The sequence below is a fragment of the Leuresthes tenuis genome, unplaced genomic scaffold (assembly GCF_036924035.1).
Source record: "Leuresthes tenuis unplaced genomic scaffold, fLeuTen1.0.hap1 SCAF_5, whole genome shotgun sequence".
In the NCBI taxonomy this organism is placed as follows: Eukaryota; Metazoa; Chordata; class Actinopteri; order Atheriniformes; family Atherinopsidae; genus Leuresthes; species Leuresthes tenuis.
Window position 1 is genome coordinate 21,958,047 of NW_027325359.1, and position 72,089 is coordinate 22,030,135.

Here is a 72,089-nt window from a genome sequence, read left to right on the forward strand (position 1 = left end):
CCTCCGCTCCCTCTTTTGATCATACATTGTCGGGCATTCGCACCTTTTCGCTTCTGATGATGTATGGTCCGGCATTCTTACCTTTTCTAACACATTTTTCAGCACTTATGGTCGGACATTCACACCTACTCAGAGCAAAACAGCTCCGCTCCCGCATTTGATGGTGTATAGTCGGGCATTCTCACCCTTTCTTCATACATTGTCGGGCATTCGCACCTTGTCTTACCAGCTTTTTACAAACTTTAGTCGAACATTCACACCTTCTTGCAGCTGAACCACCTCCGCTCCCTGTTTTGATCATGTATGGTCTGGCAATACTAACTATTCTTACCCGTTTGTGAGTAATTATGGCTGGACATTCACACCTACTTGCAGTCGAACAGCTCTGCTCCCGCTTTTGATTTTGTTTGGTTGGATATTCGAACCTTTTCTTAACTGCTTTTTACAAAATTTGGTTGGACGTTCACACCTTCTTGCAGTCGAACAGCTCTGCTCCCGCTTTTGATTATATTTGGTTGGATATTCGAACCTTTTCTTAACTGCTTTTTACAAACTTTGTTCGGATGTTCACGTCTTCTTGAAGCCGAACACCTCCGCTTCCGCTTTTGATGGTGTACAGTCAGGTATTTCAACCTTTTCTTACCCGCTTTTTACCAACTATGGTCGGACATTCACACCTTACAGCGGAACACGTCCGCTCCCTCTTTTGATGGTGTATATTCGGGCATTCGAACCTTTTCTTACCCGCCTTTTAAAAACTATGGACGGACATTCAAACCTTCTTGTAGCCGAACACATCCACTCCCGCTTTTGATGATGTATGGTTGAGCATTCGTACCTTTTCTTAACCATTTTTCAGTAATTATTGGTGGACATTCAGACCTTCTTGCAGCTGAACACCTCCGCTCCCGCTTTTGATGGTGTATAGTCGGGCTTTCGAGCCTTTTCTTCCCTGGTTTTTACAAATTATGGTTGGCAATTCAGACCTTGCAGCCAAAACCTCCGCTCCCTCTTTTAATCATACATTGTCGGGCATTCGCACCTTGTCTTACCCGCTTTTCACAAACTTTAGTCAGAAATTCACACCTTGCAGCTGAATCACCTCCGCTCCCTGTTTTGATCATGTATTGTCTGGCAATACTACCTTTTCTTACCCGTTTGTGAGTAATTATGGCTGGACATTCACACCTACTTGCAGCCGAACACCACTTCTCCCGCTTGATGATGAATGGTCCGGCATTCTAGTCTTTTCTAACACATTTTTCAGCAATTATGGTCGGACATTCACACCTACTCACAGCCGAACACTTCTGCTTCCGCATTTGATGATGTATAGTCGGGCATTCTCACCTTTTCTCATCAGCTTTTTGCAAATTATGATTTGACATTCGCACCTACTTGCAGTCGAACAGCTCTGCTCCCGCTTTTGATTATGTTTGGTTTGATATTCGAACCTTTTCTTAACTGTCTTCTTGAAGCCAATACCTCCGCTTCCGCTTTTGATAGTGTATATTCGGGCATACGAACCTTTTCTTACCCGCTTTTTACAAACCATGGTCGTACTTTCACACCTTCTTGTAGCCGAACAACTCCGGTCCCTCTTTTGATTGTGTACAGTCGGGTATTTTAATCTTTTCTTACCCGCTTTTTACAAACTATGGTCGGACTTTCACACCTTTTAGTAGCCGAACAACTCCGCTCCCGCTATTGATTGTGTACAGTCGGGTATTTTAACCTTTTCTTACCCGCTTTTTACCAACTATGGTCGGATATTCAAACCTTCTTGTAGTCGAACATATCCACTCCTGCTTTTGATGATGTATGGTTGGGCATTCGAACCTACTTGTTGCCCGCTTTTCATTAATTATGGGTGGACATTCACAACTTGTTGCAGCCAAACACCTCCGCTCCCTGTTGTGATCATGTATGGTTTGACATTCGCACCTTTTCTCACCCACTTTTTACTATGGTCGGCCATTCACAGCTTCCTCTCCACCATACTTGTATGGTGGGATATTCACACCCATTTGCATCCGAAGACCTCCGCCCCCTCTTTTGTTGATATTTAGTCGGTCATTCGCACCTTTTCTTACCCGCTTTTTACAAATTATGGTCGAACATTCACACCTACTTGCAGCCGAATACTTCCGCTCCACCTTTTAGTGATGTATGGTTGGCATTTGCACCTTTTCTTACCCTCTTTTTATACTGATTGCTGACGATTAAGTTGTTCTTTCTCAAACTATAAAATTTTTTTAATTGTTGAAACTTGATTTGAAGTGGATAAATAAGGAGGAGAAACAGTTTTAAGTCAGGATGATAGAAGGAATTAATTTTATAGCAAAATCTGTACTTCGTCATATGTCGAGAGATGCTTATTGCTGAAGAAGTTCTTTCTCATTCTACAAAGTACAACGTTGTTTATCGTTGAAACTTGATTAGACATGAATAAATATGAAAGACAAAGCAGTCTTAACTTGGTTTGAGTTAAGGAATTCGTTTTATAGGAGAATCCGAATTCGTGCATAACTCGTAAAATAGAGCTTATTTTCGGATTCCTGAAGAATGAGTCTGGTTCTTTCTCATAATACAAAGTATGTTGTTTTTTGTTGAAACTTCATCAGAAGTGAAGAAATAAATGAATGCCTATCAACAAATGTGGGATCTAAACTCTAGACTTCCTCTAAAATAATTTCCTTTCTCAATTCAGAAATGGGTGTGGGTAAGTCACAACACCCGTGACACCAAAACGGCTTTCTTTTCTCTCTTTTCTCTACACTCTACACTGTGAGCACACACACCAAATCAGAAAGGCTTTTTTCTCTCTTTTCTACATTATGGACTGTGGGGACACAAAACCGCTCTCTCTTTTTTTTTTTTTGATTGTGTGCCAGGGCGTTGTCTCACGTATTAGATTATGCTTAAGATACGAATGGGTTTATCAGTCACATCAGAATCCATACATACTGATCCTCCCGTAATAAAATGGTCGGATCTTATCAAACACACTTTGTTTCTTGTGACAATCAAGTCAGCGAAACAGGGAACAATCGGGCCCTATTCGATGGCTGCCTTGTCTTATACTCTGTGCAAAAGACAAGGCAGCAACAAAAACACCACGGGAACACCGTATTGAGGCTTTGTTCTGACCGCTCATTCGGTGTCGCGTTTCTTTCAAGCAATTCTCCCGGTTAGCCCGCACTCGGCTCGCTCCCAGAGCCGTGTTAAGGTCTACTTCGCATTCACTCTCTTTTCTCAGCAGACTCTTGGGATTTTATCTATAAAATTAATTCCTTCACTCAAACTATGTTAAAACTGCTTTGTCCTTCATATTTACCATGTCTAGAAAGATTTAAACAAAAAAAACCAACGTTGTACTTTGCAGTAAAAGAAAGAGCAAATCTAAAGTTTCAGGAATCCGAGAATAAGCTTACTTTCATGAGTTCTTCACGATTTCGGATTTTGCTATAAAATGAATTCCTTCACTCAAACTAAATTAAAACTGCTAAACCGCTAATCTGTTACATGTAAGGCAGATGTCAAATTCACCGAAATAGGATCAAAGGGTATTTGGCCAATCGAGCTGTAGCACCTTCGGTAAAAGAGTATAAGTTGAAGAGTTTGTGAATAAAGGTGTGCGCACACATAGTAAGCTGTAGGAAAATAGGCAGGTAGCAATGCCGGCTGGGGTATATATTCTTGTATGTTGTCTGACAGTTTGATTTGAATGTGTTGTGTAAGTGTCCTGTTGAATGTTACATATTTGGGCTTTGACACGCTTCACTGTGGTTGTTAACTGTGTGGTGTGTCCTGAAATGTTATATGTTTGGGCTGTGTGACATGCTTAATGCTTGTCAGTAGCTACCCACTTATTCATATATAGCAACTGACAACATAAGAAGTCCGGACATACTTTGATAGTAGTTGTAGAAGTATCCTTATTGATAATAGATAAACTAATTCATAGTGATAGAACAGTAGATGAACAGGTGCCTGCACATGTCTCACGAAAATAAAATGGTTGCTGACGGCAGAGCAATACTGCCAAACTTATGAGTTCTTGTGGCAAACTTGATTCAGTGTCTTGACGTGTATACGCTGTTTCGCTGACTTGATTGTCACAAGAAACAAAGTGTGTTTGATAAGATCCGACCATTTTATTACGGGAGGATCAGTATGTATGGATTCTGATGTGACTGATAAACCCATTCGTATCTGAAGCATAATCTAATACGTGAGACAACGCCCTAGCACACAATAAAAAAAAAAAGAAAGAGAGTGCGGTTTTGTGTCCCCACAGTCCATAATGTAGAAAAGAGAGAAAAAAGCCTTTCTGATTTGGTGTGTGTGCTCACAGTGCAGAGTGTAGAGAAAAGAGAGAAAAGAAAGCTGTTTTGGTGTCACGGGTGTTGTGACTTACACACACACATTTCTGAATTGAGAAAGGAAATTATTTTAGAGGAACCACTAGAGTTTAGATCCCACATTTGTTGATAGGCATAAATTTATTTTTTCTTTTAATCAGTTTTAAAGTGAATACTAACTGAGAAATGAAAAAGGTGAAGAGTTTAGAAGCTTGGTTCAAGAGCAAAACTTGGTTTATGATCAGCTGAGTCTCTAAATAGAACAGCAAAGGGCTTCATCGAACATTTAAAAAAGATTCAGATTGTTAGAATATCCAGAATTTATAGGAATGGTTGTGATTACTCTTATTTTCTAGAATGGAAATAACTGCACCATGTCTGTTTTATGAATTTAAGGGGCTAAAAAGTTTTGTTCTCGTTTTTTTATGATTAACCGAATGTATGTGAGAGTCCAAACAGACAGAAGGGTTACGGCCGAGTGCTGGACCTTCCAAAAAAGATGAGACAGGCTGGACCCGTGCCATACTAGTTAAGACCTGCCTGTGGATAACAGGTTCTTTAAACTCTCACACACACAAACTCACACACACGTTCGCACACATACACCCATACACACAGACATTCTTGAGCTTGCTGCAAGATTAAACCTTTGCATTAACTGACTACAGCAACTCTGAGTCTCATTGAAAGAATATTCTCAACAATTGGGTCCTCAAACTAGATCTTGACGTTTTTTCCGCCGTCCAGGGTCGGAGCTGAAACTGTTTACGGGGGAATCCAGTACTCCTAATGAAAGACCCCCTGCTGAATTGCGGTAATTAGGGGCCAGTGTCCACTTAAAGGGGGAAAAAGTGACGAGATCGTATCTTTGAATCAATGGCCAGAAGCCATTGGCAGTGCAGGCATCAACAATTATGGTGTTATTTCACCCATTAACACTTAAGGTACCTCATGCAGTGGCTGTGATATGGTTACTTAACAAAATATCTTTACCAGACATCTCTCCTACATAACTGTTCTTCTTTCACAGCCACACCTTGTTGTCGAGAGATGTGCTACACTTAATCCATCCACACTGCTAAATACCCCACAGATGGAAAGCCTCATGATTGCATGTCAGAAATAACCATCAGTGTTTTACCCAGGCCAGACTTAACTGATATACGTTATGAAAATGCAGAAATAACTATATTTATTCAACAGGTCAAGCAAAAAACCCTGATGGCACAAATGCTACAGGATTTGCAGTAGTAACAGAAACTGAAGTTTTCTTAAAACAACCACTACCAAAAAATGACTCTGTTCAAGCAGTCGAATTGGTAGCTTTAACTGAAGCTTGTAAATTAAATAACAAAAAGGTTGTTAACGTTTACACTGACAGTCAACTGTAGTCTCAACTGTACATGTGTTAACACAGCATTGGAAAAACAGGTCTGTTGACATCCACAGCTAAATGTATAAACTACAAATATTTTAGCATTATTAGATGTTATTCAATTGCCATCTACCATAGACTCGTATGAATGACCGGAAGGAAAACCATACTGCCAAAGAATTTGTATAAATATGCTGCAGTATTGACCCATGGACCATGTCATGTCTCAACAGGAGGGATGGAAGCAATAATGAACAAGGTTTTTACAGCATATGGTTTTACTAATTATTGAAATTTTTTTTTAGAATAAATAAATGAATAAAGTTTTGTCTAGCAGGTCAAATATGTGCAAAATACAATCCACAGGGCAATCTAAGACCAAAACGAAGATAATTCCCTAAGCCAGTGTATCTTTTTCAACATATTTGTTTGGATTTCATTATTTCATTAATGTGTAGATTTCTTTGAACTAAATTAATGTTAAGGGAAACTCAGTGACAACAGAGGTTTTTACCAAATGGACTGAAATATTTCCATGTGCACAAGCAGATGCACTCTCAGTAGCAAAAGCACGGGTAAAATAAATCATTTCTAGATTTGAAATTCCTGAAAAGATCTTCAGTGATAATTTGACACACTTTGTAAACAATGTCATCTCACATGGCAAAGAACTTAAAATAGACCTTAGAAACCACTGTGCATATCATCCACAATCAGCAGGTTTCGTGGAGAGACACAATGGAATAATTAAGTCAAGACTGAAAAAAATCATGGAAGAAATGGGAAATATTGGGTTTACTGTTTACCATCCTAAAAATGCATCCTCCAACTAGCACAAGATGAACTCCATTTGAGAAAAGGTATTTCCAGACCATTTGTACTCCCACAGTCAAAACACAGTCATCAACTGACATGATGAAGAAAAAAAGAAAAAGAGAAGAAACCTTAGCAGAATACAAATATTAACAAGTAGAGAGATCTCTTCTGTTTAGTCTGTTCCAGGTGAACCGGTGAAGGAATCTCTGAAGACAATAAAACCCGGGGACTGGATCATCATCAAAGTGATAAAGAAAAAGAACTGGTCCAGCCCAAGGGGGGAAGGTCCATTTCAGGTACTACTTACATCACCCACAGCAGCTGAAGGACTTCTTGGATTCACTTATCACATTGTACCACGACCTTCAGAAGTAGGGAAAGGTTAGTTACCCACCGCTGTTTTCTGAGGCAAAAGTCTGACTACAAAGGGGAATTCTCTCAACAGGAGGGGGTTCATCTCAACCTCAGTGAAGAAAATAACGGCTAACATGAGAACATAGGGTGTGACAAAAATAAGACAGGGAAAATGGATGGACAAAGGCCGTGGCATCCATTCAGATTACCAGGATTTTGTGGGTTAAGAGGAACCAGCTGTGTATTATTAATCATTACTCTTATTATAGTATTCCCAATTTTATGGTATGAAGCATGGATTAGCAGAAATAAAGATGATGCAGTACAGAGTACCACCACTGTCCCCTTGACATAGAAAGTGCCACACTAGTAATAACATTTATTTAAACTTGGAGATAAATGGAGAATATAATCTCATATACAATAGCTGAGACAGAAAAAACAAAAAACTTTTGAAGACACGATTAAAACAACATTTAGAACATACAATAAGCTTAAAAGGAGTGACAAAGCTGCGACTGCGAAGGCATAGAAGTCTAATTAAAAACAGGAGCAGTAGGACAGACTTTTGTGAAATCTGAGTAAACTCTGGGAATCAAATTTAGATAATGATCAGACTTGGCCTTTCTTATTTCTGCTGTACATTTATTTCTAAGATTCCTAACAGCAAGGCAATGACCCGGGTCCCTCATATGCCCAGCTAGCATCCAAGGTTTATTTATTTTTTAAGTAAAGAAGACAGCAGCTGATGTGAGAGAGAGTGAGGCGATGTGAGAGAGAGTGGGAGATGTGAGAGAGAGTGATGCTGTAGTGTCGCGAGATTGTGTGAGACTATCGGCAGATTCAAACAAGGCGCGCCTCAAATAGAGCAAACAATATAGTAAGATTATAATTACGCCAATAACTACTGTTTAAATAAATATATTATCGGGTGAAACAAAAACAAAACACTGGAGTACAGTGAAGAAAGCCTGGAGAGCCTCACGGATTTCATCGATGAGTGTTTTGACAGGATCGTCATGGGGACGACGTCATGTGTTCCGCTGTAAGACGGTGTGATTGTCGGACCATAGTTGGTAAAAAGCGGGTAAGAAAAGGTTAAAATACCCGACTGTACACAATCAATAGCGTGAGTGGAGTTGTTCGGCTACAAGAAGGTGTGAAAGTCCGACCATGGTTTGTAAAAAGCTGGTAAGAAAAGGTTCGAATTCCCGAATATATACCATCAAAAGCGGAAGCGGAGGTGTTCGGTTGCAAGAAGGTGTGAACGTCCGACCAAAGATTGTAAAAAGCAGTTATGAAATGCGTCGAATATCCAACCAAACAAAATCAAAAACGGGAGCAGAGCTGTTCGACTGCAAGTAGGTGTGAATGTCCAGCCATAATTACTCACAAACGGGTAAGAAAAGGTAGTATTGCCAGACCATACATGATCAAAACAGGGAGCGGAGGTGGTTCAGCTGCAACGTGTGAATGTCTGACTATAGTTTGTAAAAAGCAGGTAAGACAAGGTGCGAATGCCCGACAATGTATGATCAAAAGAGGGAGCGGAGGTGTTCGGCTGCAAGGTCTGAATATCCAACCATAATTTCTAAAAACCGGGTAAGAAAAGGCTCGAAAGCCCGACTATACACCATCAAAAGCGGGAGCGGAGGTGTTCAGCTGCAAGAAGGTGTGAATGTTCGACTAAAGTTTGTAAAAATCTGTTAAGACAAGGTGCGAATGCCCGACAATGTATGATCAAAAGCGGGAGCGGAGGTGTTCAGCTGCAACAAGGTGTGAATGTCCACCCATAATTCCTGAAAAATGGGTAAAAAAAAGGTGCGAATGCCCAACCATACATCATCAAAAGCAGCTCTGGATGTGTTCGGCTACAAGAAGGTGTGAACGTCCAACCAAAGTTTGTAAAAAGCAGTTAAGAAAAGGTTCGAATATCCAACCAAACATAATCAAAAGCGGGAGCAGAACTGTTCGACTGCAAGTAGGTGTGAATGTCCAACCATAGTTTGTAAAAAGTGGGCAAGAAAAGGTTCGAATGCCCGAATATATACCATCAAAAGTGGAAGCGGAGGTGTTCAGCTGCAAGAAGGTGTGAACGTCCGACCAAAGTTTGTAAAAAGTAGCTAAGAAAAGGTTCAAATATTGCTGAAAAATGTGTTATAAAAGGTAAGAATGCTGGTCCATACATCATCAAAAGCGAGAGAGGTGGTGTTCTTCTGAAAGTAGGTGTGAATGTCCAGCCATAATTACTCACAAACGGGTAAGAAAAGGTAGTATTGCCAGACCATACATGATCAAAACAGGGAGCGGAGGTGGTTCAGCTGCAAGAAGGTGTGAATGTCCGACTAAATTTCAAATATATTAACAAAAGCGGGAGGAGAGGTCTTCGGATGAGAGTGGTTGAGAATTTTCAACCATAATCTATAAAGTGCGTTGAAAAAAAGGTGTGATAGAACACAAAAAGGTGGAGCAGAAGTGTGAAGAAGGTGTGAATGTCCGACTACATTTGGTGAAAAGCAGGTGAAGCAAGGTCTGAATGCCCAACCTTACATCATCAAAAGCGAGATCAGAGGTGTTTGGCTGCAAGAAGGCCATAGTTTGCCAAAAGCGGGTAAGGTGCGAATGACCGACTAAATATCAACAAAAGTGGGGGCGGAGGTCTTCGGATGCAAGTGGGTGTGAATATCCCACCATACAAGTATGGTGGAGAGGAAGCTATGAATTGCTGACCATAGTTTGCAAAAAGCGGGTGAGAAAAGGTTTGAATGCCCAACCATACCTCATCAAAAGCAGGAGTGGATGTGTTCGGCTACAAGAAGGTTTGAATGTCCGAGCATAGTTTGTAAAAAGCGGGTAAGAAAATGTTCGAATGCCCGAACATACACCATTAAAAGAGGGAGCGGAGATGTTCCGCTGTAAGAAGGTGTGAATGTCCGACCAGAGTTGGTGAAAAGCGGGTAAGAAAAGGTTAAAATACCCGACTGTACACAATCAATAGCGGTAGCGGAGTTGTTCGGCTACAAGAAGGTGTGAGAGTCCGACCATGGTTTGTAAAAAGCTGGTAAGAAAAGGTTCGAATGCCCGAACATACACCATCAAAAGAGGGAGCGGACGTGTTCCGCTGTAAGAAGGTGTGAATGTCCGACCATAGTTGGTAAAGAGCGGGTAAGAAATGGTTAAAATACCCGACTGTAAACAATCTATAGCGGTAGCGGAGTTGTTCGGCTACAAGAAGGTGTGAAAGTCCGACCATGGTTTGTAAAAAGCGGGTAAGAAAAGGTTCGAATACCCGAACATACACCATCAAAAGCGGAAGCGGAGGTGTTCGACTGCAAGTAGGTGTGAAAGTCCGACCATGGTTTGTAAAAAGTTGGTAAGAAAAGGTTCGAATGCCCAAACATACACCATCAAAAGAGGGAGCGGACATGTTCCGCTGTAAGAAGGTGTGAATGTCCGACCATAGTTGGTAAAAAGCGGGTAAGAAAAGGTTAAAATACCCGACTGTACACAATCAATAGCGGGAGCAGAGTTCTTCGGCTACAAGAAGGTGTGAAAGTCCACCCATGGTTCGTAAAAAGCGGGTAACAAAAGGTTCGAATGTATATTCGAATATATACCATCAAAAGCGGAAGCGGAGGTGTTCGACTGCAAGTAGGTGTGAATGTCAGATCATAATATGCAAAAAGCTGATGAGAAAGGGTGAGAATGCCTGACTATACACCATTAAATGCGGGAGCGGAAGTGTTTGGCTGTGAGTAGGTCTGAATGTCCGACCATAATTACTGAAAAATGTGTTAGAAAAGGTAAGAATATTGGACCATACATCATCAAAAGTGGGAGAGGTGGTGTTCGGCTGCAAGAAGGTGTGAACGTCCGACCAAAGTTTGTAAAAAGCAGTGAAAAGCGAGAAAAAGCTTTTCGTGAGTTTTGCATGATTTGGGATTTTGCTTATAAAATGCATTCCTTCACTCAAACTATGTTAAAACTGATTTGTCCTTCATATTTATCATGTCTAGAAAGATAAAAAAAAAAAAAAGAAAGAGCAAATCTAAAGTTTCAGGAATCCGAGTATAAGCTTGCTTTCATGAGTTCTGCACGATTTCGGATTTTGCTATAAAATGAATTGCTTTGCTCAAACCAAGTTAAAACTGCTTTGTCCTTCCATATTTATCAATGTCGAGATAGATTTAAACAAAACAAAAAAACACGTTGTACTTTGCAATATAACAAATAGCAACACTGAAGGATCAGGAATCCGAGAATAAGATTTTGTTTTAAAATGAATTCCTTCACTCAAACTATGTTAAAACTTCTTTTACATTGATAAAAATGAAGGACAAAGCAGTTTCCACTTGGTTTGAGTGAAGGAATGAATTTTATAGCAAAATCCGAAATCATGCATAACTCCTCAAAAGGAACGTATTGCTAAACCAAAGGGATGCTTCTTTCTCATTCGGGGTAATATGAGGAACTTTATTCTTGATACATTTTTAGACATGGATAACTATGAAGGACAAAGCAATTTTAACTTGGTTTGAGCAAACCAATTCATTTTATAGGAAAATCCGAAATCGTGCAGAACTCATGAAAGTAAGCTTTTTCTCGGATTCCTGATCCTTCAGTGATGCTCTTTCTTCTACTGCAAAATCCAATGTTTCTTCTTTGTTGAAGTCGATCTAGACATTGATAAATATGAAGTTAAAAGCAGTTTTAACATAGTTTGAGTGAAGGAATTCATTTTATAGCAAAATCCCAAATCATGCAGAACGTATGAAAAGAAGCTTATTCTCGGATTCCTGATCCTTCAGTGTCTCTCTTTCTTCTACTGCAATATACAATGTTGTTTTTTGTTGAAGTCGATCTAGACATTGATAAATATGAAGGACAAAGCAGTTTTCACTTGGTTTGAGTGAAGGAATTCATTTTATACATAAAATCCCAAATCATGCAGAACGTATGAAAATAAGCTTATTCTCGGATTCCTGATCCTTCAGTGTTGCTCTTTCTTCTACTGCAAAATCCAATGTTTCTTCTTTGTTGAAGTCGATCTAGACATTGATAAATATGAAGGTAAAAGCCGTTTTAACATAGTTTGATTGAAGGAGTGTTTTTTATAAGCAAAATCCCAAATCATGCAGAACTCCTGAAAAGCTTTTTCTCGGATTTCTGAACCTTTCTTTCTTTTACTGCAAAATACAACGTTGTTTTTTGTTCAAATCTATCTAGACATTTATAAATACCAGCCGAACATATCTGCTGCCGCTTTTGATAATTTATGGTTGGGCATACTTACCTTTTCTTACCCGCTTTTTACAAATTATGATCTGACATTCACACCTACTTGCAGTCGAACACCTCTCCCGCTTATGATCATGTGCAGTTTGATATTCGAAAATTTTCTTTCATGTTTTCTAGCAATTATTGATGGACATTCAGACCGTCTTCCAGCGGAGCTCCTCCGCTCCCTCTTTTGATGGTGTATGTCCGGGCATTCGAACCTTTCCCTACCCGCTTTTTACAAACTATAGTCGGACATTCAAACCTTCTTGTAGCCGAACACATCCACTCCTGCTTTTGATGATGTGTGGTTGGGCATTCGCACTTTTTCTTACCCATTTTTCAGTATTTATGGGTGGACATTCAGACCTTCCTACAGCCGAACCACCTCCGCTCCCTGTTTTGATCATGTATGGTCTGGCAATACTACCTTTTCTTACCCGTTTGTGAGTAATTATGGCTGGACATTCACACCTACTTTCAGCAGAACACCACCTCTCTCGCTTTTGATGATGTATGGACCGGCATTCTTACCTTTTCTAACACATTTTTCAGCAATTATGGTCGGAAATTCACACCTACTCACAGCCGAACAACTCCGCTCCCGCATTTGATGGTGTATAGTCGGGCATTCTCAACCTTTCTCATCAGCTTTTTGCAAATTATGATCTGACATTCACACCTTCTTGCAGTCGAACAGTTCTGCTCCCGCTTTTGATTATGTTTGGTTGGATATTCGAACCTTTTCTTAACTGCTTTTTACAAACTTTGGTTGGACGTTCACACCTTCTTCTAGCCGAACACATCCACAGCTGCTTTTGATGATGTATGGTTGGGCATTCGCACCTTTTTTTTACCCATTTTTCAGGAATGATGGGTGGACATTCACACCTTCTTGCAGCTGAACACCTCCTCTCCCACTTATGATCATGTGCGGTTTGAGTTTTCGAAATTTTTACTTTCATGTTTTCTAGCAATTATTGATGGACATTCAGACCTTCTTGCAGCTGAACACTTCCGCTCCCGCTTTTGATCATACATTGTCGGGCATTTGCACCTTGTCTTACCAGCTTTTTACAAACTTTAGTCGAACATTCACACCTTCTTGCAGCTGAACACCTCCGCTCCCGCTTTTGATGGTGTATAGTCGGGCTTTCGAGCCTTTTCTTACCCGGTTTTTACAAATTATGGTTGGACATTCAGACCTTGAAGCCGAACACCTCCGTTCCCTCTTTTGATCATACATTGTCGGGCATTCGCACCTTGTCTTACCCGCTTTTTACAGAGTATAGTCAGACATTCACACGTTGCAGCTGAACCACCTCCGCTCCCTGTTTGATCATGTATGGTCTGGCAATACTACCTTTTCTTACCCGTTTGTGAGTAATTATGGTGGATGTGTTCGGCTGCAAGAAGGTGTGAATGTCCGACTATATTTGGTGAAAAGCAGGTGAAGCAAGGTCTGAATGCCCAACCTTACATCATCAAAAGCGAGATCAGAGGTGTTTGGCTGCAAGAAGGCCATAGTTTGCCAAAAGCGGGTAAGGTGCGAATGACCGACTAAATATCAACAAAAGTGGGGGCGGAGGTCTTCAGATGCAAGTGGGTGTGAATATCCCACCATACAAGTATGGTGGAGAGGAAGCTATGAATTGCTGACCATAGTTTGCAAAAAGCGGGTAAGAAAAGGTGCGAATGTCCAACCATACATGATAAAAACAGGGAGCGGAGGTGTTTGGCTGCGACAAGGTGTGAATGTCCGCTTTTGATTTTGTTTGGTTGGATATTCGAACCTTTTCTTAACTACTTTTTACAAACTTTGGTCGGACGTTCACACCTTCTTGCAGCCGAACACCTCCGCTTCCGCTTTTTATGGTATATATTCGGGAATTCGAACCTTTTCTTACCCGCTTTTTACAATCTATGGTCGGACTTTCACACCTTCTTGTAGCCAAAACACTCCACTCCCGCTATTGATTGTGTACAGTCGGGTAGTTTAACCTTTTCTTACGCGCTTTTTACCAACTATGGTCGGACATTCACACCGTCTTACAGCGCAACACCTCCGCTTCCGCTTTTGATGGTGTATAGTCGGGCATTCGAACGTTTTCTTACCCGCTTTTTACAATCTATGGTCGGACATTCAAACCTTCTTGTAGCCGAAAACCTCTGCTCCCTCTTTTGATCATACATTGTCGGGCATTCGCACCTTTTCGCTTTTGATGATGTATGGTCCGGCATTCTTACCTTTTCTAATACATTTTTCAGCACTTATGGTCAGACATTCAAACCTACTCAGAGCCGAACAGCTCCGCTCCCGCATTTGATGGTGTATAGTCGGGCATTCTCACCTTGTCTTAACCGCTTTTTACGAACTTTAGTCGGACATTCAGACCTTCTTGCAGCTGAACCACCTCTGCTCCCTGTTTTGATCATGTATGTTCTGGAGATAATACCTTTTCTTACCCGTTTGTGAGCAATTTTGGCTGGACATTCACACCTACTCACAGCTGAACAAATCCGCTACCGCATTTGATGGTGTATAGTCGGGCATTATCACCCTTTCTCATCAGCTTTTTGCAAATTATGATCTGACATTCACACCTACTTGCAGTCGAACAGCTCTGCTCCCACTTTTGATGGTGTATAGTCGGGCTTTCGAGCCTTTTATTACCCGGGTTTTAGAAATTATGGTTGGACATTCAGACCTTGCAGCCGAACACCTCCGCTCCCTCTTTTGATCATACATTGTCGGGCATTCGCACCTTGTCTTACCCGCTTTTTACAAACTATAGTCAGACATTCACACGTTGCAGCTGAACCACCTCCGCTCCCTGTTTTGATCATGTATGGTCTGGCAATACTACCTTTTCTTACCCGTTTGTGAGTAATTATGGCTGGACATTCAAACCTACTTGCAGTCGAACAGCTCTGCTCCCGCTTTTGATTTTGTTTGGTTGGATATTCGAACCTTTTCTTAACTGCTTTTTACAAACTTTGGTCGGACGTTCACACCTTCTTGCAGCCGAACACCTCCGCTTCCGCTTTTGATGGTATATATTCGGGAATTCGAACCTTTTCTTACCCGCTTTTTACAAACCATGGTCGGACTTTCACACCTTCTTGTAGCCGAACAACTCCACTCCCGCTATTGATTGTGTACAGTCGGGTAGTTTAACCTTTTCTTACCCGCTTCTTACATCATCAAAAGCAAGATCAGAGGTGTTTGGCTGCAAGAAGGCCATAGTTTGCCAAAAGCGGGTAAGGTTCAAATGACCGACTAAATATCAACAAAAGTGGGGGCGGAGGTCTTCGGAAGCAAGTGGGTGTGAATATCCCACCATACAAGTATGGTGGAGAGGAAGCTATGAATTGCTGACCATAGTTTGCAAAAAGCGGGTGATAAAAGGTGCGAATGTCCAACCATACATCATCAAAACAGGGAGCGGAGGTGTTTGGCTGCGACAAGGTTTTAATGTCCACCCATAATTAATGAAAAGCGGGCAACAAGTAGGTTCCAATGCCCAACCATACATCATCAAAAGCAGGAGTGGATGTGTTCGGCTACAAGAAGGTTTGAATGTCCGAGCATAGTTTGTAAAAAGCGGGTAAGAAAAGCTTCGAATGCCCAAAAATACACCATCAAAACAGGGAGCGGACGTGTTCCGCTACAAGAAGGTGTGAAAGTCCGACCATGGTTTGTAAAAAGCAGGTCAGAAAAGGTGCGAATGCCCGACAATGTATGATCAAAAGAGGGAGCGGAGGTTTTCGGCTACAAGAAGGTTTGAATGTCCGACCATAGTTTGTAAAAAGCGGGTAAGAAAAGGTTTGAATGCCCTACTATACACCATCAAATGCGGGAGTGGAGGTGTTTGTCTGTGAGTAGGTGTGAATGTCCGACCATAATTGCTGAAAAACGTGTTAGAAAAGGTAAGAATGCCGGTCCATACATCATCAAAAGCGAGAGAGGTGGTGTTCTGCTGAAAGTAGGTGTGAATGTCCAGCCATAATTACTCACAAACGGGTAAGAAAAGGTAGTATTGCCAGACCATACATGATCAAAACAGGGAGCGGAGGTGGTTCGGCTGTAGGAAGGTCTGAATGTCCACCCATAAATACTGAAAAATGGGTAAGAAAAGGTGCGAATGCCCAACCATACATCATCAAAAGCAGGAGTGGATGTGTTCGGCTACAAGAAGGTTTGAATGTCCGACTATAGTTTGTAAAAAGCGGGTAAGGAAAGGTTCGAATGCCCGGACATACACCATCAAAAGAGGGAGCGGATTAGCTCCGCTGGAAGACGGTCTGAATGTCCATCAATAATTGCTAGAAAACATGAAAGAAAATTTTCGAATATCAAACTGCACATGATCATAAGCGGGAGAGGTGTTCGACTGCAAGTAGGTGTGAATGTCAGATCATAATTTGTAAAAAGCGGGTAAGAAAAGGTAAGAATGCCCAACCATAAATTATCAAAAGCGGCAGCAGATATGTTCGGCTGGTATTTATAAATGTCTAGATAGATTTGAACAAAAAACAACGTTGTATTTTGCAGTAGAAGAAAGAAAGGTTCAGAAATCCGAGAAAAAGCTTTTCATGAGTTCTGCATGATTTGGGATTTGGCTTATAAAAAACACTCCTTCAATCAAACTATGTTAAAACGGCTTTTACCTTCATATTTATCAATGTCTAGATCGACTTCAACAAAGAAGAAACATTGGATTTTGCAGTAGAAGAAAGAGCATCACTGAAGGATCAGGAATCCGAGAATAAGCTTATTTTCATACGTTCTGCATGATTTGGGATTTTATGTATAAAATGAATTCCTTCACTCAAACCAAGTTAAAACTGCTTTGTCCTTCATATTTATCAATGTCTAGATCGACTTCAGCAAAGAACAACATTGTATATTGCAGTAGAAGAAAGAGAGACACTGAGGGATCAGGAATCCGAGAATAAGCTTCTTTTCATACGTTCTGCATGATTTGGGATTTTGCTATAAAATGAATTCCTTCACTCAAACTATGTTAAAACTGCTTTTAACTTCATATTTATCAATGTCTAGATCGACTTCAACAAAGAAGAAACATTGGATTTTGCAGTAGAAGAAAGAGCAACACTGAATGATCAGGAATCCGAGAAAAAGCTTACTTTCATGAGTTCTGCACGATTTCGGATTTTCCTAAAAATGAATTGCTTTGCTCAAACCAAGTTAAAATTGCTTTGTCCGTCATAGTTATTCATGTCTAAAAATGTATCAAGAATAAAGTTCCTCATATTACCCTGAATGAGAAAGAAGCATCCCTTTGGTTGAGCAATACGTTCCTTTTGAGGAGTTATGCATGATTTCGGATTTTGCTATAAAATTCATTCCTTCACTCAAACCAAGTGGAAACTGCTTTGTCCTTCATATTTATCAATTTCAAAGCAGTTTTAACATAGTTTTAAGTGAAGGAATTCATTTTAATACAAAATCCCAAAACATGCACAACACATGAAAAGCTTATTCTCGGATTCCTGATCCTTCAGTGTTGCTATTTGTTATATTCCAAAGTACAACGTGTTTTTTGTTTTGTTTAAATCAATCTCGACATTGATAAATATGGAAGGACAAAGCAGTTTTAACTTGGTTTGAGCAAAGCAATTCATTTTATAGCAAAATCCGAAATCGTGCAGAACTCATGAAAGCAAGCTTATACTCGGATTCCTGAAATTTAGATTTGCTCTTTCTTTTACTGCAAAGTACAACGTTCTTTTTTTTTATTAAATCTTTCTAGACATGGTAAATATGAAGGACAAATCAGTTTTAACATAGTTTGAGTGAAGGAATGAATTTTATAAGCAAAATCCCAAATCATGCAAAACTCACGAAAAGCTTTTTCTTGCTTTTTACTGCTTTTTACAAACTTTGGTCGGACGTTCACACCTTCTTGCAGCCGAACACATCCGCTTCCACTTTTGATGGTGTATATTCGGGCATTTAAACCTTTTCTTCCACGCTTTTTACAAACCATGGTCGGACTTTCACACCTTCTTGCAGCCGAACACTACCTCTCCCGCTTTTGATGATGTATGGTCAAGAAATTCGCACCTTTTCTAACACATTTTTCAGCAATTATGGTCGGACATTCACACCTACTCACAGCCAAACACTTCCGCTCCCACATTTGATGGTGTATAGTCAGGCATTTTCACCCTTTCTCATCAGCTTTTTGCATATTATGATCTGACATTCACACCTACTTGCAGTCGAACAGCTCTGCTCACGCTTTTGATTATGTTTGGTTGGATATTCGAACCTTTTCTTAACTGCTTTTTACGAACTTTGGTAGGACGTTCACACCTTCTTGTAGCCGAACACCTCCGCTTCCGCTTTTGATTGTATATATTCGGGCATTCGAACCTTTTGTTACCCGCTTTTTACAAACCATGGGTGGATTTTCACACCTTCTTGTAGCCGAACAACCCTGCTCCCGCTATTGATTGTGTACAGTCGGGTATTTTAACCTTTTCTTACCCGCTTTTTACCAACTATGGTCGGACATTCACACCGTCTTACAGCGGAACACGTCCGCTCCCTCTTTTGATGATGTATGTTCGGGCATTCGAACCTTTTCTCACCCCCTTTTTACAAACCATGGTTGGACTTTCACACCTTCTTGTAGCCGAACAACTCCGCTACCGCTATTGATTGTATACAGTCGGGTATTTTAACCTTTTCTTACCCGCTTTTTACCAACTATGGTCGGACTGTCACACCTTCTTACAGCGGAACACGTCCGCTCCCTCTCTTGATGGTGTATTTTTGGGCATTCGCACCTTTTCTTACCCGCTTTTTACAAACCATGGTCGGACTTTCACACCTTCTTGTAGCCGAACATCTCCGCTCCCTCTTTTGATGGTGTATGTTCGGGCATTCGAACATTTTCTTACCCGCTTTTTACAACCTATGCTCGGATATTCAAATCTTCTTGTAGCCGAACTCATCCACTCCTGCTTTTGATGATGTATGGTTGGGCATTCAAACCTACTTCTTGCCCGCTTTTCATTAATTATGGGTGGACATTCACACCTTGTCGCAGCCAAACACCTCCGCTCCCTGTTTTGATCATGTATGGTTTGACATTCGCACCTTTTCTCACCCGCTTTTTGCAAACTATGGTCAGCAATTCACAGCTTCCTCTCCACCATACTTGTATGGTGGGATATTCACACCCACTCGCATCCGAAGACCTCCGCCCCCACTTTTGTTGATATTTAGTCGGTCATTTGCACCTTACCCGCTTTTGGCAAACTATGGCCTTCTTGCAGCCAAACACCTCTGATCTCGCTTTTGATGTTTTAAGGTTGGGCATTCAGACCTTGCTTCACCTGCTTTTCACCAAATATAGTCGGAAATTCACACCTTCTTCACACTTCCGCTCCACCTTTTAGTGTTCTATCACACCTTTTTTCACCGCATTTTATAGATTATGGTTGGAAATTCTCAACCACTCTCACCCGAAGACCTCTCCTCCCGCTTTTGTTAATATATTTGAACTTTAGTCGGACATTCACACCTTCTTGCAGGTGAACCACCTCTGCTCCCTGTTTTGATCATGTATGGTCTGGCAATACTACCTTTTCTTACCCGTTTGTGAGTAATTATGGCTGGACATTCACACCTACTTTCAGCCGAACACCACCTCTCTCGCTTTTGATGATATATGGACCGGCATTCTAGTCTTTTCTAACACATTTTTCAGCAATTATGGTCGGAGATTCATACCTACTCACAGCCGAACAACTCCGCTCCCGCATTTGATGGTGTATAGTCGGGCATTCTCACCCTTTCTCATCAGCTTTTTGCAAATTATGATCTGACATTCACACCTACTTGCAGTCGAACAGCTCTGCTCCCGCTTTTTATTATGTTTGGTTGGATATTCGAACCTTTTCTTAACTGCTTTTTACAAACTTTGGTTGGACGTTCACACTTTCTTGTAGCCGAACACATCCACAGCTGCTTTTGATGATGTATGGTTGGGCATTCGCACCTTTTTTTTACCCATTTTTCAAGAATTATGGGTGGACATTCAAACCGTCTTGCAGCTGAACACCTCCTCTCCCACTTATGATCATGTGCGGTTTGATTTTCGAAAATTTTCTTTCATGTTTTCTAGCAATAATTGATGGATATTTAGACTTTCTTGCAGCTGAACACCTCCGCTCCTGCTGTTGATCATACATTGTCGGGCATTCACACCTTGTTGCAGCCGAACACCACCTCTCCCGCTTTTGATAATGTATGGTCCGGCATTCTTGCCTTTTCTAACACATTTTTCAGCAATTATGGTCGGACATTCACACCTACTCAGAGCCGAACACCTCGGCTACCGCATTTGATGGTGTATAGTCGGGCATTCTCACCGTCTTGCAGCTGAACACCTCCTCTCCCGCTTATGATTGTGTGCAGTTTGATATTCGAAAATTTTCTTTCATGTTTTAAAGAAATTATTGATGGACATTCAGACCTTCTTGCAGCTGAACCCCTCTGTTCGCACTTTTGATGGTGTATAGTCGGGCTTTCGAGCCTTTTCTTCCCGGTTTTTACAAATTATGGTTGCACATTCAGACCTTCTTGCAACCGAACAACTCCGCTCCCTCTTTTGATCATACATTGTTGGGCATTCGCACCTTGTCTTACCTGCTTTTTACAAACTTTAGTAGGACATTCACACCTTCTTGAAGCTGAACCACCTCCGCGCCCTGTTTTGATCATGTATGGTCTGGCAATACTACCTTTTCTTACCCGTTTGTGAGTAATTTTGGCTGGAAAAACACAGCCGAAAAACTCCGCTACAGCATTTGATGGTGTATAGTCGGGCATTCTCACCCTTTCTCATCAGCTTTTTGCAAATTATGATCTGACATTCACACCTACTTGCAGTCGAACAGCTCTGCTCCCGCTTTTGATTATATTTGGTTGGATATTCGAACCTTTTCTTAACTGCTTTTTACAAACTTTGTTCGGATGTTCACGTCTTCTTGAAGCCGAACACCTCCGCTTCCGCTTTTGATGGTGTACAGTCAGGTATTTCAACCTTTTCTTACCCGCTTTTTACCAACTATGGTCGGACATTCACACCTTACAGCGGAACACGTCCGCTCCCTCTTTTGATGGTGTATGTTCGGGCATTCGAACCTTTTCTTACCCGCCTTTTACAAACTATGGACGGACATTCAAACCTTCTTGTAGCCGAACACATCCACTCCCGCTTTTGATGATGTATGGTTGGGCATTCGTACCTTTTCTTAACCATTTTTCAGTAATTATTGGTGGACATTCAGACCTTCTTGCAGCTGAACACCTCCGCTCCCGCTTTTGATGATGTATAGTCGGGCTTTCGAGCCTTTTCTTCCCTGGTTTTTACAAATTATGGTTGGCAATTCAGACCTTGCAGCCAAAAACCTCCGCTCCCTCTTTTAATCATACATTGTCGGGCATTCGCACCTTGTCTTACCCGCTTTTCACAAACTTTAGTCAGAAATTCACACCTTGCAGCTGAATCACCTCCGCTCCCTGTTTTGATCATGTATTGTCTGGCAATACTACCTTTTCTTACCCGTTTGTGAGTAATTATGGCTGGACATTCACACCTACTTGCAGCCGAACACCACTTCTCCCGCTTTTGATGATGAATGGTCCGGCATTCTAGTCTTTTCTAACACATTTTTCAGCAATTATGGTTGGACATTCACACCTACTCACAGCCGAACACTTCTGCTTCCGCATTTGATGATGTATAGTCGGGCATTCTCACCTTTTCTCATCAGCTTTTTGCAAATTATGATTTGACATTCGCACCTACTTGCAGTCGAACAGCTCTGCTCCCGCTTTTGATTATGTTTGGTTTGATATTCGAACCTTTTCTTAACTGTCTTCTTGAAGCCAATACCTCCGCTTCCGCTTTTGATGGTGTATATTCGGGCATACGAACCTTTTCTTACCCGCTTTTTACAAACCATGGTCGTACTTTCACACCTTCTTGTAGCCAAACAACTCCGGTCCCTCTTTTGATTGTGTACAGTCGGGTATTTTAATCTTTTCTTACCCGCTTTTTACATACTATGGTCGGACTTTCACACCTTTTAGTAGCCGAACAACTCCGCTCCCGCTATTGATTGTGTACAGTCGGGTATTTTAACCTTTTCTTACCCGCTTTTTACCAACTATGGTCGGATATTCAAACCTTCTTGTAGTCGAACATATCCACTCCTGCTTTTGATGATGTATGGTTGGGCATTCGAACCTACTTGTTGCCCGCTTTTCATTAATTATGGGTGGACATTCACAACTTGTTGCAGCCAAACACCTCCGCTCCCTGTTGTGATCATGTATGGTTTGACATTCGCACCTTTTCTCACCCACTTTTTACTATGGTCGGCCATTCACAGCTTCCTCTCCACCATACTTGTATGGTGGGATATTCACACCCATTTGCATCCGAAGACCTCCGCCCCCTCTTTTGTTGATATTTAGTCGGTCATTCGCACCTTTTCTTACCCGCTTTTTACAAATTATGGTCGAACATTCACACCTACTTGCAGCCGAATACTTCCGCTCCACCTTTTAGTGATGTATGGTTGGCATTTGCACCTTTTCTTACCCTCTTTTTATACTGATTGCTGACGATTAAGTTGTTCTTTCTCAAACTATAAAATTTTTTTAATTGTTGAAACTTGATTTGAAGTGGATAAATAAGGAGGAGAAACAGTTTTGAGTCAGGATGATAGAAGGAATTAATTTTATAGCAAAATCTGTACTTCGTCATATGTCGAGAGATGCTTATTGCTGAAGAAGTTCTTTCTCATTCTACAAAGTACAACGTTGTTTATCGTTGAAACTTGATTAGACATGAATAAATATGAAAGACAAAGCAGTCTTAACTTGGTTTGAGTTAAGGAATTCGTTTTATAGGAGAATCCGAATTCGTGCATAACTCGTAAAATAGAGCTTATTTTCGGATTCCTGAAGAATGAGTCTGGTTCTTTCTCATAATACAAAGTATGTTGTTTTTTGTTGAAACTTCATCAGAAGTGAAGAAATAAATGAATGCCTATCAACAAATGTGGGATCTAAACTCTAGACTTCCTCTAAAATAATTTCCTTTCTCAATTCAGAAATGGGTGTGGGTAAGTCACAACACCCGTGACACCAAAACGGCTTTCTTTTCTCTCTTTTCTCTACACTCTACACTGTGAGCACACACACCAAATCAGAAAGGCTTTTTTCTCTCTTTTCTACATTATGGACTGTGGGGACACAAAACCGCTCTCTCTTTTTTTTTTTTTGATTGTGTGCCAGGGCGTTGTCTCACGTATTAGATTATGCTTAAGATACGAATGGGTTTATCAGTCACATCAGAATCCATACATACTGATCCTCCCGTAATAAAATGGTCGGATCTTATCAAACACACTTTGTTTCTTGTGACAATCAAGTCAGCGAAACAGGGAACAATCGGGCCCTATTCGATGGCTGCCTTGTCTTATACTCTGTGCAAAAGACAAGGCAGCAACAAAAACACCACGGGAACACCGTATTGAGGCTTTGTTCTGACCGCTCATTCGGTGTCGCGTTTCTTTCAAGCAATTCTCCCGGTTAGCCCGCACTCGGCTCGCTCCCAGAGCCGTGTTAAGGTCTACTTCGCATTCACTCTCTTTTCTCAGCAGACTCTTGGGATTTTATCTATAAAATTAATTCCTTCACTCAAACTATGTTAAAACTGCTTTGTCCTTCATATTTACCATGTCTAGAAAGATTTAAACAAAAAAAACCAACGTTGTACTTTGCAGTAAAAGAAAGAGCAAATCTAAAGTTTCAGGAATCCGAGAATAAGCTTACTTTCATGAGTTCTTCACGATTTCGGATTTTGCTATAAAATGAATTCCTTCACTCAAACTAAATTAAAACTGCTAAACCGCTAATCTGTTACATGTAAGGCAGATGTCAAATTCACCGAAATAGGATCTAAGGGTATTTGGCCAATCGAGCTGTAGCAGCTTCGGTAAAAGAGTATAAGTTGAAGAGTTTGTGAATAAAGGTGTGCGCACACATAGTAAGCTGTAGGAAAATAGGCAGGTAGCAATGCCGGCTGGGGTATATATTCTTGTATGTTGTCTGACAGTTTGATTTGAATGTGTTGTGTAAGTGTCCTGTTGAATGTTACATATTTGGGCTTTGACACGCTTCGCTGTGGTTGTTAACTGTGTGGTGTGTCCTGAAATGTTATATGTTTGGGCTGTGTGACATGCTTAATGCTTGTCAGTAGCTACCCACTTATTCATATATAGCAACTGACAACATAAGAAGTCCGGACATACTTTGATAGTAGTTGTAGAAGTATCCTTATTGATAATAGATAAACTAATTCATAGTGATAGAACAGTAGATGAACAGGTGCCTGCACATGTCTCACGAAAATAAAATGGTTGCTGACGGCAGAGCAATACTGCCAAACTTATGAGTTCTTGTGGCAAACTTGATTCAGTGTCTTGACGTGTATACGCTGTTTCGCTGACTTGATTGTCACAAGAAACAAAGTGTATTTGATAAGATCCGACCATTTTATTACGGGAGGATCAGTATGTATGGATTCTGATGTGACTGATAAACCCATTCGTATCTGAAGCATAATCTACTACGTGAGACAACGCCCTGGCACACAATCAAAAAAAAAAAGAAAGAGAGTGCGGTTTTGTGTCCCCACAGTCCATAATGTAGAAAAGAGAGAAAAAAGCCTTTCTGATTTGGTGTGTGTGCTCACAGTGCAGAGTGTAGAGAAAAGAGAGAAAAGAAAGCTGTTTTGGTGTCACGGGTGTTGTGACTTACACACACACATTTCTGAATTGAGAAAGGAAATTATTTTAGAGGAACCACTAGAGTTTAGATCCCACATTTGTTGATAGGCATTAATTTATTTTTTCTTTTAATCAGTTTTAAAGTGAATACTAACTGAGAAATGAAAAAGGTGAAGAGTTTAGAAGCTTGGTTCAAGAGCAAAACTTGGTTTATGATCAGCTGAGTCTCTAAATAGAACAGCAAAGGGCTTCATCGAACATTTAAAAAAGATTCAGATTGTTAGAATATCCAGAATTTATAGGAATGGTTGTGATTACTCTTATTTTCTAGAATGGAAATAACTGCACCATGTCTGTTTTATGAATTTAAGGGGCTAAAAAGTTTTGTTCTCGTTTTTTTATGATTAACCGAATGTATGTGAGAGTCCAAACAGACAGAAGGGTTACGGCCGAGTGCTGGACCTTCCAAAAAAGATGAGACAGGCTGGACCCGTGCCATACTAGTTAAGACCTGCCTGTGGATAACAGGTTCTTTAAACTCTCACACACACAAACTCACACACACGTTCGCACACATACACCCATACACACAGACATTCTTGAGCTTGCTGCAAGATTAAACCTTTGCATTAACTGACTACAGCAACTCTGAGTCTCATTGAAAGAATATTCTCAACAATTGGGTCCTCAAACTAGATCTTGACGTTTTTTCCGCCGTCCAGGGTCGGAGCTGAAACTGTTTACGGGGGAATCCAGTACTCCTAATGAAAGACCCCCTGCTGAATTGCGGTAATTAGGGGCCAGTGTCCACTGAAAGGGGGAAAAAGTGACTTGATCGTATTTTTGAATCAATGGCCAGAAGCCATTGGCAGTGCAGGCATCAACAATTATGGTGTTATTTCACCCATTAACACTTAAGGTACCTCATGCAGTGGCTGTGATATGGTTACTTAACAAAATATCTTTACCAGACATCTCTCCTACATAACTGTTCTTCTTTCACAGCCACACCTTGTTGTCGAGAGATGTGCTACACTTAATCCATCCACACTGCTAAATACCCCACAGATGGAAAGCCTCATGATTGCATGTCAGAAATAACCATCAGTGTTTTACCCAGGCCAGACTTAACTGATATACGTTATGAAAATGCAGAAATAACTATATTTATTCAACAGGTCAAGCAAAAAACCCTGATGGCACAAATGCTACAGGATTTGCAGTAGTAACAGAAACTGAAGTTTTCTTAAAACAACCACTACCAAAAAATGACTCTGTTCAAGCAGTCAAATTGGTAGCTTTAACTGAAGCTTGTAAATTAAATAACAAAAAGGTTGTTAACGTTTACACTGACAGTCAGTATGCCTTCTCAACTGTACATGTGTTAACACAGCATTGGAAAAACAGGTCTGTTGACATTCACAGCTAAATGTATAAACTACAAATATTTTAGCATTATTAGATGTTATTCAATTGCCATCTACCATAGACTCGTATGAATGACCGGAAGGAAAACCATACTGCCAAAGAATTTGTATAAATATGCTGCAGTATTGACCCATGGACCATGTCATGTCTCAACAGGAGGGATGGAAGCAATAATGAACAAGGTTTTTACAGCATATGGTTTTACTAATTATTGAAATTTTTTTTTAGAATAAATAAATGAATAAAGTTTTGTCTAGCAGGTCAAATATGTGCAAAATACAATCCACAGGGCAATCTAAGACCAAAACGAAGATAATTCCCTAAGCCAGTGTATCTTTTTCAACATATTTGTTTGGATTTCATTATTTCATTAATGTGTAGATTTCTTTGAACTAAATTAATGTTAAGGGAAACTCAGTGACAACAGAGGTTTTTACCAAATGGACTGAAATATTTCCATGTGCACAAGCAGATGCACTCTCAGTAGCAAAAGCACGGGTAAAATAAATCATTTCTAGATTTGAAATTCCTGAAAAGATCTTCAGTGATAATTTGACACACTTTGTAAACAATGTCATCTCACATGGCAAAGAACTTAAAATAGACCTTAGAAACCACTGTGCATATCATCCACAATCAGCAGGTTTCGTGGAGAGACACAATGGAATAATTAAGTCAAGACTGAAAAAAATCATGGAAGAAATGGGAAATATTGGGTTTACTGTTTACCATCCTAAAAATGCATCCTCCAACTAGCACAAGATGAACTCCATTTGACAAAAGGTATTTCCAGACCATTTGTACTCCCACAGTCATCAACTGACATGATGAAGAAAAAAAGAAAAAGAGAAGAAACCTTAGCAGAATACAAATATTAACAAGTAGAGAGATCTCTTCTGTTTAGTCTGTTCCAGGTGAACCGGTGAAGGAATCTCTGAAGACAATAAAACCCGGGGACTGGATCATCATCAAAGTGATAAAGAAAAAGAACTGGTCCAGCCCAAGGGGGGAAGGTCCATTTCAGGTACTACTTACATCACCCACAGCAGCTGAAGGACTTCTTGGATTCACTTATCACATTGTACCACGACCTTCAGAAGTAGGGAAAGGTTAGTTACCCACCGCTGTTTTCTGAGGCAAAAGTCTGACTACAAAGGGGAATTCTCTCAACAGGAGGGGGTTCATCTCAACCTCAGTGAAGAAAATAACGGCTAACATGAGAACATAGGGTGTGACAAAAATAAGAAAATGGATGGACAAAGGCCGTGGCATCCATTCAGATTACCAGGATTTTGTGGGTTAAGAGGAACCAGCTGTGTATTATTAATCATTACTCTTATTATAGTATTCCCAATTTTATGGTATGAAGCATAGATTAGCAGAAATAAAGATGATGCAGGACAGAGTACCACCACTGTCCCCTTGACATAGAAAGTGCCACACTAGTAATAACATTTATTTAAACTTGGAGATAAATGGAGAATATAATCTCATATACAATAGCTGAGACAGAAAAAACAAAAAACTTTTGAAGACACGATTAAAACAACATTTAGAACATACAATAAGCTTAAAAGGAGTGACAAAGCTGCGACTGCGAAGGCATAGAAGTCTAATTAAAAACAGGAGCAGTAGGACAGACTTTTGTGAAATCTGAGTAAACTCTGGGAATCAAATTTAGATAATGATCAGACTTGGCCTTTCTTATTTCTGCTGTACATTTATTTCTAAGCTTCCTAACAGCAAGGCAATGACCCGGGTCCCTCATATGCCCAGCTAGCATCCAAGGTTTATTTATTTTTTAAGTAAAGAAGACAGCAGCTGATGTGAGAGAGAGTGAGGCGATGTGAGAGAGAGTGGGAGATGTGAGAGAGAGTGATGCTGTAGTGTCGCGAGATTGTGTGAGACTATCGGCAGATTCAAACAAGGCGCGCCTCAAATAGAGCAAACAATATAGTAAGATTATAATTACGCCAATAACTACTGTTTAAATAAATATATTATCGGGTGAAACAAAAACAAAACACTGGAGTACAGTGAAGAAAGCCTGGAGAGCCTCACGGATTTCATCGATGAGTGTTTTGACAGGATCGTCATGGGGACGACGTCATGTGTTCCGCTGTAAGACGGTGTGATTGTCGGACCATAGTTGGTAAAAAGCGGGTAAGAAAAGGTTAAAATACCCGACTGTACACAATCAATAGCGTGAGTGGAGTTGTTCGGCTACAAGAAGGTGTGAAAGTCCGACCATGGTTTGTAAAAAGCTGGTAAGAAAAGGTTCGAATTCCCGAATATATACCATCAAAAGCGGAAGCGGAGGTGTTCGGTTGCAAGAAGGTGTGAACGTCCGACCAAAGATTGTAAAAAGCAGTTATGAAATGCGTCGAATATCTAACCAAACAAAATCAAAAACGGGAGCAGAGCTGTTCGACTGCAAGTAGGTGTGAATGTCCAGCCATAATTACTCACAAACGGGTAAGAAAAGGTAGTATTGCCAGACCATACATGATCAAAACAGGGAGCGGAGGTGGTTCAGCTGCAACGTGTGAATGTCTGACTATAGTTTGTAAAAAGCGGGTAAGACAAGGTGCGAATGCCCGACAATGTATGATCAAAAGAGGGAGCGGAGGTGTTCGGCTGCAAGGTCTGAATATCCAACCATAATTTCTAAAAACCGGGTAAGAAAAGGCTCGAAAGCCCGACTATACACCATCAAAAGCGGGAGCGGAGGTGTTCAGCTGCAAGAAGGTGTGAATGTTCGACTAAAGTTTGTAAAAATCTGTTAAGACAAGGTGCGAATGCCCGACAATGTATGATCAAAAGCGGGAGCGGAGGTGTTCAGCTGCAACAAGGTGTGAATGTCCACCCATAATTCCTGAAAAATGGGTAAAAAAAAGGTGCGAATGCCCAACCATACATCATCAAAAGCAGCTCTGGATGTGTTCGGCTACAAGAAGGTGTGAACGTCCAACCAAAGTTTGTAAAAAGCAGTTAAGAAAAGGTTCGAATATCCAACCAAACATAATCAAAAGCGGGAGCAGAACTGTTCGACTGCAAGTAGGTGTGAATGTCCAACCATAGTTTGTAAAAAGTGGGCAAGAAAAGGTTCGAATGCCCGAATATATACCATCAAAAGTGGAAGCGGAGGTGTTCAGCTGCAAGAAGGTGTGAACGTCCGACCAAAGTTTGTAAAAAGTAGCTAAGAAAAGGTTCAAATATTGCTGAAAAATGTGTTATAAAAGGTAAGAATGCTGGTCCATACATCATCAAAAGCGAGAGAGGTGGTGTTCTTCTGAAAGTAGGTGTGAATGTCCAGCCATAATTACTCACAAACGGGTAAGAAAAGGTAGTATTGCCAGACCATACATGATCAAAACAGGGAGCGGAGGTGGTTCAGCTGCAAGAAGGTGTGAATGTCCGACTAAATTTCAAATATATTAACAAAAGCGGGAGGAGAGGTCTTCGGATGAGAGTGGTTGAGAATTTCCAACCATAATCTATAAAGTGCGTTGAAAAAAAGGTGTGATAGAACACAAAAAGGTGGAGCAGAAGTGTGAAGAAGGTGTGAATGTCCGACTACATTTGGTGAAAAGCAGGTGAAGCAAGGTCTGAATGCCCAACCTTACATTATCAAAAGCGAGATCAGAGGTGTTTGGCTGCAAGAAGGCCATAGTTTGCCAAAAGCGGGTAAGGTGCGAATGACCGACTAAATATCAACAAAAGTGGGGGCGGAGGTCTTCGGATGCAAGTGGGTGTGAATATCCCACCATACAAGTATGGTGGAGAGGAAGCTATGAATTGCTGACCATAGTTTGCAAAAAGCGGGTGAGAAAAGGTGCGAATGTCCAACCATACATGATCAAAACAGGGAGCGGAGGTGTTTGGCTGCGACAAGGTGTGAATGTCCACCCATAATTAATGAAAAGCGAGCAAGAAGTAGGTTTGAATGCCCAACCATACCTCATCAAAAGCAGGAGTGGATGTGTTCGGCTACAAGAAGGTTTGAATGTCCGAGCATAGTTTGTAAAAAGCGGGTAAGAAAATGTTCGAATGCCCGAACATACACCATTAAAAGAGGGAGCGGAGATGTTCCGCTGTAAGAAGGTGTGAATGTCCGACCAGAGTTGGTGAAAAGCGGGTAAGAAAAGGTTAAAATACCCGACTGTACACAATCAATAGCGGTAGCGGAGTTGTTCGGCTACAAGAAGGTGTGAGAGTCCGACCATGGTTTGTAAAAAGCTGGTAAGAAAAGGTTCGAATGCCCGAACATACACCATCAAAAGAGGGAGCGGACGTGTTCCGCTGTAAGAAGGTGTGAATGTCCGACCATAGTTGGTAAAAAGCGGGTAAGAAAAGGTTAAAATACCCGACTGTACACAATCTATAGCGGTAGCGGAGTTGTTCGGCTACAAGAAGGTGTGAAAGTCCGACCATGGTTTGTAAAAAGCGGGTAAGAAAAGGTTCGAATACCCGAACATACACCATCAAAAGCGGAAGCGGAGGTGTTCGACTGCAAGTAGGTGTGAAAGTCCGACCATGGTTTGTAAAAAGCGGGTAAGAAAAGGTTCGAATGCCCGAATATATACTATCAAAAGCGGAAGCGGAGGTGTTCGACTGCAAGTAGGTGTGAATGTCAGATCATAATATGCAAAAAGCTGATGAGAAAGGGTGAGAATGCCTGACTATACACCATCAAATGCGGGAGCGGAAGTGTTTGGCTGTGAGTAGGTCTGAATTTTCGACCATAATTACTGAAAAATGTGTTAGAAAAGGTAAGAATGCTGGACCATACATCATCAAAAGCGGGAGAGGTGGTGTTCGGCTGCAAGAAGGTGTGAAAGTCCGACCATGGTTTGTAAAAAGCGGGTATGAAAAGGTTTGAATTGCCCGAATAGACACCATCAAAAGTGGAAGCGGATGTGTTCGGCTGCAAGAAGGTGTGAACGTCCGACCAAAGTTTGTAAAAAGCAGTGAAAAGCGAGAAAAAGCTTTTCGTGAGATTTGCATGATTTGGGATTTTGCTTATAAAATGCATTCCTTCACTCAAACTATGTTAAAACTGATTTGTCCTTCATATTTACCATGTCTAGAAAGATAAAAAAAAAAAGAAAGAGCAAATCTAAAGTTTCAGGAATCCGAGTATAAGCTTGCTTTCATGAGTTCTGCACGATTTCGGATTTTGCTATAAAATGAATTGCTTTGCTCAAACCAAGTTAAAACTGCTTTGTCCTTCCATATTTATCAATGTCGAGATAGATTTAAACAAAACAAAAAAACACGTTGTACTTTGCAATATAACAAATAGCAACACTGAAGGATCAGGAATCCGAGAATAAGATTTTGTTTTAAAATGAATTCCTTCACTCAAACTATGTTAAAACTTCTTTTAAATTGATAAAAATGAAGGACAAAGCAGTTTCCACTTGGTTTGAGTGAAGGAATGAATTTTATAGCAAAATCTGAAATCATGCATAACTCCTCAAAAGGAACGTATTGCTAAACCAAAGGGATGCTTCTTTCTCATTCGGGGTAATATGAGGAACTTTATTCTTGATACATTTTTAGACATGGATAACTATGAAGGACAAAGCAATTTTAACTTGGTTTGAGCAAACCAATTCATTTTATAGGAAAATCCGAAATCGTGCAGAACTCATGAAAGTAAGCTTTTTCTCGGATTCCTGATCCTCCAGTGTTGCTCTTTCCTATAATGCAAAATACAACCTCGTTCTTTGTTGAAATTGATCTTGATAAATATGAAGGACAAAGCAGTTTCCACTTGGTTTGAGTGAAGGAATTCATTTTATACATAAAGTCCCAAATCATGCAGAACGTATGAAAATAAGTTATTCTCGGATTCCTGATCCTTCAGTGATGCTCTTTCTTCTACTGCAAAATCCAATGTTTCTTCTTTGTTGAAGTCGATCTAGACATTGATAAATATGAAGTTAAAAGCAGTTTTAACATAGTTTGAGTGAAGGAATTCATTTTATAGCAAAATCCCAAATCATGCAGAACGTATGAAAAGAAGCTTATTCTCGGATTCCTGATCCTTCAGTGTCTCTCTTTCTTCTACTGCAATATACAATGTTGTTGTTTGTTGAAGTCGATCTAGACATTGATAAATATGAAGGTAAAAGCCGTTTTAACATAGTTTGATTGAAGGAGTGTTTTTTATAAGCAAAATCCCATATCATGCAGAACTCCTGAAAAGCTTTTTCTCGGATTTCTGAACCTTTCTTTCTTTTACTGCAAAATACAACGTTGTTTTTTGTTCAAATCTATCTAGACATTTATAAATACCAGCCGAACATATCTGCTGCCGCTTTTGATAATTTATGGTTGGGCATACTTACCTTTTCTTACCCGCTTTTTACAAATTATGATCTGACATTCACACCTACTTGCAGTCGAACACCTCTCCCGCTTATGATCATGTGCAGTTTGATATTCGAAAATTTTCTTTCATGTTTTCTAGCAATTATTGATGGACATTCAGACCGTCTTCCAGCGGAGCTCCTCCGCTCCCTCTTTTGATGGTGTATGTCCGGGCATTCGAACCTTTCCCTACCCGCTTTTTACAAACTATAGTCGGACATTCAAACCTTCTTGTAGCCGAACACATCCACTCCTGCTTTTGATGATGTGTGGTTGGGCATTCGCACTCACAGCCGAACAACTCCGCTCCCGCATTTGATGGTGTATAGTCGGGCATTCTCACCCTTTCTCATCAGCTTTTTGCAAATTATGATCTGACATTCACACCTTCTTGCAGTCGAACAGTTCTGCTCCCGCTTTTGATTATGTTTGGTTGGATATTCGAACCTTTTCTTAACTGCTTTTTACAAACTTTGGGTGGACGTTCACACCTTCTTGTAGCCGAACACATCCACAGCTGCTTTTGATGATGTATGGTTGGGCATTCGCACCTTTTTTTTACCCATTTTTCAGGAATTATTGGTGGACATTCACACCTTCTTGCAGCTGAACACCTCCTCTCCCACTTATGATCATGTGCGGTTTGATTTTCGAAATTTTTACTTTAATTTTTTCTAGCAATTATTGATGGACATTCAGACCTTGCAGCTGAACACCTCCGCTCCCGCTTTTGATCATACATTGTCGGGCATTCGCACCTTGTCTTACCAGCTTTGTACAAACTTTAGTCGAACATTCACACCTTCTTGCAGCTGAACACCTCCGCTCCCGCTTTTGATGGTGTATAGTCGGGCTTTCGAGCCTTTTCTTACCCGGTTTTTAGAAATTATGGTTGGATATTCAGACCTTGCAGCCGAACACCTCCGCTCCCTCTTTTGATCATACATTGTCGGGCATTCGAACCTTTTCGCTTTTGATGATGTATGGTCCGGCATTCTTACCTTTTCTAACACATTTTTCAGCAATTATGGTCGGAAATGCACACCTACTCACAGCCGAACAACTCCGCTCCCGCATTTGATGGTGTATAGTCGGGCATTCTCAACATTTCTCATCAGCTTTTTGCAAATTATGATCTGACATTCACACCTTCTTGCAGTCGAACAGTTCTGCTCCCGCTTTTGATTATGTTTGGTTGGATATTCGAACCTTTTCTTAACTGCTTTTTACAAACTTTGGTTGGACGTTCACACCTTCTTCTAGCCGAACACATCCACAGCTGCTTTTGATGATGTATGGTTGGGCATTCGCACCTTTTTTTTACCCATTTTTCAGGAATGATGGGTGGACATTCACACCTTCTTGCAGCTGAACACCTCCTCTCCCAGTTATGATCATGTACAGTTTGATTTTCGAAATTTTTACTTTCATTTTTTCTAGCAATTATTGATGGACATTCAGACCTTCTTGCAGCTGAACACCTCCGCTCCCGCTTTTGATCATACATTGTCGGGCATTCGCACCTTGTCTTACCAGCTTTTTACAAACTTTAGTCGAACATTCACACCTTCTTGCAGCTGAACACCTCCGCTCCCGCTTTTGATGGTGTATAGTCGGGCTTTCGAGCCTTTTCTTACCCGGTTTTTAGAAATTATGGTTGGACATTCAGACCTTGCAGCCGAACACTTCCGCTCCCTCTTTTGATCATATATTGTCGGGCATTCGCACCTTGTCTTACCCGCTTTTTACAAACTATTGTCAGACATTCACACGTTGCAGCTGAACCACCTCCGCTCCCTGTTTTGATCATGTATGGTCTGGCAATACTACCTTTTCTTACCCGTTTGTGAGTAATTATGGCTGGACATTCACACCTACTTGCAGTCGAACAGCTCTGCTCCCGCTTTTGATTTTGTTTGGTTGGATATTCGAACCTTTTCTTAACTGCTTTTTACAAACTTTGGTCGGACGTTCACAACTTCTTGCAGCCGAACACCTCCGCTTTCGCTTTTGATGGTATATATTCGGGAATTCGAACCTTTTCTTACCCGCTTTTTACAAACCATGGTCGGACTTTCACACCTTCTTGTAGCCGAACAACTCCACTCCCACTATTGATTGTGTACAGTCGGGTAGTTTAACCTTTTCTTACCCGCTTTTTACCAACTATGGTCGGACATTCACACCGTCTTACAGCGGAACACCTCCGCTTCCGCTTTTGATGGTTTATAGTCGGGCATTCGAACCTTTTCTTACCCGCTTTTTACAAACTATGGTCGGACATTCAAACCTTCTTGTAGCCGAAAACCTCCGCTCCCTCTTTTGATCATACATTGTCGGGCATTCGCACCTTTTCTTACCTGCTTTTTAAAAACCATGGTCGGACTGTCACACTTTCTTGTAGCCGAACACATCCGCTCCCGCTATTGATTGTGTACAGTCGGGTTTTTTAACCTTTTCTTACCCGCTTTTTACCAACTCTGGTCGGACATTCACACCTTCTTACAGCGGAACACGTCCGCTCCCTCTTTTGATGGTGTATGTTCGGGCATTCGAACCTTTTCTTACCCGCTTTTTACAAACCATGCTCGGACATTCAAACCTTCTTGTAGCCGAACACATCCACTCCTGCTTTTGATGATGTGTGGTTGGGCATTCGAACTTACTTCTTGCCCGCTTTTCATTAATTATGGGTGGACATTCACACCTTGTCGCAGCCAAACACCTCCGCTCCCTGTTTTGATCATGTATGGTTGGACATTCGCACCTTTTCTCAACCGCTTCTTGCAAACTATGGTCAGCAATTCACAGCTTCCTCTCCACCATACTTGTATGGTGGGATATTTACACCCACTTGCATCCGAAGACCTCCGCCCCCACTTTTGTTGATATTTAGTTGGTCATTCGCACCTTACCCGCTTTTGGCAAACTATGGCCTTCTTGCAGCCAAACACCTCTGATCTCGCTTTTGATGATGTAAGGTTGGGCATTCAGACCTTGCTTCACCTGCTTTTCACCAAATATAGTCGGACATTCACACCTTCTTGCAGCCGAACACTTCCGCTCCACCTTTTAGTGTTCTATCACACCTTTTTTTCACCGCATTTTATAGATTATGGTTGGAAATTCTCAACCACTCTCATCCGAAGACCTCTCCTTCCGCTTTTGTTAATATATTTGAACTTTAGTCGGACATTCACACCTTCTTGCAGCTGAACCACCTCCGCTCCCTGTTTTGATCATGTATGGTCTGGCAATACTACCTTTTCTTACCCGTTTGTGAGTAATTACACCTTCTTGCAGCCGAACACCACCTCTCCCGCTTTTGATCATACATTGTCGGGCATTCGCACCTTGTCTTAACAGATTTTTACAAACTTTAGTCGAACATTCACACCTTCTTGCAGCTGAACACCTCCGCTCCCGCTTTTGATGGGGTAAAGTCGTGCTTTCGAGCCTTTTCTTACCCGGTTTTTAGAAATTATGGTTGGATATTCAGACCTTGCAGCCGAACACCTCTGCTCCCTCTTTTGATCATACATTGTCGGGCATTCGCAACTTGTCTTACCCGCTTTTTACAAACTATAGTCAGACATTCACACGTTGCAGCTGAACCACCTCCGCTCCCTGTTTTGATCATGTATGGTCTGGCAATACTACCTTTTCTTACCCGTTTGTGAGTAATTATGGCTGGACATTCACACCTACTTGCAGTCGAACAGCTCTGCTCCCGCTTTTGATTTTGTTTGGTTGGATATTCGACGCTTTTCTTAACTGCTTTTTACAATCTTTGGTCGGACGTTCACACCTTCTTGCAACCAAACACCTCCGCTTCCGCTTTTGATGGTATATAGTCGGGCATTCGAACCTTTTCTTACCCGCTTTTTACAAACTATGGTCGGACATTCAAACCTTCTTGTAGCCGAAAACCTCCGCCCCCTCTTTTGATCATACATTGTCGGGCATTCGCACCTTTTCTTACCCGCTTTTTACAAACCATGGTCGGACTGTCACACCTTCTTGTAGCCGAACACATCCGCTCCCGCTATTGATTGTGTACAGTCGGGTTTTTTAACCTTTTCTTACCCGCTTCTTACCATCTCTGGTCGGACATTCACACCTTCTTACAGCGGAACACGTCCGCTCCCTCTTTTGATGGTGTATGTTCGGGCATTCGAACCTTTTCTTACCCGCTTTTTACAAACTATGCTCGGACATTCAAACCTTCTTGTAGCCGAACACATCCACTCCTGCTTTTGATGATGTGTGGTTGGGCATTCGAACTTACTTCTTGCCCGCTTTTCATTAATTATGGGTGGACATTCACACCTTGTCGCAGCCAAACACCTCCGCTCCCTGTTTTGATCATGTATGGTTGGACATTCGCACCTTTTCTCAACGGCTTCTTGCAAACTATGGTCAGCAATTCACAGCTTCCTCTCCACCATACTTGTAAGGTGGGATATTCACACCCACTTGCATCCGAAGACCTCCGCCCCCACTTTTGTTGATATTTAGTTGGTCATTCGCACCTTACCCGCTTTTGGCAAACTATGGCCTTCTTGCAGCCAAACACCTCTGATCTCGCTTTTGATGATGTAAGGTTGGGAATTCAGACCTTGCTTCACCTGCTTTTCACCAAATATAGTCGGACATTCACACCTTCTTGCAGCCGAACACTTCCGCTCCACCTTTTAGTGTTCTATCACACCTTTTTTTCACCGCATTTTATAGATTATGGTTGGAAATTCTCAACCACTCTCATCCGAAGACCTCTCCTTCCGCTTTTGTTAATATATTTGAACTTTAGTCGGACATTCACACCTTCTTGCAGCTGAACCACCTCCGCTCCCTGTTTTGATCATGTATGGTCTGGCAATACTACCTTTTCTTACCCGTTTGTGAGTAATTATGGCTGGACATTCACACCTACTTTCAGCAGAACACCACCTCTCTCGCTTTTGATGATGTATGGTCCGGCATTCTTACCTTTTCTAACACATTTTTCAGCAATTATGGTTGGAAATTCACACCTACTCACAGACGAACAACTCCGCTCCCGCATTTGATGGTGTATAGTTGGGCATTCTCACCCTTTCTCATCAGCTTTTTGCAAATTATGATCTGACATTCACACCTACTTGCAGTCGAACAATTCTGCTCCCGCTTTTGATTATGTTTGGTTGGATATTCGAACCTTTTCTTAACTGCTTTTTACAAACTTTGGTTGGACGTTCACACCTTCTCGTAGCCGAACACATCCACAGCTGCTTTTGATGATGTATGGTTGGGCATTCGCACCTTTTCTTAACCATTTTTCAGTAATTATTGGTGGACATTCAGACCTTCTTGCAGCTGAACACCTCCGCTCCGCTTTTGATGGTGTATAGTCGGGCTTTTGAGCCTTTTCTTCCCCGGTTTTTACAAATTATGGTTGGACATTCAGACCTTGCAGCCGAAAACCTCCGCTCCCTCTTTTGATCATACATTGTCGGGCATTCGCACCTTTTCGCTTTTGATGATGTATGGTCCGGCATTCTTACCTTTTCTAACACAATTTTCAGCACTTATGGTCGGACATTCACACCTACTCAGAGCCGAACAGCTCCGCTTCCGCATTTGATGGTGTATAGTCGGGCATTCTCACCCTTTCTCATCAGCTTTTTGCAAATTATGATCTGACATTCACACCTGCTTTAGATAATGTATGGTTGGGCATTCGCACCTTTTTTTACCCATTTTTCAGGAATTATGGGTGGACATTCACACCGTCTTGCAGCTGAACACTTCCTCTCCCGCTTATGATCATGTGCGGTTTGATATTCGAAAATTTTCTTTCATGTTTTTTAGCAATTATTGATGGACATTGAGACCTTGCAGCTGAACCCCTCTGCTCGCGCTTTTGATGGTGTATAGTCGGGCTTTCAAGCCTTTTCTTCCCGGTTTTTACAATTTATGGTTGGACATTCAAGACCTTCTTGCAACCTAACACCTCCGCTCCCTCTTTTGATCATACATTGTTGGGCATTCGCACCTTGTCTTAACCGCTTTTTACAAACTTTAGTCGGACATTCAGACCTTCTTGCAGCTGAACCACCTCTGCTCCCTGTTTTGATCATGTATGTTCTGGAGACACTACCTTTTCTTACCCGTTTGTGAGCAATTTTGGCTGGACATTCACACCTACTCACAGCTGAACAAATCCGCTACCGCATTTGATGGTGTATAGTCGGGCATTATCACCCTTTCTCATCAGCTTTTTGCAAATTATGATCTGACATTCACACCTACTTGCAGTCGAACAGCTCTGCTCTCGCTTTTGATTATGTTTGGTTGGATATTCGAAACTTTTCTTAACTGCTTTTTACAAACTTTGTTCGGAGGTACACGTCTTCTTGAAGCCGAACACCTCCGCTTCCGCTTTTGATGGTGTATAGTCGGGCTTTCGAGCCTTTTATTACCCGGGTTTTAGAAATTATGGTTGGACATTCAGACCTTGCAGCCGAACACCTCCGCTCCCTCTTTTGATCATACATTGTCGGGCATTCGCACCTTGTCTTACCCGCTTTTTACAAACTATAGTCAGACATTCACACGTTGCAGCTGAACCACCTCCGCTCCCTGTTTTGATCATGTATGGTCTGGCAATACTACCTTTTCTTACCCGTTTGTGAGTAATTATGGCTGGACATTCAAACCTACTTGCAGTCGAACAGCTCTGCTCCCGCTTTTGATTTTGTTTGGTTGGATATTCGAACCTTTTCTTAACTGCTTTTTACAAACTTTGGTCGGACGTTCACAACTTCTTGCAGCCGAACACCTCCGCTTTCGCTTTTGATGGTATATATTCGGGAATTCGAACCTTTTCTTACCCGCTTTTTACAAACCATGGTCGGACTTTCACACCTTCTTGTAGCCGAACAACTCCACTCCCGCTATTGATTGTGTACAGTCGGGTAGTTTAACCTTTTCTTACCCGCTTTTTACCAACTATGGTCGGACATTCACCCCGTCTTACAGCGGAACACCTCCGCTTCCGCTTTTTCCCATCAAATGCGGGAGCGGAAGTGTTCGGCTGTGAATAGGTGTGAATATCCGACCATAATTGCTGAAAAATGTGTTAGAAAAGGTAAGAATGCCGGACCATACATCATCAAAAGCGAAAAGGTGCGAATGCCCGACAATGTATGATCAAAAGAGGGAGCGGAGGTGTTCGGCTGCAAGGTCTGATTGTCCAACAATAATTTCTAAAAACCGGGTAAGAAAAGGCTCAAAAGCCCGAGTATACACCATCAAAAGCGGGAGCGGAGGTTTTCAGCTGCAAGAAGGTACGACTGTTCAACTAAAGTTTGTAAAAAGCTGGTAAGACAAGGTGCGAATGCCCGACAATGTATGATCAAAAGCGGGAGCGGAGGTGTTCAGCTGCAAGAAGGTCTGAATGTCCATCAATAATTGCTAGAAAAAATTAAAGTAAAAATTTCGAAAATCAAACCGCACATGATCATAAGTGGGAGAGGAGGTGTTCAGCTGCAAGAAGGTGTGAATGTCCACCCATAATTCCTGAAAAATGGGTAAAAAAAAGGTGCGAATGCCCAACCATACATCATCAAAAGCAGCTGTGGATGTGTTCGGCTACAAGAAGGTGTGAACGTCCAACCAAAATTTGTAAAAAGCAGTTAAGAAAAGGTTCGAATATCCAACCAAACATAATCAAAAGCGGGAGCAGAACTGTTCGACTGCAAGAAGGTGTGAATGTCAGATCATAATTTGCAAAAAGCTGATGAGAAAGGGTGAGAATGCCCGACTATACACCATCAAATGCGGGAGCGGAGTTGTTCGTCTGTGAGTAGGTGAGAATCTCCGACCATAATTGCTGAAAAATGTGTTAGAAAAGGTAAGAATGCCGGTCCATACATCATCAAAAGCGAGAGAGGTGGTGTTCTGCTGAAAGTAGGTGTGAATGTCCAGCCATAATTACTCACAAACGGGTAAGAAAAGGTAGAATTGCCAGACCATACATGATCAAAACAGGGAGCGGAGGTGGTTCAGCTGCAAGAAGGTGTGAATGTCCGACTAAAGTTCAAATATATTAACAAAAGCGGGAGGAGAGGTCTTCGGATGAGAGTTGTTGAGAATTTCCAACCATAATCTATAAAATGCGGTGAAAAAAAGGTGTGATAGAACACTAAAAGGTGGAGCGGAAGTGTTCGGCTGCAAGAAGGTGTGAATGTCCGACTATATTTGGTGAAAAGCAGGTGAATCATCAAAATCGAGATCAGAGGTGTTTGGCTGCAAGAAGGCCATAGTTTGCCAAAAGCGGGTAAGGTGCGAATGACCGACTAAATATCAACAAAAGTGGGGGCGGAGGTCTTCGGATGCAAGTGGGTGTGAATATCCCACCATACAAGTATGGTGGAGAGGAAGCTGTGAATTGCTGACCATAGTTTGCAAAAAGCGGTTGAGAAAAGGTGCGAATGTCCAACCATACATGATCAAAACAGGGAGCGGAGGAGTTTGGCTGCGACAAGGTGTGAATGTCCACCCATAATTAATGAAAAGCGGGCAAGAAGTAGGTTCGAATGCCCAACCACACATCATCAAAAGCAGGAGTGGATGTGTTCGGCTACAAGAAGGTTTGAATGTCCGAGCATAGTTTGTAAAAAGCGGGTAAGAAAAGGTTCGAATGCCCGAACATACACCATCAAAAGAGGGAGCGGAGGTGTTCCGCTGTAAGAAGGTGTGAATGTCCGACCAGAGTTGGTAAAAAGCGGGTAAGAAAAGGTTAAAAAACCCGACTGTAAACAATCAATAACGGGAGCGGATGTGTTTGGCTACAAGAAGGTGTGACAGTCCGACCATGGTTTGTAAAAAACGGGTAAGAAAAGGTTAAACTACCCGACTGTACACAATCAAAAGCGGAAGCGGAGGTGTTCGGTTGCAAGAAGGTGTGAACGTCCGACCAAAGTTTGTAAAAAGCGGGTAAGAAAAGGTTCGAATGCCCGATTATACACCATCAAAAGCGGAAGCGGAGGTGTTGCGCTGTAAGACGGTGTGAATGTCCGACCATAGTTGGTAAAAAGCGGGTAAGAAAAGGTTAAACTACCCGACTGTACACAATCAATAGCGGGAGTGGAGTGTTTCGGCTACAAGAAGGTGTGAAAGTCCGACCATGGTTTGTAAAAAGCGGGTAAGAAAAGGTTCAAATTCCCGAATATATACCATAAAAAGCGGAAGCGGAGGTGTTCGGCTGCAAGAAGGTGTGAATATCCGACTAAAGTTCAAATATATTAACAAAAGCGGGAGGAGAGGTCTTCGGATGAGAGTTGTTGAGAATTTCCAACCATAATCTATAAAATGCGGTGAAAAAAAGGTGTGATAGAACACTAAAAGGTGGAGCGGAAGTGTTCGGCTGCAAGAAGGTGTGAATGTCCGACTATATTTGGTGAAAAGCAGGTGAATCATCAAAATCGAGATCAGAGGTGTTTGGCTGCAAGAAGGCCATAGTTTTCCAAAAGCGGGTAAGGTGCGAATGACCGACTAAATATCAACAAAAGTGGGGGCGCAGGTCTTCGGATGCAAGTGGGTGTGAATATCCCACCATACAAGTATGGTGGAGAGGAAGCTGTGAATTGCTGACCATAGTTTGCAAAAAGCGGTTGAGAAAAGGTGCGAATGTCCAACCATACATGATCAAAACAGGGAGCGGAGGAGTTTGGCTGCGACAAGGTGTGAATGTCCACCCATAATTAATGAAAAGCGGGCAAGAAGTAGGTTCGAATGCCCAACCACACATCATCAAAAGCAGGAGTGGATGTGTTCGGCTACAAGAAGGTTTGAATGTCCGAGCATAGTTTGTAAAAAGCGGGTAAGAAAAGGTTCGAATGCCCGAACATACACCATCAAAAGAGGGAGCGGAGGTGTTCCGCTGTAAGAAGGTGTGAATGTCCGACCAGAGTTGGTAAAAAGCGGGTAAGAAAAGGTTTGAATTCCCGAATATATACCATCAAAAGCGGAAGCGGAGGGGTTCGGTTGCAAGAAGGTGTGAACGTCCGACCAAAGTTTGTAAAAAGCGGGTAAGAAAATGTTCGAATGCCCGACTATACACCATCAAAAGCGGAAGCGGAGGTGTTGCGCTGTAAGACGGTGTGAATGTCCGACCATAGTTGGTAAAAAGCGGGTAAGAAAAGGTTAAACTACCCGACTGTACACAATCAATAGCGGGAGTGGAGTGTTTCGGCTACAAGAAGGTGTGAAAGTCCGACCATGGTTTGTAAAAAGCGGGTAAGAAAAGGTTTGAATTCCCGAATATATACCATCAAAAGCGGAAGCGGAGGGGTTCGGTTGCAAGAAGGTGTGAACGTCCGACCAAAGTTTGTAAAAAGCGGGTAAGAAAATGTTCGAATGCCCGAATATATACCATAAAAAGCGGAAGCGGAGGTGTTCGGCTGCAAGAAGGTGTGAACGTCCGACCAAAGTTTGTAAAAAGCAGTTAAGAAAAGTTTCGAATATCCAACCAAACAAAATCAAAAGCGGGAGCAGAGCTTTTCGACTGCAAGTAGGTGTGAATGTCCAGCCATAATTACTCACAAACGGGTAAGAAAAGGTAGTATTGCCAGACCATACATGATCAAAACAGGGAGCGGAGGTGGTTCAGCTGCAACGTGTGAATGTCTGACTATAGTTTGTAAAAAGCGGGTAAGACAAGGTGCGAATGCCCGACAATGTATGATCAAAAGAGGGAACAGAGGTGTTCGGCTGCAAGGTCTGAATGTCCAACCATAATTTCTAAAAACCGGGTAAGAAAAGGCTTGAAAGCCCGACTATACACCATCAAAAGTGGGAGCGGAGGTGTTCAGCTGCAAAAAGGTGTGAATGCTCGACTAAAGTTTGTAAAAAGCTGGTAAAACAAGGTGCGAATGCCCGACAATGTATGATCAAAAGCGGGAGCGGAGGTGTTCAGCTGCAAGAAGGTCTGAATGTCCATCAATAATTGCTAGAAAACATGAAAGTAAAAATTTCGAAAATCAAACCGCACATGATCATAAGTGGTCATGATCAACCAAACATAATCAAAAGCGGGAGCATAACTGTTCGACTGCAAGTAGGTGTGAATGTCAGATCATAATTTGCTAAAAGCTGATAAGAAAGGGTGAGAATGCCCGACTATACACCATCAAATGCGGGAGTGGAGTTGTTCGGCTGTGAGTAGGTGTGAATCTCCGACCATAATTGCTGAAAATGAATGATGGTATATAGTCGGGCATTCGAACCTTTTCTTATCCGCTTTTTACAAACCATGGTCGGACTTTCACACCTTCTTGTAGCCGAACAACTCCACTCCCGCTATTGATTGTGTACAGTCGGGTAGTTTAACCTTTTCTTACCCACTTTTTACCAACTATGGTCGGACATTCACCCCGTCTTACAGCGGAACACCTCCACTTCCGCTTTTTCCCATCAAATGCGGGAGCGGAAGTGTTCGGCTGTGAATAGGTGTGAATATCCGACCATAATTGCTGAAAAATGTGTTAGAAAAGGTAAGAATGCCCGACAATGTATGATCAAAAGAGGGAGCGGAGGTGTTCGGCTGCAAGGTCTGATTGTCCAACAATAATTTCTAAAAACCGGGTAAGAAAAGGCTCGAAAGCCCGAGTATACACCATCAAAAGCGGGAGCGGAGGTGTTCGGCTGCAAGAAGGTGTGAACGTCCAACCAAATTTTGTAAAAAGCAGTTAAGAAAAGGTTCGAATATCCAACCAAACAAAATCAAAAGCGGGAGCAGAGCTGTTCGACTGCAAGTAGGTGTGAATGTCCAGCCATAATTACTCACAAACGGGTAAGAATAGTTAGTATTGCCAGACCATACATGATCAAAACAGGGAGCGGAGGTGTTCAGCTGCAAGAAGGTGTGAATGTTCGACTAAAGTTTGTAAAAAGCGGGTAAGACAAGGTGCGAATGCCCGACAATGTATGATCAAAAGTGGGAGCGGAGGTGTTCAGCTGTGAGAAGGTCTGAATGTCCATCAATAATTGCTAGAAAACATGTAAGTAAAAATTTCGAAAATCAAACCGCACATGATCATAAGTGGGAGAGGAGGTGTTCAGCTGCAAGAAGGTGTGAATGTCCACCCATAATTCCTGAAAAATGGGTAAAAAAAAGGTGCGAATGCCCAACCATACATCATCAAAAGCAGCTCTGGATTTATTCGGCTACAAGAAGGTGTGAACGTCCAACCAAAGTTTGTAAAAAGCAGTTAAGAAAAGGTTCGAATATCCAACCAAACATAATCAAAAGCGGGAGCAGAACTGTTCGACTGCAAGTAGGTGTGAATGTCAGATCATAATTTGCAAAAAGCTGATGAGAAAGGGTGAGAATGCCCAACTATACACCATCAAATGCGGGAGCGGAGTTGTTCGGCTGTGAGTAGTTTTGAATCTCCGACCATAATTGCTGAAAAATGTGTTAGAAAAGGTAAGAATGCCGGTCCATACATCATCAAAAGCGAGAGAGGTGGTGTTCTGCTGAAAGTAGGTGTGAATGTCCAGCCATAATTACTCACAAACGGGTAAGAAAAGGTAGTATTGCCAGACCATACATGATCAAAACAGGGAGCGGAGGTGGTTCAGCTGCAAGAAGGTGTGAATGTCCGACTAAAGTTCAAATATATTAACAAAAGTGGGAGGAGAGGTCTTCGGATGAGAGTGGTTGAGAATTTCCAACCATAATCTTTAAAATGCGGTGAAAAAAAGGTGAGATAGAACACTAAAAGGTGGAGCGGAAGTGTGAAGAAGGTGTGAATGTCCGACTATATTTGGTGAAAAGCAGGTGAAGCAAGGTCTGAATGCCCAACCTTACATCATCAAAAGCAAGATCAGAGGTGTTTGGCTGCAAGAAGGCCATAGTTTGCCAAAAGCGGGTAAGGTTCAAATGACCGAATAAATATCAACAAAAGTGGGGGCGGAGGTCTTCGGATGCAAGTGGGTGTGAATATCCCACCATACAAGTATTGTGGAGAGGAAGCTATGAATTGCTGACCATAGTTTGCAAAAAGCGGGTGATAAAAGGTGCGAATGTCCAACCATACATGATCAAAACAGGGAGCGGAGGTGTTTGGCTGCGACAAGGTTTTAATGTCCACCCATAATTAATGAAAAGCGGGCAACAAGTAGGTTCCAATGCCCAACCATACGTCATCAAAAGCAGGAGTGGATGTGTTCGGCTACAAGAAGGTTTGAATGTCCGAGCATAGTTTGTAAAAAGCGGGTAAGAAAAGCTTCGAATGCCCAAAAATACACCATCAAAACAGGGAGCGGACGTGTTCCGCTACAAGAAGGTGTGAAAGTCCGACCATGGTTTGTAAAAAGCGGGTAAGAAAAGGTGCGAATGCCCGACAATGTATGATCAAAAGAGGGAGCGGAGGTTTTCGGCTACAAGAAGGTTTGAATGTCCGACCATAGTTTGTAAAAAGCGGGTAAGAAAAGGTTTGAATGCCCTACTATACACCATCAAATGCGGGAGCGGAGGTGTTTGTCTGTGAGTAGGTGTGAATGTCCGACCATAATTGCTGAAAAACGTGTTAGAAAAGGTAAGAATACCGGACCATACATCATCAAAAGCGGGAGAGGTGGTGTTCGGCTGCAAGAAGGTGTGAATATCCAGCCATAATTACTCACAAACGGGTAAGAAAAGGTAGTATTGCCAGACCATACATGATCAAAACAGGGAGCGGAGGTGGTTCGGCTGTAGGAAGGTCTGAATGTCCACCCATAAATACTGAAAAATGGGTAAGAAAAGGTGCGAATGCCCAACCATACATCATCAAAAGCAGGAGTGGATGTGTTCGGCTACAAGAAGGTTTGAATGTCCGACTATAGTTTGTAAAAAGCGGGTAAGGAAAGGTTCGAATGCCCGGACATACACCATCAAAAGAGGGAGCGGATTAGCTCCGCTGGAAGACGGTCTGAATGTCCATCAATAATTGCTAGAAAACATGAAAGAAAATTTTCGAATATCAAACTGCACATGATCATAAGCGGGAGAGGTGTTCGACTGCAAGTAGGTGTGAATGTCAGATCATAATTTGTAAAAAGCGGGTAAGAAAAGGTAAGAATGCCCAACCATAAATTATCAAAAGCGGCAGCAGATATGTTCGGCTGGTATTTATAAATGTCTAGATAGATTTGAACAAAAAACAACGTTGTATTTTGCAGTAAAAGAAAGAAAGGTTCAGAAATCCGAGAAAAATCTTTTCATGAGTTCTGCATGATTTGGGATTTGGCTTATAAAAAACACTCCTTCAATCAAACTATGTTAAAACGGCTTTTACCTTCATATTTATCAATGTCTAGATCGACTTCAACAAAGAAGAAACATTGGATTTTGCAGTAGAAGAAAGAGCATCACTGAAGGATCAGGAATCCGAGAATAAGCTTATTTTCATACGTTCTGCATGATTTGGGATTTTATGTATAAAATGAATTCCTTCACTCAAACCAAGTTAAAACTGCTTTGTCCTTCATATTTATCAATGTCTAGATCGACTTCAACAAAGAACAACATTGTATATTGCAGTAGAAGAAAGAGAGACACTGAAGGATCAGGAATCCGAGAATAAGCTTCTTTTCATACGTTCTGCATGATTTGGGATTTTGCTATAAAATGAATTCCTTCACTCAAACTATGTTAAAACTGCTTTTAACTTCATATTTATCAATGTCTAGATCGACTTCAACAAAGAAGAAACATTGGATTTTGCAGTAGAAGAAAGAGCATCACTGAAGGATCAGGAATCCGAGAATAAGCTTATTTTCATACGTTCTGCATGATTTGGGATTTTATGTATAAAATTAATTCCTTCACTCAAACCAAGTGGAAACTGCTTTGTCCTACAGCCGAAAACCTCCGCTCCCTCTTTTGATCATACATTGTCGGGCATTCGCACCTTTTCACTTTTGATGATGTATGGTCCGGCATTCTTACCTTTTCTAACACATTTTTCAGCACTTATGGTCGGACATTCACACCTACTCAGAGCCGAACAGCTCCGCTCCCGCATTTGATGGTGTATAGTCGGGCATTCTCACCCTTTCTCATCAGCTTTTTGCAAATTATGATCTGACATTCACACCTGCTTTAGATAATGTATGGTTGGGCATTCGCACCATTTTTTACCCATTTTTCAGGAATTATGGGTGGACATTCACACCGTCTTGCAGCTGAACACCTCCTCTCCCGCTTATGATCATGTGCGGTTTGATATTCGAAAATTTTCTTTCATGTTTTAAAGAAATTATTGATGGACATTCAGACCTTCTTGCAGCTGAACCCCTCTGCTCGCGCTTTTGATGGTGTATAGTCGGGCTTTCGAGCCTTTTATTACCCGGGTTTTAAAAATTATGGTTGGACATTCAGACCTTGCAGCCGAACACCTCCGCTCCCTCTTTTGATCATGTATGGTCTGGCAATACTACCTTTTCTTACCCGTTTGTGAGTAATTATGGCTGGACATTCACACCTACTTTCAGCCGAACACCACCTCTCCCGCTTTTGATCATACATTGTCGGGCATTCGCACCTTGTCTTAACAGATTTTTACAAACTTTAGTCGAACATTCACACCTTCTTGCAGCTGAACACCTCCGCTCCCGCTTTTGATGGGGTAAAGTCGTGCTTTCGAGCCTTTTCTTACCCGTTTTTTAGAAATTATGGTTGGATATTCAGACCTTGCAGCCGAACACCTCTGCTCCCTCTTTTGATCATACATTGTCGGGCATTCGCACCTTGTCTTACCCGCTTTTTACAAACTATAGTCGGACATTCACACGTTGCAGCTGAACCACCTCCGCTCCCTGTTTTGATCATGTATGGTCTGGCAATACTACCTTTTCTTACCCGTTTGTGAGTAATTATGGCTGGACATTCACACCTACTTGCAGTCGAACAGCTCTGCTCCCGCTTTTGATTTTGTTTGGTTGGATATTCGACGCTTTTCTTAACTGCTTTTTACAATCTTTGGTCGGACGTTCACACCTTCTTGCAACCAAACACCTCCGCTTCCGCTTTTGATGGTATATAGTCGGGCATTCGAACCTTTTCTTACCCGCTTTTTACAAACTATGGTCGGACATTCAAACCTTCTTGTAGCCGAAAACCTCCGCCCCCTCTTTTGATCATACATTGTCGGGCATTCGCACCTTTTCTTACCCGCTTTTTACAAACCATGGTCGGACTGTCACACCTTCTTGTAGCCGAACACATCCGCTCCCGCTATTGATTGTGTACAGTTGGGTTTTTTAACCTTTTCTTACCCGCTTCTTACCATCTCTGGTCGGACATTCACACCTTCTTACAGCGGAACACGTCCGCTCCCTCTTTTGATGGTGTATGTTCGGGCATTCGAACCTTTTCTTACCCGCTTTTTACAAACTATGCTCGGACATTCAAACCTTCTTGTAGCCGAACACATCCACTCCTGCTTTTGATGATGTGTGGTTGGGCATTCGAACTTACTTCTTGCCCGCTTTTCATTAATTATGAGTGGACATTCACACCTTGTCGCAGCCAAACACCTCCGCTCCCTGTTTTGATCATGTATGGTTGGACATTCGCACCTTTTCTCAACCGCTTCTTGCAAACTATGGTCAGCAATTCACAGCTTCCTCTCCACCATACTTGTATGGTGGGATATTCACACCCACTTGCATCCGAAGACCTCCGCCCCCACTTTTGTTGATATTTAGTTGGTCATTCGCACCTTACCCGCTTTTGGCAAACTATGGCCTTCTTGCAGCCAAACACCTCTGATCTCGCTTTTGATGATGTAAGGTTGGGCATTCAGACCTTGCTTCACCTGCTTTTCACCAAATATAGTCGGACATTCACACCTTCTTGCAGCCGAACACTTCCGCTCCACCTTTTAGTGTTCTATCACACCTTTTTTTCACCGCATTTTATAGATTATGGTTGGAAATTCTCAACCACTCTCATCCGAAGACCTCTCCTTCCGCTTTTGTTAATATATTTGAACTTTAGTCGGACATTCACACCTTCTTGCAGCTGAACCACCTCCGCTCCCTGTTTTGATCATGTATGGTCTGGCAATACTACCTTTTCTTACCCGTTTGTGAGTAATTATGGCTGGACATTCACACCTACTTTCAGCAGAACACCACCTCTCTCGCTTTTGATGATGTATGGTCCGGCATTCTTACCTTTTCTAACACATTTTTCAGCAATTATGGTTGGAAATTCACACCTACTCACAGACGAACAACTCCGCTCCCGCATTTGATGGTGTATAGTTGGGCATTCTCACCCTTTCTCATCAGCTTTTTGCAAATTATGATCTGACATTCACACCTACTTGCAGTCGAACAGTTCTGCTCCCGCTTTTGATTATGTTTGGTTGGATATTCGAACCTTTTCTTAACTGCTTTTTACAAACTTTGGTCGGACGTTCACACCTTCTTGCAGCCGAACACCTCCGCTTCCGCTTTTGATGGTATATATTCGGGAATTCGAAACTTTTCTTACCCGCTTTTTACAAACCATGGTCGGACTTTCACACCTTCTTGTAGCCGAACAACTCCACTCCCGCTATTGATTGTGTACAGTCGGGTAGTTTAACCTTTTCTTACCCGCTTTTTACCAACTATGGTCGGACATTCACCCCGTCTTACAGCGGAACACCTCCGCTTCCGCTTTTTCCCATCAAATGCGGGAGCGGAAGTGTTCGGCTGTGAATAGGTGTGAATATCCGACCATAATTGCTTAAAAATGTGTTAGAAAAGGTAAGAATGCCGGACCATACATCATCAAAAGCGAAAAGGTGCGAATGCCCGACAATGTATGATCAAAAGAGGGAGCGGAGGTGTTCGGCTGCAAGGTCTGATTGTCCAACAATAATTTCTAAAAACCGGGTAAGAAAAGGCTCGAAAGCCCGAGTATACACCATCAAAAGCGGGAGCGGAGGTGTTCGGCTGCAAGAAGGTGTGAACGTCCAACCAAATTTTGTAAAAAGCAGTTAAGAAAAGGTTCGAATATCCAACCAAACAAAATCAAAAGCGGGAGCAGAGCTGTTCGACTGCAAGTAGGTGTGAATGTCCAGCCATAATTACTCACAAACGGGTAAGAATAGTTAGTATTGCCAGACCATACATGATCAAAACAGGGAGCGGAGGTGTTCAGCTGCAAGAAGGTGTGAATGTTCGACTAAAGTTTGTAAAAAGCGGGTAAGACAAGGTGCGAATGCCCGACAATGTATGATCAAAAGTGGGAGCGGAGGTGTTCAGCTGTGAGAAGGTCTGAATGTCCATCAATAATTGCTAGAAAACATGTAAGTAAAAATTTCGAAAATCAAACCGCACATGATCATAAGTGGGAGAGGAGGTGTTCAGCTGCAAGAAGGTGTGAATGTCCACCCATAATTCCTGAAAAATGGGTAAAAAAAAGGTGCGAATGCCCAACCATACATCATCAAAAGCAGCTCTGGATGTATTCGGCTACAAGAAGGTGTGAACGTCCAACCAAAGTTTGTAAAAAGCAGTTAAGAAAAGGTTCGAATATCCAACCAAACATAATCAAAAGCGGGAGCAGAACTGTTCGACTGCAAGTAGGTGTGAATGTCAGATCATAATTTGCAAAAAGCTGATGAGAAAGGGTGAGAATGCCCAACTATACACCATCAAATGCGGGAGCGGAGTTGTTCGGCTGTGAGTAGTTTTGAATCTCCGACCATAATTGCTGAAAAATGTGTTAGAAAAGGTAAGAATGCCGGTCCATACATCATCAAAAGCGAGAGAGGTGGTGTTCTGCTGAAAGTAGGTGTGAATGTCCAGCCATAATTACTCACAAACGGGTAAGAAAAGGTAGTATTGCCAGACCATACATGATCAAAACAGGGAGCGGAGGTGGTTCAGCTGCAAGAAGGTGTGAATGTCCGACTAAAGTTCAAATATATTAACAAAAGTGGGAGGAGAGGTCTTCGGATGAGAGTGGTTGAGAATTTCCAACCATAATCTTTAAAATGCGGTGAAAAAAAGGTGAGATAGAACACTAAAAGGTGGAGCGGAAGTGTGAAGAAGGTGTGAATGTCCGACTATATTTGGTGAAAAGCAGGTGAAGCAAGGTCTGAATGCCCAACCTTACATCATCAAAAGCAAGATCAGAGGTGTTTGGCTGCAAGAAGGCCATAGTTTGCCAAAAGCGGGTAAGGTTCAAATGACCGAAAAAATATCAACAAAAGTGGGGGCGGAGGTCTTCGGATGCAAGTGGGTGTGAATATCCCACCATACAAGTATTGTGGAGAGGAAGCTATGAATTGCTGACCATAGTTTGCAAAAAGCGGGTGATAAAAGGTGCGAATGTCCAACCATACATGATCAAAACAGGGAGCGGAGGTGTTTGGCTGCGACAAGGTTTTAATGTCCACCCATAATTAATGAAAAGCGGGCAACAAGTAGGTTCCAATGCCCAACCATACGTCATCAAAAGCAGGAGTGGATGTGTTCGGCTACAAGAAGGTTTGAATGTCCGAGCATAGTTTGTAAAAAGCGGGTAAGAAAAGCTTCGAATGCCCAAAAATACACCATCAAAACAGGGAGCGGACGTGTTCCGCTACAAGAAGGTGTGAAAGTCCGACCATGGTTTGTAAAAAGCGGGTAAGAAAAGGTGCGAATGCCCGACAATGTATGATCAAAAGAGGGAGCGGAGGATTTCGGCTACAAGAAGGTTTGAATGTCCGACCATAGTTTGTAAAAAGCGGGTAAGAAAAGGTTTGAATGCCCTACTATACACCATCAAATGCGGGAGCGGAGGTGTTTGTCTGTGAGTAGGTGTGAATGTCCGACCATAATTGCTGAAAAACGTGTTAGAAAAGGTAAGAATACCGGACCATACATCATCAAAAGCGGGAGAGGTGGTGTTCGGCTGCAAGAAGGTGTGAATATCCAGCCATAATTACTCACAAACGGGTAAGAAAAAGTAGTATTGCCAGACCATACATGATCAAAACAGGGAGCGGAGGTGGTTCAGCTGCAAGAAGGTGTGAATGTCCGACTAAAGTTCAAATATATTAACAAAAGCGGGAGGAGAGGTCTTCGGATGAGAGTGGTTGAGAATTTCCAACCATAATCTATAAAATGCGGTGAAAAAAAGGTGAGATAGAACACTAAAAGGTGGAGCGGAAGTGTGAAGAAGGTGTGAATGTCCGACTATATTTGGTGAAAAGCAGGTGAAGCAAGGTCTGAATGCCCAACCTTACATCATCAAAAGCAAGATCAGAGGTGTTTGGCTGCAAGAAGGCCATAGTTTGCCAAAAGCGGGTAAGGTTCAAATGACCGACTAAATATCAACAAAAGTGGGGGCGGAGGTCTTCGGATGCAAGTGGGTGTGAATATCCCACCATACAAGTATGGTGGAGAGGAAGCTATGAATTGCTGACCATAGTTTGCAAAAAGCGGGTGATAAAAGGTGCGAATGTCCAACCATACATGATCAAAACAGGGAGCGGAGGTGTTTGGCTGCGACAAGGTTTTAATGTCCACCCATAATTAATGAAAAGCGGGCAACAAGTAGGTTCCAATGCCCAACCATACATCATCAAAAGCAGGAGTGGATGTGTTCGGCTACAAGAAGGTTTGAATGTCCGAGCATAGTTTGTAAAAAGCGGGTAAGAAAAGCTTCGAATGCCCAAAAATACACCATCAAAACAGGGAGCGGACGTGTTCCGCTACAAGAAGGTGTGAAAGTCCGACCATGGTTTGTAAAAAGCGGGTAAGAAAAGGTGCGAATGCCCGACAATGTATGATCAAAAGAGGGAGCGGAGGTTTTCGGCTACAAGAAGGTTTGAATGTCCGACCATAGTTTGTAAAAAGCGGGTAAGAAAAGGTTTGAATGCCCTACTATACACCATCAAATGCGGGAGCGGAGGTGTTTGTCTTTGAGTAGGTGTGAATGTCCGACCATAATTGCTGAAAAACGTGTTAGAAAAGGTAAGAATGCCGGTCCATACATCATCAAAAGCGAGAGAGGTGGTGTTCTGCTGAAAGTAGGTGTGAATGTCCAGCCATAATTACTCACAAACGGGTAAGAAAAGGTAGTATTGCCAGACCATACATGATCAAAACAGGGAGCGGAGGTGGTTCGGCTGTAGGAAGGTCTGAATGTCCACCCATAAATACTGAAAAATGGGTAAGAAAAGGTGCGAATGCCCAACCATACATCATCAAAAGCAGGAGTGGATGTGTTCGGCTACAAGAAGGTTTGAATGTCCGACTATAGTTTGTAAAAAGCGGGTAAGGAAAGGTTCGAATGCCCGGACATACACCATCAAAAGAGGGAGCGGATTAGCTCCGCTGGAAGACGGTCTGAATGTCCATCAATAATTGCTAGAAAACATGAAAGAAAATTTTCGAATATCAAACTGCACATGATCATAAGCGGGAGAGGTGTTCGACTGCAAGTAGGTGTGAATGTCAGATCATAATTTGTAAAAAGCGGGTAAGAAAAGGTAAGAATGCCCAACCATAAATTATCAAAAGCGGCAGCAGATATGTTCGGCTGGTATTTATAAATGTCTAGATAGATTTGAACAAAAAACAACGTTGTATTTTGCAGTAAAAGAAAGAAAGGTTCAGAAATCCGAGAAAAAGCTTTTCATGAGTTCTGCATGATTTGGGATTTGGCTTATAAAAAACACTCCTTCAATCAAACTATGTTAAAACGGCTTTTACCTTCATATTTATCAATGTCTAGATCGACTTCAACAAAGAAGAAACATTAGATTTTGCAGTAGAAGAAAGAGCATCACTGAAGGATCAGGAATCCGAGAATAAGCTTATTTTCATACGTTCTGCATGATTTGGGATTTTATGTATAAAATGAATTCCTTCACTCAAACCAAGTTAAAACTGCTTTGTCCTTCATATTTATCAATGTCTAGATCGACTTCAACAAAGAACAACATTGTATATTGCAGTAGAAGAAAGAGAGACACTGAGGGATCAGGAATCCGAGAATAAGCTTCTTTTCATACGTTCTGCATGATTTGGGATTTTGCTATAAAATGAATTCCTTCACTCAAACTATGTTAAAACTGCTTTTAACTTCATATTTATCAATGTCTAGATCGACTTCAACAAAGAAGAAACATTGGATTTTGCAGTAGAAGAAAGAGCATCACTGAAGGATCAGGAATCCGAGAATAAGCTTATTTTCATACGTTCTGCATGATTTGGGATTTTATGTATAAAATTAATTCCTTCACTCAAACCAAGTGGAAACTGCTTTGTCCTTCATATTTATCAAGATCAATTTCAACAAAGAATGAGGTTGTATTTTGCATTATAGGAAAGAGCAACACTGGGGGATCAGGAATCCGAGAAAAAGCTTACTTTCATGAGTTCTGCACGATTTCGGATTTTCCTATAAAATGAATTGCTTTGCTCAAACCAAGTTAAAATTTCTTTGTCCTTCATAGTTATCCATGTCTAAAAATGTATCAAGAATAAAGTTCCTCATATTACCCTGAATGAGAAAGAAGCATCCCTTTGGTTTAGCAATACGTTCCTTTTGAGGAGTTATGCATGATTTCGGATTTTGCTATAAAATTCATTCCTTCACTCAAACCAAGTGGAAACTGCTTTGTCCTTCATATCTATCAATGTCAACGCAGTTTTAACATAGTTTGAGTTAAGGAATTCATTTAAAAACAAAATCTTATTCTCGGATTCCTGATCCTTCAGTGTTGCTATTTGTTATATTGCAAAGTACAATGTGTTTTTTTGTTTTGTTTAAATCTATCTCGACATTGATAAATATGAAATATACGAAATCGGGCAGAACTCACGAAAAGCTTTTTCTCGCTTTTCACTGCTTTTTACAAACTTTGGTCGGACGTTCACACCTTCTTGCAGCAGAACACATCCGCTTCCACTTTTGATGGTGTCTATTCGGGCAATTCAAACCTTTTCTTACCCGCTTTTTACAAACCATGGTCGGACTTTCACACCTTCTTGCAGCCGAACACCACCTCTCCCGCTTTTGATCATACATTGTCGGGCATTCGCACCTTGTTTTACCAGCTTTTTACAAACTTTAGTCGAACATTCACACCTTCTTGCAGCTGAACACCTCCGCTCCCGCTTTTGATGGGGTAAAGTCGTGCTTTCGAGCCTTTTCTTACCCGGTTTTTAGAAATTATGGTTGGATATTCAGACCTTGCAGCCGAACACCTCTGCTCCCTCTTTTGATCATACATTGTCGGACATTCGCACCTTGTCTTACCCGCTTTTTACAAACTATAGTCAGACATTCACACGTTGCAGCTGAACCACCTCCGCTCCCTGTTTTGATCATGTATGGTCTGGCAATACTACCTTTTCTTACCCGTTTGTGAGTAATTATGGCTGGACATTCACACCTACTTGCAGTCGAACAGCTCTGCTCCCGCTTTTGATTTTGTTTGGTTGGATATTCGACGCTTTTCTTAACTGCTTTTTACAATCTTTGGTCGGACGTTCACACCTTCTTGCAACCAAACACCTCCGCTTCCGCTTTTGATGGTATATAGTCGGGCATTCGAACCTTTTCTTACCCGCTTTTTACAAACTATGGTCGGACATTCAAACCTTCTTGTAGCCGAAAACCTCCGCCCCCTCTTTTGATCATACATTGTCGGGCATTCGCACCTTTTCTTACCCGCTTTTTACAAACCATGGTCGGACTGTCACACCTTCTTGTAGCCGAACACATCCGCTCCCGCTATTGATTGTGTACAGTTGGGTTTTTTAACCTTTTCTTACCCGCTTCTTACCATCTCTGGTCGGACATTCACACCTTCTTACAGCGGAACACGTCCGCTCCCTCTTTTGATGGTGTATGTTCGGGCATTCGAACCTTTTCTTACCCGCTTTTTACAAACTATGCTCGGACATTCAAACCTTCTTGTAGCCGAACACATCCACTCCTGCTTTTGATGATGTGTGGTTGGGCATTCGAACTTACTTCTTGCCCGCTTTTCATTAATTATGGGTGGACATTCACACCTTGTCGCAGCCAAACACCTCCGCTCCATGTTTTGATCATGTATGGTTGGACATTCGCACCTTTTCTCAACCGCTTTTCGCAAACTATGGTCAGCAATTCACAGCTTCCTCTCCACCATACTTGTATGGTGGGATATTCACACCCACTTGCATCCGAAGACCTCCGCCCCCACTTTTGTTGATATTTAGTTGGTCATTCGCACCTTACCCGCTTTTGGCAAACTATGGCCTTCTTGCAGCCAAACACCTCTGATCTCGCTTTTGATGATGTAAGGTTGGGCATTCAGACCTTGCTTCACCTGCTTTTCACCAAATATAGTCGGACATTCACACCTTCTTGCAGCCGAACACTTCCGCTCCACCTTTTAGTGTTCTATCACACCTTTTTTTCACCGCATTTTATAGATTATGGTTGGAAATTCTCAACCACTCTCATCCGAAGACCTCTCCTTCCGCTTTTGTTAATATATTTGAACTTTAGTCGGACATTCACACCTTCTTGCAGCTGAACCACCTCCGCTGCCTGTTTTGATCATGTATGGTCTGGCAATACTACCTTTTCTTACCCGTTTGTGAGTAATTATGGCTGGACATTCACACCTACTTTCAGCAGAACACCACCTCTCTCGCTTTTGATGATGTATGGTCCGGCATTCTTACCTTTTCTAACACATTTTTCAGCAATTATGGTTGGAAATTCACACCTACTCACAGACGAACAACTCCGCTCCCGCATTTGATGGTGTATAGTTGGGCATTCTCACCCTTTCTCATCAGCTTTTTGCAAATTATGATCTGACATTCACACCTACTTGCAGTTGAACAGTTCTGCTCCCGCTTTTGATTATGTTTGGTTGGATATTCGAACCTTTTCTTAACTGCTTTTTACAAACTTTGGTCGGACGTTCACACCTTCTTGCAGCCGAACACCTCCGCTTCCGCTTTTGATGGTATATATTCGAGAATTCGAAACTTTTCTTACCAGCTTTTTACAAACCATGGTCGGACTTTCACACCTTCTTGTAGCCGAACAACTCCACTCCCGCTATTGATTGTGTACAGTCGGGTAGTTTAACCTTTTCTTACCCGCTTTTTACCAACTATGGTCGGACATTCACCCCGTCTTACAGCGGAACACCTCCGCTTCCGCTTTTTCCCATCAAATGCGGGAGCGGAAGTGTTCGGCTGTGAATAGGTGTGAATATCCGACCATAATTGCTGAAAAATGTGTTAGAAAAGGTAAGAATGCCGGACCATACATCATCAAAAGCGAAAAGGTGCGAATGCCCGACAATGTATGATCAAAAGAGGGAGCGGAGGTGTTCGGCTGCAAGGTCTGATTGTCCAACAATAATTTCTAAAAACCGGGTAAGAAAAGGCTCGAAAGCCCGAGTATACACCATCAAAAGCGGGAGCGGAGGTGTTCGGCTGCAAGAAGGTGTGAACGTCCAACCAAATTTTGTAAAAAGCAGTTAAGAAAAGGTTCGAATATCCAACCAAACAAAATCAAAAGCGGGAGCAGAGCTGTTCGACTGCAAGTAGGTGTGAATGTCCAGCCATAATTACTCACAAACGGGTAAGAATAGTTAGTATTGCCAGACCATACATGATCAAAACAGGGAGCGGAGGTGTTCAGCTGCAAGAAGGTGTGAATGTTCGACTAAAGTTTGTAAAAAGCGGGTAAGACAAGGTGCGAATGCCCGACAATGTATGATCAAAAGTGGGAGCGGAGGTGTTCAGCTGTGAGAAGGTCTGAATGTCCATCAATAATTGCTAGAAAACATGTAAGTAAAAATTTCGAAAATCAAACCGCACATGATCATAAGTGGGAGAGGAGGTGTTCAGCTGCAAGAAGGTGTGAATGTCCACCCATAATTCCTGAAAAATGGGTAAAAAAAAGGTGCGAATGCCCAACCGTACATCATCAAAAGCAGCTCTGGATGTATTCGGCTACAAGAAGGTGTGAACGTCCAACCAAAGTTTGTAAAAAGCAGTTAAGAAAAGGTTCGAATATCCAACCAAACATAATCAAAAGCGGGAGCAGAACTGTTCGACTGCAAGTAGGTGTGAATGTCAGATCATAATTTGCAAAAAGCTGATGAGAAAGGGTGAGAATGCCCAACTATACACCATCAAATGCGGGAGCGGAGTTGTTCGGCTGTGAGTAGTTTTGAATCTCCGACCATATTTGCTGAAAAATGTGTTAGAAAAGGTAAGAATGCCGGTCCATACATCATCAAAAGCGAGAGAGGTGGTGTTCTACTGAAAGTAGGTGTGAATGTCCAGCCATAATTACTCACAAACGGGTAAGAAAAGGTAGTATTGCCAGACCATACATGATCAAAACAGGGAGCGGAGGTGGTTCCGCTGCAAGAAGGTGTGAATGTCCGACTAAAGTTCAAATATGTTAACAAAAGTGGGAGGAGAGGTCTTCGGATGAGAGTGGTTGAGAATTTCCAACCATAATCTTTAAAATGCGGTGAAAAAAAGGTGAGATAGAACACTAAAAGGTGGAGCGGAAGTGTGAAGAAGGTGTGAATGTCCGACTATATTTGGTGAAAAGCAGGTGAAGCAAGGTCTGAATGCCCAACCTTACATCATCAAAAGCAAGATCAGAGGTGTTTGGCTGCAAGAAGGCCATAGTTTGCCAAAAGCGGGTAAGGTTCAAATGACCGACTAAATATCAACAAAAGTGGGGGCGGAGGTCTTCGGATGCAAGTGGGTGTGAATATCCCACCATACAAGTATGGTGGAGAGGAAGCTATGAATTGCTGACCATAGTTTGCAAAAAGCGGGTGATAAAAGGTGCGAATGTCCAACCATACATGATCAAAACAGGGAGCGGAGGTGTTTGGCTGCGACAAGGTTTTAATGTCCACCCATAATTAATGAAAAGCGGGCAACAAGTAGGTTCCAATGCCCAACCATACATCATCAAAAGCAGGAGTGGATGTGTTCGGCTACAAGAAGGTGTGAATGTCCGAGCATAGTTTGTAAAAAGCGGGTAAGAAAAGCTTCGAATGCCCAAAAATACACCATCAAAACAGGGAGCGGAAATGTTCCGCTACAAGAAGGTGTGAAAGTCCGACCATGGTTTGTAAAAAGCGGATAAGAAAAGGTGCGAATGCCCGACAATGTATGATCAAAAGAGGGAGCGGAGGTTTTCGGCTACAAGAAGGTTTGAATGTCCGACCATAGTTTGTAAAAAGCGGGTAAGAAAAGGTTTGAATGCCTTACTATACACCATCAAATGCGGGAGCGGAGGTGTTTGTCTTTGAGTAGGTGTGAATGTCCGACCATAATTGCTGAAAAACGTGTTAGAAAAGGTAAGAATGCCGGTCCATACATCATCAAAAGCGAGAGAGGTGGTGTTCTGCTGAAAGTAGGTGTGAATGTCCAGCCATAATTACTCACAAACGGGTAAGAAAAGGTAGTATTGCCAGACCATACATGATCAAAACAGGGAGCGGAGGTGGTTCGGCTGTAGGAAGGTCTGAATGTCCACCCATAAATACTGAAAAATGGGTAAGAAAAGGTGCGAATGCCCAACCATACATCATCAAAAGCAGGAGTGGATGTGTTCGGCTACAAGAAGGTTTGAATGTCCGACTATAGTTTGTAAAAAGCGGGTAAGGAAAGGTTCGAATGCCCGGACATACACCATCAAAAGAGGGAGCGGATTAGCTCCGCTGGAAGACGGTCTGAATGTCCATCAATAATTGCTAGAAAACATGAAAGAAAATTTTCGAATATCAAACTGCACATGATCATAAGCGGGAGAGGTGTTCGACTGCAAGTAGGTGTGAATGTCAGATCATAATTTGTAAAAAGCGGGTAAGAAAAGGTAAGAATGCCCAACCATAAATTATCAAAAGCGGCAGCAGATATGTTCGGCTGGTATTTATAAATGTCTAGATAGATTTGAACAAAAAACAACGTTGTATTTTGCAGTAAAAGAAAGAAAGGTTCAGAAATCCGAGAAAAAGCTTTTCATGAGTTCTGCATGATTTGGGATTTGGCTTATAAAAAACACTCCTTCAATCAAACTATGTTAAAACGGCTTTTACCTTCATATTTATCAATGTCTAGATCGACTTCAACAAAGAAGAAACATTGGATTTTGCAGTAGAAGAAAGAGCATCACTGAAGGATCAGGAATCCGAGAATAAGCTTATTTTCATACGTTCTGCATGATTTGGGATTTTATGTATAAAATTAATTCCTTCACTCAAACCAAGTTAAAACTGCTTTGTCCTTCATATTTATCAATGTCTAGATCGACTTCAACAAAGAACAACATTGTATATTGCAGTAGAAGAAAGAGAGACACTGAGGGATCAGGAATCCGAGAATAAGCTTCTTTTCATACGTTCTGCATGATTGGGGATTTTGCTATAAAATGAATTCCTTCACTCAAACTATGTTAAAACTGCTTTTAACTTCATATTTATCAATGTCTAGATCGACTTCAACAAAGAAGAAACATTGGATTTTGCAGTAGAAGAAAGAGCATCACTGAAGGATCAGGAATCCGAGAATAAGCTTATTTTCATACGTTCTGCATGATTTCGGATTTTATGTATAAAATTAATTCCTTCACTCAAACCAAGTGGAAACTGCTTTGTCCTTCATATTTATCAAGATCAATTTCAACAAAGAACGAGGTTGTATTTTGCATTATAGGAAAGAGCAACACTGGGGGATCAGGAATCCGAGAAAAAGCTTACTTTCATGAGTTCTGCACGATTTCGGATTTTCCTATAAAATGAATTGCTTTGCTCAAACCAAGTTAAAATTTCTTTGTCCTTCATAGTTATCTATGTCTAAAAATGTATCAAGAATAAAGTTCCTCATATTACCCTGAATGAGAAAGAAGCATCCCTTTGGTTTAGCAATACGTTCCTTTTGAGGAGTTATGCATGATTTCGGGTTTTGCTATAAAATTCATTCCTTCACTCAAACCAAGTGGAAACTGCTTTGTCCTTCATATCTATCAATGTCAACGCAGTTTTAACATAGTTTGAGTGAAGGAATTCATTTAAAAACAAAATCTTATTCTCGGATTCCTGATCCTTCAGTGTTGCTATTTGTTATATTGCAAAGTACAATGTGTTTTTTTGTTTAGTTTAAATCTATCTCGACATTGATAAATATGAAATATACGAAATCGGGCAGAACTCACGAAAAGCTTTTTCTCGCTTTTCACTGCTTTTTACAAACTTTGGTCGGACGTTCACACCTTCTTGCAGCAGAACACATCCGCTTCCACTTTTGATGGTGTCTATTCGGGCAATTCAAACCTTTTCTTACCCGCTTTTTACAAACCATGGTCGGACTTTCACACCTTCTTGCAGCCGAACACCACCTCTCCCGCTTTTGATCATACATTGTCGGGCATTCGCACCTTGTTTTACCAGCTTTTTACAAACTTTAGTCGAACATTCACACCTTCTTGCAGCTGAACACCTCCGCTCCCGCTTTTGATGGGGTAAAGTCGTGCTTTCGAGCCTTTTCTTACCCGGTTTTTAGAAATTATGGTTGGATATTCAGACCTTGCAGCCGAACACCTCTGCTCCCTCTTTTGATCATACATTGTCGGACATTCGCACCTTGTCTTACCCGCTTTTTACAAACTATAGTCAGACATTCACACGTTGCAGCTGAACCACCTCCGCTCCCTGTTTTGATCATGTATGGTCTGGCAATACTACCTTTTCTTACCCGTTTGTGAGTAATTATGGCTGGACATTCACACCTACTTGCAGTCGAACAGCTCTGCTCCCGCTTTTGATTTTGTTTGGTTGGATATTCGACGCTTTTCTTAACTGCTTTTTACAATCTTTGGTCGGACGTTCACACCTTCTTGCAACCAAACACCTCCGCTTCCGCTTTTGATGGTATATAGTCGGGCATTCGAACCTTTTCTTACCCGCTTTTTACAAACTATGCTCGGACATTCAAACCTTCTTGTAGCCGAACACATCCACTCCTGCTTTTGATGATGTGTGGTTGGGCATTCGAACTTACTTCTTGCCCGCTTTTCATTAATTATGGGTGGACATTCACACCTTGTCGCAGCCAAACACCTCCGCTCCATGTTTTGATCATGTATGGTTGGACATTCGCACCTTTTCTCAACCGCTTCTTGCAAACTATGGTCAGCAATTCACAGCTTCCTCTCCACCATACTTGTATGGTGGGATATTCACACCCACTTGCATCCGAAGACCTCCGCCCCCACTTTTGTTGATATTTAGTTGGTCATTCGCACCTTACCCGCTTTTGGCAAACTATGGCCTTCTTGCAGCCAAACACCTCTGATCTCGCTTTTGATGATGTAAGGTTGGGCATTCAGACCTTGCTTCACCTGCTTTTCACCAAATATAGTCGGACATTCACACCTTCTTGCAGCCGAACACTTCCGCTCCACCTTTTAGTGTTCTATCACACCTTTTTTTCACCGCATTTTATAGATTATGGTTGGAAATTCTCAACCACTCTCATCCGAAGACCTCTCCTTCCGCTTTTGTTAATATATTTGAACTTTAGTCGGACATTCACACCTTCTTGTAGCTGAACCACCTCCGCTCCCTGTTTTGATCATGTATGGTCTGGCAATACTACCTTTTCTTACCCGTTTGTGAGTAATTATGGCTGGACATTCACACCTACTTTCAGCAGAACACCACCTCTCTCGCTTTTGATGATGTATGGTCCGGCATTCTTACCTTTTCTAACACATTTTTCAGCAATTATGGTTGGAAATTCACACCTACTCACAGACGAACAACTCCGCTCCCGCATTTGATGGTGTATAGTTGGGCATTCTCACCCTTTCTCATCAGCTTTTTGCAAATTATGATCTGACATTCACACCTACTTGCAGTTGAACAGTTCTGCTCCCGCTTTTGATTATGTTTGGTTGGATATTCGAACCTTTTCTTAACTGCTTTTTACAAACTTTGGTCGGACGTTCACACCTTCTTGCAGCCGAACACCTCCGCTTCCGCTTTTGATGGTATATAGTCGGGAATTCGAAACTTTTCTTACCCGCTTTTTACAAACCATGGTCGGACTTTCACACCTTCTTGTAGCCGAACAACTCCACTCCCGCTATTGATTGTGTACAGTCGGGTAGTTTAACCTTTTCTTACCCGCTTTTTACCAACTATGGTCGGACATTCACCCCGTCTTACAGCGGAACACCTCCGCTTCCGCTTTTTCCCATCAAATGCGGGAGCGGAAGTGTTCGGCTGTGAATAGGTGTGAATATCCGACCATAATTGCTGAAAAATGTGTTAGAAAAGGTAAGAATGCCGGACCATACATCATCAAAAGCGAAAAGGTGCGAATGCCCGACAATGTATGATCAAAAGAGGGAGCGGAGGTGTTCGGCTGCAAGGTCTGATTGTCCAACAATAATTTCTAAAAACCGGGTAAGAAAAGGCTCGAAAGCCCGAGTATACACCATCAAAAGCGGGAGCGGAGGTGTTCGGCTGCAAGAAGGTGTGAACGTCCAACCAAATTTTGTAAAAAGCAGTTAAGAAAAGGTTCGAATATCCAACCAAACAAAATCAAAAGCGGGAGCAGAGCTGTTCGACTGCAAGTAGGTGTGAATGTCCAGCCATAATTACTCACAAACGGGTAAGAATAGTTAGTATTGCCAGACCATACATGATCAAAACAGGGAGCGGAGGTGTTCAGCTGCAAGAAGGTGTGAATGTTCGACTAAAGTTTGTAAAAAGCGGGTAAGACAAGGTGCGAATGCCCGACAATGTATGATCAAAAGTGGGAGCGGAGGTGTTCAGCTGTGAGAAAGTCTGAATGTCCATCAATAATTGCTAGAAAACATGTAAGTAAAAATTTCGAAAATCAAACCGCACATGATCATAAGTGGGAGAGGAGGTGTTCAGTTGCAAGAAGGTGTGAATGTCCACCCATAATTCCTGAAAAATGGGTAAAAAAAAGGTGCGAATGCCCAACCATACATCATCAAAAGCAGCTCTGGATGTATTCGGCTACAAGAAGGTGTGAACGTCCAACCAAAGTTTGTAAAAAGCAGTTAAGAAAAGGTTCGAATATCCAACCAAACATAATCAAAAGCGGGAGCAGAACTGTTCGACTGCAAGTAGGTGTGAATGTCAGATCATAATTTGCAAAAAGCTGATGAGAAAGGGTGAGAATGCCCAACTATACACCATCAAATGCGGGAGCGGAGTTGTTCGGCTGTGAGTAGTTTTGAATCTCCGACCATAATTGCTGAAAAATGTGTTAGAAAAGGTAAGAATGCCGGTCCATACATCATCAAAAGCGAGAGAGGTGGTGTTCTGCTGAAAGTAGGTGTGAATGTCCAGCCATAATTACTCACAAACGGGTAAGAAAAGGTAGTATTGCCAGACCATACATGATCAAAACAGGGAGCGGAGGTGGTTCCGCTGCAAGAAGGTGTGAATGTCCGACTAAAGTTCAAATATGTTAACAAAAGTGGGAGGAGAGGACTTCGGATGAGAGTGGTTGAGAATTTCCAACCATAATCTTTAAAATGCGGTGAAAAAAAGGTGAGATAGAACACTAAAAGGTGGAGCGGAAGTGTGAAGAAGGTGTGAATGTCCGACTATATTTGGTGAAAAGCAGGTGAAGCAAGGTCTGAATGCCCAACCTTACATCATCAAAAGCAAGATCAGAGGTGTTTGGCTGCAAGAAGGCCATAGTTTGCCAAAAGCGGGTAAGGTTCAAATGACCGACTAAATATCAACAAAAGTGGGGGCGGAGGTCTTCGGATGCAAGTGGGTGTGAATATCCCACCATACAAGTATGGTGGAGAGGAAGCTATGAATTGCTGACCATAGTTTGCAAAAAGCGGGTGATAAAAGGTGCGAATGTCCAACCATACATGATCAAAACAGGGAGCGGAGGTGTTTGGCTGCGACAAGGTTTTAATGTCCACCCATAATTAATGAAAAGCGGGCAACAAGTAGGTTCCAATGCCCAACCATACATCATCAAAAGCAGGAGTGGATGTGTTCGGCTACAAGAAGGTGTGAATGTCCGAGCATAGTTTGTAAAAAGCGGGTAAGAAAAGCTTCGAATGCCCAAAAATACACCATCAAAACAGGGAGCGGAAATGTTCCGCTACAAGAAGGTGTGAAAGTCCGACCATGGTTTGTAAAAAGCGGGTAAGAAAAGGTGCGAATGCCCGACAATGTATGATCAAAAGAGGGAGCGGAGGTTTTCGGCTACAAGAAGGTTTGAATGTCCGACCATAGTTTGTAAAAAGCGCGTAAGAAAAGGTTTGAATGCCTTACTATACACCATCAAATGCGGGAGCGGAGGTGTTTGTCTTTGAGTAGGTGTGAATGTCCGACCATAATTGCTGAAAAACGTGTTAGAAAAGGTAAGAATGCCGGTCCATACATCATCAAAAGCGAGAGAGGTGGTGTTCTGCTGAAAGTAGGTGTGAATGTCCAGCCATAATTACTCACAAACGGGTAAGAAAAGGTAGTATTGCCAGACCATACATGATCAAAACAGGGAGCGGAGGTGGTTCGGCTGTAGGAAGGTCTGAATGTCCACCCATAAATACTGAAAAATGGGTAAGAAAAGGTGCGAATGCCCAACCATACATCATCAAAAGCAGGAGTGGATGTGTTCGGCTACAAGAAGGTTTGAATGTCCGACTATAGTTTGTAAAAAGCGGGTAAGGAAAGGTTCGAATGCCCGGACATACACCATCAAAAGAGGGAGCGGATTAGCTCCGCTGGAAGACGGTCTGAATGTCCATCAATAATTGCTAGAAAACATGAAAGAAAATTTTCGAATATCAAACTGCACATGATCATAAGCGGGAGAGGTGTTCGACTGCAAGTAGGTGTGAATGTCAGATCATAATTTGTAAAAAGCGGGTAAGAAAAGGTAAGAATGCCCAACCATAAATTATCAAAAGCGGCAGCAGATATGTTCGGCTGGTATTTATAAATGTCTAGATAGATTTGAACAAAAAACAACGTTGTATTTTGCAGTAAAAGAAAGAAAGGTTCAGAAATCCGAGAAAAAGCTTTTCATGAGTTCTGCATGATTTGGGATTTGGCTTATAAAAAACACTCCTTCAATCAAACTATGTTAAAACGGCTTTTACCTTCATATTTATCAATGTCTAGATCGACTTCAACAAAGAACAACATTGTATATTGCAGTAGAAGAAAGAGAGACACTGAGGGATCAGGAATCCGAGAATAAGCTTCTTTTCATACGTTCTGCATGATTGGGGATTTTGCTATAAAATGAATTCCTTCACTCAAACTATGTTAAAACTGCTTTTAACTTCATATTTATCAATGTCTAGATCGACTTCAACAAAGAAGAAACATTGGATTTTGCAGTAGAAGAAAGAGCATCACTGAAGGATCAGGAATCCGAGAATAAGCTTATTTTCATACGTTCTGCATGATTTCGGATTTTATGTATAAAATTAATTCCTTCACTCAAACCAAGTGGAAACTGCTTTGTCCTTCATATTTATCAAGATCAATTTCAACAAAGAACGAGGTTGTATTTTGCATTATAGGAAAGAGCAACACTGGGGGATCAGGAATCCGAGAAAAAGCTTACTTTCATGAGTTCTGCACGATTTCGGATTTTCCTATAAAATTAATTGCTTTGCTCAAACCAAGTTAAAATTTCTTTGTCCTTCATAGTTATCTATGTCTAAAAATGTATCAAGAATAAAGTTCCTCATATTACCCTGAATGAGAAAGAAGCATCCCTTTGGTTTAGCAATACGTTCCTTTTGAGGAGTTATGCATGATTTCGGGTTTTGCTATAAAATTCATTCCTTCACTCAAACCAAGTGGAAACTGCTTTGTCCTTCATATCTATCAATGTCAACGCAGTTTTAACATAGTTTGAGTGAAGGAATTCATTTAAAAACAAAATCTTATTCTCGGATTCCTGATCCTTCAGTGTTGCTATTTGTTATATTGCAAAGTACAATGTGTTTTTTTGTTTTGTTTAAATCTATCTCGACATTGATAAATATGAAATATACGAAATCGGGCAGAACTCACGAAAAGCTTTTTCTCGCTTTTCACTGCTTTTTACAAACTTTGGTCGGACGTTCACACCTTCTTGCAGCAGAACACATCCGCTTCCACTTTTGATGGTGTCTATTCGGGCAATTCAAACCTTTTCTTACCCGCTTTTTACAAACCATGGTCGGACTTTCACACCTTCTTGCAGCCGAACACCACCTCTCCCGCTTTTGATCATACATTGTCGGGCATTCGCACCTTGTTTTACCAGCTTTTTACAAACTTTAGTCGAACATTCACACCTTCTTGCAGCTGAACACCTCCGCTCCCGCTTTTGATGGGGTAAAGTCGTGCTTTCGAGCCTTTTCTTACCCGGTTTTTAGAAATTATGGTTGGATATTCAGACCTTGCAGCCGAACACCTCTGCTCCCTCTTTTGATCATACATTGTCGGACATTCGCACCTTGTCTTACCCGCTTTTTACAAACTATAGTCAGACATTCACACGTTGCAGCTGAACCACCTCCGCTCCCTGTTTTGATCATGTATGGTCTGGCAATACTACCTTTTCTTACCCGTTTGTGAGTAATTATGGCTGGACATTCACACCTACTTGCAGTCGAACAGCTCTGCTCCCGCTTTTGATTTTGTTTGGTTGGATATTCGACGCTTTTCTTAACTGCTTTTTACAATCTTTGGTCGGACGTTCACACCTTCTTGCAACCAAACACCTCCGCTTCCGCTTTTGATGGTATATAGTCGGGCATTCGAACCTTTTCTTACCCGCTTTTTACAAACTATGCTCGGACATTCAAACCTTCTTGTAGCCGAACACATCCACTCCTGCTTTTGATGATGTGTGGTTGGGCATTCGAACTTACTTCTTGCCCGCTTTTCATTAATTATGGGTGGACATTCACACCTTGTCGCAGCCAAACACCCCCGCTCCATGTTTTGATCATGTATGGTTGGACATTCGCACCTTTTCTCAACCGCTTCTTGCAAACTATGGTCAGCAATTCACAGCTTCCTCTCCACCATACTTGTATGGTGGGATATTCACACCCACTTGCATCCGAAGACCTCCGCCCCCACTTTTGTTGATATTTAGTTGGTCATTCGCACCTTACCCGCTTTTGGCAAACTATGGCCTTCTTGCAGCCAAACACCTCTGATCTCGCTTTTGATGATGTAAGGTTGGGCATTCAGACCTTGCTTCACCTGCTTTTCACCAAATATAGTCGGACATTCACACCTTCTTGCAGCCGAACACTTCCGCTCCACCTTTTAGTGTTCTATCACACCTTTTTTTCACCGCATTTTATAGATTATGGTTGGAAATTCTCAACCACTCTCATCCGAAGACCTCTCCTTCCGCTTTTGTTAATATATTTGAACTTTAGTCGGACATTCACACCTTCTTGCAGCTGAACCACCTCCGCTCCCTGTTTTGATCATGTATGGTCTGGCAATACTACCTTTTCTTACCCGTTTGTGAGTAATTATGGCTGGACATTCACACCTACTTTCAGCAGAACACCACCTCTCTCGCTTTTGATGATGTATGGTCCGGCATTCTTACCTTTTCTAACACATTTTTCAGCAATTATGGTTGGAAATTCACACCTACTCACAGACGAACAACTCCGCTCCCGCATTTGATGGTGTATAGTTGGGCATTCTCACCCTTTCTCATCAGCTTTTTGCAAATTATGATCTGACATTCACACCTACTTGCAGTTGAACAGTTCTGCTCCCGCTTTTGATTATGTTTGGTTGGATATTCGAACCTTTTCTTAACTGCTTTTTACAAACTTTGGTCGGACGTTCACACCTTCTTGCAGCCGAACACCTCCGCTTCCGCTTTTGATGGTATATAGTCGGGAATTCGAAACTTTTCTTACCCGCTTTTTACAAACCATGGTCGGACTTTCACACCTTCTTGTAGCCGAACAACTCCACTCCCGCTATTGATTGTGTACAGTCGGGTAGTTTAACCTTTTCTTACCCGCTTTTTACCAACTATGGTCGGACATTCACCCCGTCTTACAGCGGAACACCTCCGCTTCCGCTTTTTCCCATCAAATGCGGGAGCGGAAGTGTTCGGCTGTGAATAGGTGTGAATATCCGACCATAATTGCTGAAAAATGTGTTAGAAAAGGTAAGAATGCCGGACCATACATCATCAAAAGCGAAAAGGTGCGAATGCCCGACAATGTATGATCAAAAGAGGGAGCGGAGGTGTTCGGCTGCAAGGTCTGATTGTCCAACAATAATTTCTAAAAACCGGGTAAGAAAAGGCTCGAAAGCCCGAGTATACACCATCAAAAGCGGGAGCGGAGGTGTTCGGCTGCAAGAAGGTGTGAACGTCCAACCAAATTTTGTAAAAAGCAGTTAAGAAAAGGTTCGAATATCCAACCAAACAAAATCAAAAGCGGGAGCAGAGCTGTTCGACTGCAAGTAGGTGTGAATGTCCAGCCATAATTACTCACAAACGGGTAAGAATAGTTAGTATTGCCAGATCATACATGATCAAAACAGGGAGCGGAGGTGTTCAGCTGCAAGAAGGTGTGAATGTTCGACTAAAGTTTGTAAAAAGCGGGTAAGACAAGGTGCGAATGCCCGACAATGTATGATCAAAAGTGGGAGCGGAGGTGTTCAGCTGTGAGAAGGTCTGAATGTCCATCAATAATTGCTAGAAAACATGTAAGTAAAAATTTCGAAAATCAAACCGCACATGATCATAAGTGGGAGAGGAGGTGTTCAGTTGCAAGAAGGTGTGAATGTCCACCCATAATTCCTGAAAAATGGGTAAAAAAAAGGTGCGAATGCCCAACCATACATCATCAAAAGCAGCTCTGGATGTATTCGGCTACAAGAAGGTGTGAACGTCCAACCAAAGTTTGTAAAAAGCAGTTAAGAAAAGGTTCGGATATCCAACCAAACATAATCAAAAGCGGGAGCAGAACTGTTCGACTGCAAGTAGGTGTGAATGTCAGATCATAATTTGCAAAAAGCTGATGAGAAAGGGTGAGAATGCCCAACTATACACCATCAAATGCGGGAGCGGAGTTGTTCGGCTGTGAGTAGTTTTGAATCTCCGACCATAATTGCTGAAAAATGTGTTAGAAAAGGTAAGAATGCCGGTCCATACATCATCAAAAGCGAGAGAGGTGGTGTTCTACTGAAAGTAGGTGTGAATGTCCAGCCATAATTACTCACAAACGGGTAAGAAAAGGTAGTATTGCCAGACCATACATGATCAAAACAGGGAGCGGAGGTGGTTCCGCTGCAAGAAGGTGTGAATGTCCGACTAAAGTTCAAATATGTTAACAAAAGTGGGAGGAGAGGACTTCGGATGAGAGTGGTTGAGAATTTCCAACCATAATCTTTAAAATGCGGTGAAAAAAAGGTGAGATAGAACACTAAAAGGTGGAGCGGAAGTGTGAAGAAGGTGTGAATGTCCGACTATATTTGGTGAAAAGCAGGTGAAGCAAGGTCTGAATGCCCAACCTTACATCATCAAAAGCAAGATCAGAGGTGTTTGGCTGCAAGAAGGCCATAGTTTGCCAAAAGCGGGTAAGGTTCAAATGACCGACTAAATATCAACAAAAGTGGGGGCGGAGGTCTTCGGATGCAAGTGGGTGTGAATATCCCACCATACAAGTATGGTGGAGAGGAAGCTATGAATTGCTGACCATAGTTTGCAAAAAGCGGGTGATAAAAGGTGCGAATGTCCAACCATACATGATCAAAACAGGGAGCGGAGGTGTTTGGCTGCGACAAGGTTTTAATGTCCACCCATAATTAATGAAAAGCGGGCAACAAGTAGGTTCCAATGCCCAACCATACATCATCAAAAGCAGGAGTGGATGTGTTCGGCTACAAGAAGGTTTGAATGTCCGAGCATAGTTTGTAAAAAGCGGGTAAGAAAAGCTTCGAATGCCCAAAAATACACCATCAAAACAGGGAGCGGAAATGTTCCGCTACAAGAAGGTGTGAAAGTCCACCCATGGTTTGTAAAAAGCGGGTAAGAAAAGGTGCGAATGCCCGACAATGTATGATCAAAAGAGGGAGAGGAGGTTTTCGGCTACAAGAAGGTTTGAATGTCCGACCATAGTTTGTAAAAAGCGGGTAAGAAAAGGTTTGAATGCCTTACTATACACCATCAAATGCGGGAGC